This window comes from Coregonus clupeaformis, chromosome 36, assembly GCF_020615455.1.
Source record: "Coregonus clupeaformis isolate EN_2021a chromosome 36, ASM2061545v1, whole genome shotgun sequence".
Taxonomy (NCBI): domain Eukaryota; kingdom Metazoa; phylum Chordata; class Actinopteri; order Salmoniformes; family Salmonidae; genus Coregonus; species Coregonus clupeaformis.
The window spans coordinates 683,734-753,336 of NC_059227.1; the positions used below are offsets into that span (position 1 = coordinate 683,734).

Genomic DNA, 69,603 nt, shown 5'->3' on the forward strand with positions numbered 1-69,603 from the left:
TGTTTTCTTAGCGTTTAAAACAAGTTTAAGCTGTAAAAGAGACCCGTGTAGTATCCTAAAATCAGACTCCAACTGCATTAAAGCTTGGTCCGCTGTTGGAGCAATAGAGTACATCACTGTGTCATCTGCATATAAATGAAATTTACAATATCTGATATCATCACCAATGTTGTTTATATAAAGTGAGAACAATAGTGGGCCAATTATTGAACCCTGAGGGACCCCTTTAAGTAACTGTAAGGGGTCAGACTTGACCCCGTCGACCATGACGGCCTGAGTTCTATCTTTAAGATAGTCATAAAACCATCGACAGTTATCAGTGCCCAGTCCTATAGGTGACAGCTTACTCAAAAGGATAGCATGGTCTACAGTGTCAAAAGCTTTTGACAAATCTACAAACAACGCAGCACAGTGCTTTCTATCATCTAAAGCATTTCCAATATCATTTACAACAAGCATAGTGGCCGATGTGGTACTGTGTTTAGATCTAAAACCAGATTGATTGGTGCTAAAAATACTGTTAACAGAAAGAAAAGATTGTAACTGTTTGTTGACTATAGATTATCTTTGCCAGACAAGGGAGCCTAGAGATGGGTCGATAGTTATCCAAATCACTACCGTCACCTCCCTTATGTAATGGCAGAACAAAAGCTGCTTTCCACACCTTAGGGATATTTCCTGTGCTTAATGTTAGATTAAAAATGTGTGTCACTGAACCAGCAATGATAGGTGCAGCACACTTAAGTAAGTACGGGTCTAAATTGTCAGCGCCTAAGGATTTCTTAGTATCAATGGCACACAGGGCAGCTAGAACTTCTGCTTCAGTTATTTTCTGGAAACTAAAAACAGGGTTACCATTTTTCAGAGTAACGGTTGAAAAGCAAGACGAAAAATCAACTAACTGGCCACTACCACAATGGCCACTTTTCCTTTCAAATAAAAAACCAGCAGAGATTAAATGCTTATTAAAAGCATCACAAATATCATTTTTTTCACTTAGAATACAGGAGTCTGAGATAATTTGCTTAGGAAGAGAAACAGCAGAATCCCCCCGTTTCAGTGAATTAACGCTTTTCCTGAATTTTGCAGGATCTCCTGCAGAATTTGTCATAGCATTAAGGAAGTAATTTGATTTGGCCTTTTTGACAGCTGCAGTACATTTATTTCTCAATTGTCTAAAAAACAGCCAATCAGCTGGAGTACCTGTTTTCCTCGCCAAGGCCCAGGCCCGATTATTTTGCAGAAAAAGACCTGACAATTCAGGAGAGAACCAAGAACTGGTTCGGTTTCTTACTCTGTGATTCTTAAGCGGGGCATGTTCATCAGACATAGAGGTAACAATAGAAGAGAAAAAAAGCAAGGGCTAAAACCGGGTCCAGAAAGCAGCAAGTGGATAAAAGCTCAGAGTGATATAAGTCAAGGATAAAAGCTTGCTGTGAGAAATGTTTATAATTATACAGGGATCAGAGTGTTTCAGCCTGGTATCTCTAATACAAGCAATAGAGCAGTGGTCACTGAAATCATTTGAAAAAACCCCACTGGCTGTGTATTTATGGGGGTATTTGTTAGAATAATGTCTAGTAGAGTAGATTTTACTGGATTCTTAAAGTTGGGACGGGTTGGTTTAGTTATCAGCTGAGTTAGATTTAGCTCAGTACAAATATCTTTTAATTTATCGGATACTGGTGAAAGCCAATCCAGGTTAAACTCTCCCAAAATCAGTAATTCAGAGTTTGCATAATTAGACAGTATATCAGATAATTTGCATAAAGTACAAGGAGGAGCTGATGGGGGGTGATATACCCCTGCTAGAGTAAAATGAGCATTATTACCAAGTACCACAAAACTAGACATTCATATTGCTTTGGGACAGAGGTTGATATTGAAACAGAAACATTTAAGCAGCATTTTACATAAATCGCGATACCACCACTTCTACCAACTCTATCAGCTCTATAAATATTGTACCCAATCAACTGAACATCTGAATCAGGCACAGAATCACACAGCCACGATTCAGATACAATCAGTACGTCAACATTTGATTGTGAGTCCAAAATGTCAATAAAGTCCAACTTTTGGATCAGGCTTCTAGCATTCAAATGAATTATTCCAATGCCATTGCTACGGGAATTCATATCAGATGGAGTATCCAAGGTAGCACCTGAAGCTGCACTGAATGAGCAATAAACCATTTTCGGGCTATTGACAGAGCTCAATTTTATGGGGACAAGATTACTACTAACAATACCTCTCTGCATGTAAGTAGTATTCGCAATACGGTGATTGGACAATAATCTAGGAATTGCAGAAAGGTTGTTAGCTGAAGTTTGTCCATATTTGCAATTGAGGGACTAATTAATGAAACTGGGAGAGGAGCATTGAACATAATCTGATAGGGGAGCGTACAATCCCAAAAGTCAACCCCCGAAAATACACAACGTCAGGTATCAAAGGCTCTACATAAGGCAAGAGTAAGAGACATGTTGGTGGAATTTACACCTGTTAAGATGTAAATTGTCCCGAAGAAATAGACCTGGTTGGTCTGTAAAAGCTGCAAAGTTATCCACAAAAGGAATTCCCATCGTGCAGCAGTATCCCTTAAGCCAGGTGTGTAATTGCCGTATACGACTAAAAACCATATCCGTGTAGCGTGGGGATGGAAAAGGACCGGAAACAACACACTGCTTCCCAGATTCCAGCAGCGTATTTATCAATGTTTTAAAATCGTCTCTCAATTTCTCTGACTGCTGGAGTTTAATGTTATTTGACCCAACATGGACAATGACAGTTGAAGCGGTGGAGTGCTTGCTAATAAGTAGCGGTAGCATTGGATATAGGTCAGGGATCCTAGCGCCAGGGTAGCACAAAGTCTCAGCTTTCCGGATTGAAACGTTTCGGACCATGGATGAAACCCACCACGAGAACGGAAGGACTACAGATGGGTTTATTGGGTATATGACGGGGCCTCTCCCGGGTGATCTGCTTCCTAGCAGGTTGAGGGGGGCTAGCAGCTGAGACTGACGACCTAGCGGTAGGCAAGGAGCGCAGATGAGTGTGCTTGGGCACTTCCACCTGAGAGTGAGACGGCAGCAGTAGAGATGTAGCGGAGGGACCCTGTACAGTATGATTGGAATGCACTTCCAGGTCTTCCAGGACCTTGAATCTCCTTCCCAATTGTAGCACTTCCGAAACATTTGATGGATTCCGTTTCCTGGAGTGCTTTACTCCCCGGACAGCAATCCAGGCATCCTGAGGCGGAGCAGAAGGGGTGGAACAGACCGGGCCCTTTGGTTTAGACTCCTAGCCTGGGCCATGGCTCATTTAAGGGAACCGATTGGAGTTTCTCCGTTACAGGCTCCCCAGAAGTGGAGGTGCCGAGCCAGGGGCAGGTGACGTCGTCGATTTTGGAGGTGGTTTGTGCAACCATGGAGTCCAGGAGTTCTTCGTCCTCCTTGATCTGGCGCAAGACAGATACTCTCCCCTCCAGCTCAGCGACTCTCTGGCTCAGGTACTGGCAGGTGGTACATCCAGGGGTGAGCAAAGCCATGAGAGACATCCAACTTTCAGCTTGCTCCTCTCTGTAGGTCGTCTCGTCGTTGTTGGTAACCAGGAATCTGGGACACAAACTTGCGGTCCCAGCCGTAAAGGCTGACCGCGTCGCGGAATCAGTAGCAATGCAAACTTTAGCTATGATTTGAAAACGATTTCATAAAAACAACAAACCGAGTGTAGGCAGTACACGGTTCTATTGCGCGCTCTGATGACGTCTGTTGCGTGATGACGTTGCAGTGTGTATACAGCTTTAACATCCTGACTGATGTCTTGAGATGTTGCTTCAATATATCCACATACTTTTCCTTCCTCATGATGCCATCTATTTTGTGAAGTACACCAGTCCCTCCTGCAGCAAAGCACACCCACAGCATGATGCTGCCACCCCTGTACTTCACGGTTGGGATGGTGTTCTTCGGCTTGCAAGCTACCCCCTCCCACAGGGAGGAGCTGGCCTTCTAAGCAGAGTACAGCGCCGCCCAGCTCAAAGGCTTCAACACACTCAGAGTGGAGGACAAGGAGGACCTCAAGAGGAGGCTGCCTGCTGTCAAATCTGAAGGGTGAGGCTTTGTTTAATGATGTAATTATAGATGTAGTCTGTTGTCTACAAACTTTAACTTTACTGGTACATAGTGGTGTATTAACATTAGTCAGGAGCGTTGTCCCTGATATTCTAGCAGTTCAGATTATTGAACCTGTGTTTCCATCAGGTCTCAGGACACTAATGAATCTACCTGCAGTTTTTTTCTTTGTCTTCATGTCTGTTTCTGTGTCTCTTTGTCTTTGTCTCATTTGACTCTTTGTGTAAATATGTGTGTTTATGTGTGTCTGATTGATGGGTCAAACAGCCAGTCAAATAGTGTGTTGTTTGATTGACAGGTGGTGGACAGCCTATCAGACTGCATGGCCTTTGGCGCGCTGAAGCCCTGCAAGGAGTGCAAGGGCCAGCTGGTGTTCAAGAGTGACGCCTACTACTGCACCAGGGACATCTTTGCCTGGACCAAGTGTTTGCTCTCAGTAAGCCCCTCCCAGAGGGAGCCCCTGCAGGTGAGGAGGAACCAGTAGGTGAATGGGGTGTAGACAGTGAGAGAACTGGTTGGAATGACCTGAGTTGTTCTGAGGAATCTTGCTGAAATGGAGAATGTCATTTTGAGTAAAAGAAAGCTGATTTTACTCTATAGCTGTGTTCGAATATCCATACTAACATACTGTGTACTACATACTTAATGAGTATATACTACATACTATATACTATTAGTTTCAGTTGAGCGTACTATTGCTTCGCCTGTCTACCGGGAGTTGATGCTGTTGCTATGCATCCTCTTGCTAGCTTGATAGCATAACAAATTACTAGCTAGACATTTTACGATTTCGGGTGTGTTCGTAAATTCAATCTGGAGTGCCAGAGTGCGCTCTGGGCGTTCGTAAATCCAGAGTGTTGTCAGATTGTCCGTTCGTAATTTCAGAGCGTTTCGCTCTGAGAGCGTTCAAAGCGCACACTGGACGCTCTTGCCAGGAGTAGGGTTGATCCAAGCGTTCAACAGCAGTCAAGCACCCAAGCTAACTGGCTAACGTTAGCTAGCTACTTCCAGACACAAATGAGAGAACACCTCACTCTGACCATTTTACTCGCCCTAGCAGAGCTGGTTAGGCTGTTTTCAGGTTATCCAGAGCGTTGGTGACTGTAACTGTGCTGCTGGCAACAATTAAATTACACTTTTTGCTGACGTCTACTGACACCGGCCATATTCAAAGGGTGTTGAGTGTTTGGAAATTCATCAGTTATTCTGCACTCTGGCACACTCAGACGAGAGTGCTCTGAAATCGGAGTAGAGAGCCAGAATTAAAAATGTCCATTGAAACGCAACGACTATACCACTTAGCTAAGAATGATGTGAATAATCAAGTCAATAAACGTTGGGTAGTTAGTTAGATAGCACATAGTTCATATACTGCCTGGCAAGTTGGATGTATTAGTAGCCAACTAACGTTAGGTAACTAGCTAACATACCGGTAAAATACTTCTGTAATGCTATACGGTTCATAAGGATAGCGTAGCTAACAAATTGTTAGTTAAAGCAATGAATTTGTATCCGCTCTCGTCGGACTTCAGCTGCATATTTTCCCCCATTTTCTTCAAATCTGAAAATGTTGTGAAGCCACTCCCACTTTCTGAAGAATTGCAGTATGGACCCTAAAAGCACGGAAATAGTGTCCACTGCTTGTATACTTCGTATTTTGGGGAAATAAGTATTTGATCCCCTGCTGATTTTGTACGTTTGCCCACTGACAAAGAAATTATCAGTCTATAATTTTAATGGTAGGTTTATTTGAACAGTGAGAGACAGAATAACAACAACAAAATCCAGAAAAACGCATGTAAAAAATGTTATAAATTGATTTGCATTTTAATGAAGGAAATAAGTATTTGACCCCTCTGCAAAACATGACTTAGTACTTGGTGGCAAAACCCTTGTTGGCAATCACAGAGGTCAGATGTTTCTTGTAGTTGGCCACCAGGTTTGCACATATCTCTTTGCAGATCTTCTCCAAGTCATTAAGGTTTCGAGGCTGATGTTTGTCAACTCGAACCTTCAGCTCCCTCCACAGATTTTCTATGGCATTGAGGTCTGGAGACTGGCTAGGCCACTCCAGGACCTTAATGTGCTTCTTCTTGAGCCACTCCTTTGTTGCCTTGGCTGTGTGTTTTGGGTCATTGTCATGCTGGAATACCCATCCACAACCCATTTTCAATGCCCTGGCTGAGGGAAGGAGGTTCTCACCCAAGATTTGACGGTACATGGCCCCGTCCATCGTCCCTTTGATGCGGTGAAGTTGTCTTGTCCCCTTAGCAGAAAAACACCCCCAAAGCATAATGTTTCTACCTACATGTTTGACGGTGGGGATGATGTTCTCGGGGTCATAGGCAGCATTCCTCCTCCTCCAAACACGGCGAGTTAAGTTGATGCCAAAGAGCTCAATTTTGGTCTCATCTGACCACAACACTTTCACCCAGTTCTCCTCTGAATCATTCAGATGTTCATTGGCAAACTTCAGACGGCCCTGTATATGTGCTTTCTTGAGCAGGGGGACCTTGCGGGCGCTGCAGGATTTCAGTCCTTCACGGCGTAGTGTGTTACCAATTGTTTTCTTGGTGACTATGGTCCCAGCTGCCTTGAGATCATTGACTCCCGTGTAGTTCTGGGCTGATTCCTCACCGTTCTCATGATCATTGCAACTCCACGAGATGAGATCTTGCATGGAGCCCCAGGCCGAGGGAGACTGACAGTTATTTTGTGTTTCTTCCATTTGCGAATAATCGCACTAACTGTTGTCACCTTCTCACCAAGCTGCTTGGTGATGGTCTTGTAGCCCATCCCAGCCTTGTGCAGGTCTACAATTTTATCCCTGATGTCCTTACACAGCTCTCTGGTCTTGGCCATTGTGGAGAGGTTGGAGTATGTTTGATTTAGTGTGTAGACAGGTGTCTTTTATACAGGTAACGAGTTCAAACAGGTGCAGTTAATACAGGTAATGAGTGGAGAACAGGAGGGCTTCTTAAAGAAAAATTAACAGGTCTGTGAGAGCCGGAATTCTTACTGGTTGGTAGGTGATCAAATACCTATGTCATGCAATAACATGCAAATTAATTACTTAAAAATCATAAAATGTGATTTTCTGGATTTTTGTTTTACATTCCATCCCTCACAGTTGAAGTGTACCTATGATAAAAATTACAGACCTCTACATGCTTTGTAAGTAGGAAAACCTGCAAAATCGGCAGTGTATCAAATACTTGTTCTCCCCACTGTATATATTATATGACTGGAGACATGTAACAGCAGAAAAATATATATATTCTCACATTTGAGTGGAACATATGGTAAGAGCATCCGTTTACTTTGGAATGGTCTGTTTTTGAAAGCATATGAAGGAACAATTCTCATCTCCGTTGTGAGCCATATTTACAGTTATCCAATCACCTCAGCCCAAATATGACTGATTAGTTATTACCTGTATCCAAGTGCATTGCTGGATAATTCTCACTGCATAACCATCACCATGAAAAAGCATAATCCTTGCCTACCCCAGTCATGGTTATTCGAGTCTTAATGTGAACAATGGGTCTGGTCACCTCTCTTGGCAAGGGCATCAAAGTCTGGTGTCATCATTGATGTAGAGATTCTCAGAACAGCTGTGACCTGTGAGGGGATTTGTTGTAATTCATGACTGAGAACGTTTGTTCACACATGTTGACCCAAATAAAACAAGCAACCTTTGGGCGTGCTTTTTAATGTTTGGAAACTTTGTTTCATTCAGTGAGCCATATAACTGGTCTATTGTTGCTGTTTTGTACTTCTCATTTAAAGCACTGTCACATTGGATGTCGATGAGCTCCAATTGTGTGTCTGGTGGTGCTTTCTCACTGTCGAAAGAAAGGGGGCATGATACAAGCTCCAGCTCAGTCTCAATCTTGGTGAAGTTTGAGAAGGGGCGGGAAAACTCAGCATGCAGGTCGATCAAAGTGCTACTGTATGGGTCAGTGCAGCACTGCGATGTGGGCGCGACCAGTATCGGAAAATGAGCAAGAGACCGGCTGCTCATTTGTCTGGAGAACAACATAAGTTTGTTCTTGAATGCTTTCACATTGGAATACAGTTCATGCACAAAAACACAATTTCCCTGCAGTTTCACATTTAGATCATTCAGATGCCCCAATATGTCCACACCGAAAGCAAAGTCGCCCAGACAGTCTGTGTCTTTAAACTCAGAGAAGTCATCAGCTTTACCAACCATATCAAGGAACATACCTATCTCCCCTCTCAGTTCCCACAGATGCAAAATACTTTTCCCAGGCTTAGCCAGCGCACATTTGAATGGTACAACAAGTCCTGGTGCTCTGCCTCTGTGTCATTGAGCAGCTGAATGAACTGCAATGGTTAAGCCCCCTTGCCCATATAAAGTTGACAAGTTTTACAACCACTTTGATAACATGTTTTCCAGCTTTAACACACTTTTAGCATGCTTGCTTGAAAAATGACGATTGAGATTATATTCCTTAAAAACGGCAACACTTTCTCGGCATATTAGGCTTTATGTCCAATATTAGTAAAAAAGTATTTTGCTGTCCATTCTTCTTTAAACACACGACATTCAGAGTCCACTTTTCTCATTTTCGCAGCACTCATTTTTCATGTCAAAAGTGGCTATGACGACAGCGCATTCTGAATCTGACTGTAGGCCCAAATACTGTGCTCGCTGCCAGGCTACAGCGCCATCTATTGGAGGTTGTTTGTATATCATGGATTGAGTAATTTTAGGCCAGAAATTGTAACTCAAATATATTTAATACATTTAAAAAATGTATCGCGGCCCGGATTGAAGTGCCCGCGGGCCGTACTTTGCCCCCCCCTTGCCCTAGTCCCTGTTTCCCTTAACCTCCCCTCCTCCAGATACATTGTATGACGTAAAATGTAAATGTAATGACGTGGCACAGGTGAACCTGAAGTACCTGCTGAAGATCAAGTTCAACTACCAGACGTCCCTGTGGTAAAGGGGGCCGTAGTAGCCCACCACCCCTCCAAAAAGATCCAGGCGACCATGTCTCAACCCCACCGTTTCCAGCCCCCACCACACAACAGAGGACATCTTTGGCCCCGGACATCTTTGTCCCCCTTTACCACCTTCTCAGCGTAACACCATGTTATGTTTTCATTCAGTAGTTTAAAATCCTTACCACTATACACATGGCTTATTGCAATAGCGGATAACCATAAATAGGATTGATGTATTGGCCTTGGTTTTATGCAACTCAGTACGTACCTGTTTCAGACTTTACTAGGTTACCATTGGTTACTAAGACTGTGGATCAAGAGGTCAGAGTACGCCAATCAGAATGGCTGAATTGAGGCACCTGTTTTTCTCATTCCAAAAAAATAAGATAACCAACACTTGTCTGTAAAATTGTACTTGTGTAACCCATAGTCCTAGGAAGTATTTGAGGTAAAAGCAATGCTCTGTTATTTTTAATATACTCTTAAAAACAGTGCAATTTGGCATCTATGGTTGGTTTCAATGGATATAATGAGATGTTTTCCAATGAGTCATTTCTCTTACATGTACAGTATGTCTGGAGAATTCATGTTGTGACCTAATTTGTCAAACATCACCAGTTGGCCCACTTACTGCATGTCTGTTATTTGGGGGTATCTCCTGTGTGAAACAAGGGGAGATTCTCTGTACCTGTTGATGAGCTTCTGCATGGTCAGGCAATTTATACAGCACTCTCAATGTATTTTTGTGTTACTTGTCTGGATAAATTATACAACAGGGATCTATGGAGTATTTTTTTGTTCTCCTTCAGACAGGACGTTTGAGGTCTGTGCCAGTCTGCTGAAAGATCTATAGAACTATAGCTAAATACATTCATTTCATTGTAACGCAATTTGAACATCCCTTTCCATCAACGATTTACCTGAAAATAATCATGTACTGGCTTATTATAAAGATGACCACTGAGTTATTTGTATGCTCCAGACACACTCTGTCCCAGAATGCATCTTGACAATACGTCTTTCAAAAAGCGGCGCGGCTAATTCAAGATGGCGGAGATGGACCAGCTGTTATACGAGAGTAAGTAATAACACGAATTTGACAACACTTTTAAACGACCAATACCATTATATGAGGTGATGTGCAGTTTAAAACCTTATATGTTACCATTATGACAATTATTCACTGAATACTAGTCGCACTTTTTTCCTGAAGCGTTTGTAAACTCCCGATTTCTAGACTCAAAAGCTAGCTAGAGAGCTATCGCTTGTTAGCAAGCTGGCTAGCTAGCTACACTAAACATAATTAGGCGATGGTCGTAATGGCTAGCTAAATGATAGCAACCTTGTAGTCCGTTAGCTAAAGACTTAGCTAGCTAACGTGGGTTAGCTGAGTTTTGTTGATGTTTTGTTAATTTCTGAATCTTTTTATCCACTCACATTTTTGAGCCAAGGGTGTAACTAACTCTAGGTTTATGGGAGAATAATTACCTAACCATGATTAGGTATAACTTTCTGTTGTGATAACACATTTAGCTAACTGTTAGCTAGTTGCTTACATTATCCACTGTTCTCTAAAATATATACTTAGGTTTGTTGCTGCTATCATCTAAAAACAAACCGCCTATTCAGCAGTCTTATCTGACAAGACACTGACAGAACAGCTGTCTAGTGGGTGATGTGAAGTGTCATACTGTGTTGGCTTGCTGTCCTCTGACATATTTTTCTGGGAACCTGTCCTAGCCACAATAACTGGCAGTTTCCTAGGTATTATTTAAACGGGAAATCTGCAGTTGAACAATAACAAAGCGCATTCCCTTCCCCTGTTCGGTAAAAAGCTGAGGGATGGGGCTGGACAACTGTATCAACTTTCAAATTCATAGACAGAGCTAGCTATGGATGCAAGGACTGACCATCCATGATATAAAAATTATAATTTTGACTGGGGTAATACATTTTTGTTTTTGTTTTGTACATGTACAATGTTTACAAATGTTGCGTTAAAACAAGCAAATATTTTTGGTTCTGATGGGGTAAGACAGCTCATGAGGCATTTATGAGTTATATTAAAGAATTGATGGGTAAATATAATTAAGTCCCTCAAATTGATGTAGCAACTGCAGATTCCTCTTTAACAAACATATTATAATGTAACTCTCTACAATCTATCAGATGACCTGCAATTCTTTCCATCTGTGTATCTACCTTTGTCTGTTCAAGGTAGCCTTTCTCAATGATTGACCCTTACTTGGGTTAATAAAGAGTACATTCTCTCCAATAAGCATTTTTTTGTCACAACAAAATCATAGTCATCATAGTCCACAGACGCTGACTCCGACGTCCCATTGTGACATAGCTACGCAGCTCTGAGACCACCATACGCGCACCTCCCCGCAAATCTCAACCTATTCATTTGAATGTGTTGACAGTTGGAGAAAGTCCTTGAGCTGTGCTGAGAATTCGAAAAGTATGAAAGCCAATGGTACAATATTCTAGACACTGCTGTGCGTAGTGAATAATAGCGCACATAGACAGAACAGATCTACCGCTTCTTAGACTTTCTTGTAATAAGAATGACAGAACTATAACTCACATTTCGATTTGAATTTGTTCAGGTCGCCCAAAAAGTTACGTATTGCAGTTTTATGTTTGAAAAGAAAAAGCCTGCTAATATGGGCTATTGCTAACAGGACAATTGATAGCCACAACATTCAAAGTAGTAGTAATAAAAAAGTAACTGCACATTAATGCTATAAAATCCTTCAATTTATCGTTATTTTGATAATTCAGTCAATTTATTGTGATGTGGATTTTTTGTCCATATTCCCCAGCTCTACTTTGCGCATACACGTGTCTGTTTCACACCTGTTTGTCTAAATGGGCAGCATGCTGCCCCAGACGGGAAGTAGCAGAAACGTGTGCGCGCAATGCCAGAACAAAACATTGCCATCCATATTAGATTTTGATTTAGGGAGAGGGGTAACATCAGAAACCTGGATTTAATTGTTAGTGAAATGGGGGAAAAAGTAAGGAACTTGTCTGTTGGCCCTGCATTAAAGACCAAAATTGGTTAAAGAAAATTGTGATCAATAAAAAAGTATACCAGTTTCATTTAAGGACCAAACATTTTACAGCTGTGCCATATAGATTGCAAAATAGTTGTGAAGAGATTTTTGACGTACCGATTCCATGGCACATGGTTTATGAACTGATACGCTAAACAACGCTGTATTCAATACCTATAATTTTTCATTTTAAATTATTATACACAATTTATATATATATATATATATATATATATATATATATATATATATATATATATGGGGGATACAACCTTCCCAGCTCTGCAGATTTTGCTGCGAAGAGACGGAGTCATTAGATAATCTATTTTGGTAGTGTCCATATATAAACTCAGCAATAAAAGAAACGTCCTCTCACTGTCAACTGCGTTTGTTTTCAGCAAACTTTAACAAGTGTAAATATTTGTATGAACATAACAAGATTCAACAACTGAGACAAATATGAACAAGTGGGGGGGGGGGGTCAAAATCAAAAGTAACAGTCAGTATCTGGTGTGGCCACCAGCTGCATTAAGTACTGCAGTTCATCTCCTCATCATGGACTGCACCAGATTTGCCAGTTCTTGCTGTGAGATGTTACCCCAGTCTTCCACCAAGGCACCTGCAAGTTCCCAGACATTTCTGGGGGGGAATGGCCCTAGCCCTCACCCTCCGATCCAGCAGGTCCCAGACGTGCTCAATGGGATTGAGATCAGGGCTCTTCGCTGGCCATGGCAGAACACTGACATTCCTGTCTTGCAGGAAATCACGCACAGAACGAGCAGTATGGCTGGTGGAATTGTCATTTTGGAGGGTCATGTCAGGATGAGCCTGCAGGAAGGGTACCACATGAGGGAGGAGGATGTCTTCCCTGTAACGCACAGCGTTGAGATTGCCTTCAATGATGACAAGCTCAGTCCGATGATGCTGTGACACACCGCCCCAGACCATGACGGACCCTCCACCTCCAAATCGATCCCGCTCCAGAGTACAGGCGTAATGCTCATTCCTTCAACGATAAACGCAAATCTGACCTTCACCCCAGGTGAGACAAAACCGTGACTCGTCATTGAAGAGTACTTTTTGCCAGTCTTGTCTGGTCCAGCGATGGTGGGTTTGTGCCAATAGGCGACGTTATTGCCGGTGATGTCTGGTGAGGACCTGCCTTACAACAGGCCTACAAGCCCTCAGTCCAGCCTCTCTCAGCCTATTGCGGACAGTCTGAGCACTGATGGAGGGATTGTGCGTTCCTGGTGTAACTCAGGCAGTTGTTGTTGCCATCCTGTAGCTGTCCCGCAGGTGTGATGTTCGGATGTACCGAGCCTGTGCAGGTGTTGTTACACATGGTCTGCCACTGCGAGGACGATCAGCTGTCCGTCCTGTCTCCCTGTAGCGCTGTCTTAGGCGTCTCACAGTACGGACATTGCAATTTATTGCCCTGGCCACATCTGCAGTCCTCATGCCTCCTTGCAGCATTTATTTTATTTATTTTTTATTTAACCAGGTAAGCCAGTTGAGAACAAGTTCTCATTTACAACTGCGACCTGGCCAAGATAAAGCAAAGCAGTGCGATAAAAACAACAACACAGAGTTACGTATGGGGTAAACAAAACAAAGTCAAAAATACAACAGAAAATATATATACAGTGTGTGCGAATGTAGTAAGTTATGGAGGTAAGGCAATAAAATAGGCCATAGTGCAAAATAGTTACAATTTCGTATTAACACTGGAATGATAGATGTGCAAAAGATGATGTGCAAATAGAGATACTGGGGTGCAAATAATCAGGTCCAGTAATGGCTGAAGAATTGCAACATTTACCTGGAGGTAACTCTGCAGATAGCATTACTGGGTGATCTGAAAAGTCATAGTCAATCGATCAATAATATAATAATACTTTTAGCAAAACTGTTTCTTTAATTTACAATCTGTAGAAACTGTGAGAAAAGAAAGGATCAGAACTTTTGTGGAACATCACTGCACAGTTGAAAAATATTTCGCAAATAGAAATCCAATATGGATGGTGTTAAGAGATAAGTGGGAGGGGTTGAATGCAGCTGAAGGGTTGGACTAATAAGATAACTCATGTAAAATATACTGTGTCCGTAAAATGTATATAGGTTCAGAACCTTTGAAACAGCACAGTTAAAAATATATGGCAAATAGAAATCAAACTGCATGGACATCAGAAATAGATGAGGTTGAGGGTAGTGGAAAATAACAAAGGAAAATATATTTTAAAAAGATGTACAGTACCAGTCAAAAGTTTGGACACCTACTCATTCAAGGGTTTTTCTTTATTTTGACTATTTTCTACATTGTAGAATAATAGTGAAGACATAAACTATTAAATACACACATGGAATCATGTAGTAACCAAAAAAGTGTTAAACAAATCAAAATGTATTTTATGTTTGAGATTCTTCAAATAGCCACCCTTTGCCTTGATGACAGCTTTGCACACTCTTGGCATTTTCTCAACCAGCTTCACCTGGAATGCTTTTCCAACAGTCTTGAAGGAGTTCCCACATGCTGAGTACTTCTTGGGTGCTTTTCCTTCACTCTGCGGTCCAACTCATCCCAAACCATCTCAATTGGGTTGAGGTCGGGTGATTGTGGAGGCCAGGTCATCTGATGCAGCACTCCATCACTCTCCTTCTTTGTCAAATAGCCCTTACACAGCCTGGAGGTGTGTTGGGTCATTGTCCTGTTGGGAAAATAAATGATAGGCCATTTCATCTGGTTTGCACTTAGAGGGACTATTGCTGCAGAATTCTGTGGTAGCCATGCTGTTTAAGTGTGCCTTGAATTCTAAATAAATCACTGACAGTGTCAGCAGCAAAGCACCCCCACACCATCACACCACCTCTTCCATGCTTCACGGTGGGAACCACACATGCAGAGTTCATCCGTTCACCTACTCTGCGTCTCACAAAGACACGTCAGTTGGAACCACTAATCTCAAATTTGGACTCATCAGACCAAAGGACAGATTTCCACCGGTCTAATGTCCATTGTTTGTGTTTCTTGGCCGAAGCAAGTCTCTTCTTCTTATTGGTTTCATTTAGTAGTGGTTTCTTTGCAGCAATTCGACCATGAAGGCCAGATTCACGCAGTGGCCTCTGAACAGTTGATGTTGAGATGTATCTGTTACTTGAACTCTGAAGCATTTATTTGGGCTGCAATCTGAGGTGCAGTTAATTCTAATGAACTTATCCTCTGCAGCAGAGGTAACTCTGGGTCTTCCTTTCCTATGGCGGTCCTCACGAGAGCCAGTTTCATCATAGCGCTTGAAGGTTTTTGCAACTGCCCTTGAAGAAACTTTCAAAGTTCTTGACATTTTCCGGATTGACTGACCTTCATGTCTTAAAGTAATGATGGACTGTCATTTCTCTTTGCTTATTTGAGCAGTTCTTGCCTTAATATGGACTTGGTCTTTTACCATATAGGGCTATCTTCTGTATACCCCCCCTACCTTGTCACAACACAACTGATTGTCTCAAACGCATTAACTTTTAACAGGGCACACCTGTTATTTGAAATACATTCAACCTTGTGAAGCTGGTTGAGAGAATGCCAAGAGTGTGCAAAGCTGTCATCAAGGCAAAGGGTGACTAGTTTGAAGAATCTCAACAAAAAATATATAAATATCATATTTACATAAGTATTCAGACCTTTTACTCAGTACTTTGTTGAAGCACCTTTCTTCAGCCATTACAGCCTCAAGGCTTCTTGGGTATGACGCTAAAATCTTGGCACACCTGTGGTCCTCTGTAGCTCAGCTGGTAGAGCACGGCGCTTGTAACGCCAAGGTAGTGGGTTCGATCCCCGGGACCACCCATACACAAAAAAAAAAAAAATGTATGCACGCATGACTGTAAGTCGCTTTGGATAAAAGTGTCTGCTAAATGGCATATTATTATATTATTTATTTTGGGAGTTTCTCCCATTCTTTTCTGCAGATCCTCTCAAGCTCTGTCAGGTTGGATGGGGAGCGTAGCTGCACAGCTATTTTCAGGTCTCTCCAGAGATTTCTAGATCGGGTTTAAGTCTGGGCTCTGGCAGGGGTACTCAAGGACATTCAGAGACTTGTCCCAAAGCCACAAAGTGTTATCTTGGCTGTGTGCTTAGGGCCATTGTCCTGTTGGAAGATGAACATTTGCTCTGGATTAGGTTTTCATCAAGGATCTCTCTGTACTTTGCTCCGTTAATCTTTCCCTCGATCCTGACTAGTCCCTGTCACTGAAAAACAAATGGTTCAGTCTTGGTTTCATCAGACCAGAGAATCTTGTTTCTCATGGGTTCGTTTTTAGATGCCTTTTGGCAAACTCCATGCGTGCTGTCATGTTTTACTGGGAAGTGACTTCCAACTGGACACTCTACGATAAAGGCCTGATTGGTGGAGTGCTGCAGAGATGGTTGTCTGGAGCTCTGTCAGTGTGACCATCAGGTTCTTGGTCACCTCCCTGACCAAGGCCCTTCTCCCCCTGATTGCTCAGTTTGGCCAGGTGTCCAGCTCTAGGAAGAGTCTTGGTGGTTCCGAACTTCTTCCATTTAAGAATGATGGAGGCCACTGTGTTCTTGGGGACCTTCAATGCTGCATAACTTTTTTGGTACCCTTCCCCAGATCTGTGCCTTGACACAATCCTGTCTCGGAGCACTACGGACAATTCCTTCGAACTCGTGGCTTTGTTTTTGCTCTAATATGCACTGTCAACCTTGACCATATGCCTTTCCAAATCATGTCCAATCAATTTAATTTACCACTGGCGAACTCCAATCAAGTTGTAGAAACATCTTAATGATAATCAATGGAAACCGGATGCACCTGAGCTCAAATTCGAGTCGCATAGCAAAGGTCTGAATACTTGTGTGAATAAGGTATTTCTAAATTTGTCTTTGTTTTGTTGGTATGGGGTATTGTGTGTAGATTGATTAGGATATTTTTTTATTTTAATCCATTTTAGAATAATGCTGTAACGTAATAATCTACCTCAAATACCTCATACTTCTGCACACTGATCTGGTACTGCTACTTCTTGTACAGTGCCTTCAGAAAGTACTCATACCTCTTGACTTATTCCACATTTTGTTATTATAGCCTCAATTCAAAGTGGTAGAAATATTTTTTTTCTCACCCATCTACACAAAATACCCCGTAATGACAAAGTGAGAACATGTTTTTAGGAATTGTTAGCAAATTTATTGAAAATGAAATACAGAAATATCTAATTTACGTAAGTATTCACACCCTTGAGTTAATACTTTGTGGAAGCACCTTTTGGCAGCGATTACAGTTGCGTCTTTCTGGGTATGGCACTCGGCGCTTTACACACCTGGATTTTGCAACATTTGCCCATTTTATTATTTTCCAAATTCTTCAAGCTCTGTCAAATTGGTTGTTGATTCATTTTCAGGTCTTGCCATAGATTTTCATGTAGATTTACAGTGGCTTGCGAAAGTATTCACCCCCCCTTGGCATTTTTCCTATATTGTTGTCTTACAAACTGGAATTAAAAGGGATTTTTTGGGGGGTTTGTATCATTTGATTTACACAATATGCCTACCACTTTGACGATGCCAAGTATTTTTTATTGTGAAATAAGATGACAAAAACAGAACTTGAGAGTGCATAACTATTCACCCCCCAAAGTCAATACTTTGTAGAGCCACCTTTTTGCAGCAATTACAGCTGCAAGTCTCTTGGGATATGTCTCTATAAGCTTGGCACATCTAGCCACTGGGATTTTTGCCCATTCTTCAAGGTAAAACTGCTCTAGCTCCTACAAGTTGGATGGGTTCCGCTGGTGGACAGCAATCTTTAAGTCATACCACAGATTCTCAATTGGATTGAGGTCTGGGCTATGACTAGGCCATTCCAATACATTTAACTGTTTCCCCTTAAACCACTCGAGTGTTGCTTTAGCAGTATGCTTAGGGTCATTGTCCTGCTGAAAGGTGAACCTCCCTCCCAGTCTCATCTCTGGAAGACTGAAACAGGTTTCCCTCAAGAACTTCCCTGTATTTAGCACCATCCATCATACCTTCCATTCTGACCAGTTTCCCAGTCCCTGCTGATGAAAAACATCCCCACAGCATGATGCTGCCACCACCATGCTTCACTGTGGGGATGGTGTTCTCAGGGTAATGAGAGGTGTTGGGTTTGCGCCAGATATAGCGTTTTCCTTGATGGCCAAAAAGCTCAATTTTAGTCTCATCTGACCAGATTACCTTCCATATGTTTGGGGAGTCTCCCAAACGTGTTTGCTTATTCTTTTTCGTTAAGCAATGGCTTTTTTTCTGGCCGCTCTTCCGTAACGCCCAGCTCTGTGGAGTGTACGGCTTAAAGTGGTCCTATGGACAGATACTTCAATCTCCACTGTGGAGCTTTGTTATTGCTTTGCCACATTTTTTACAGTATTACTTTAGTGCCTTGTTGCAAACAGGATGCATGTTTTTTTTTTTTTTTTTTTGTACATGCCACCTTCTTTTCACTCCGTATTTTAGGATAGTATTGTGGAGTAACTACAATGTTGTTGATCCATCCTCAGTTTTCTCCTATCACAGCCATTAAACTCAGCAACTGTTTTAAGGTCACTATTGGCCTCATGGTGAAATCCCTGAGCGATTTCCTTCCTTTCCGACAACTGAGTTAGGAAGGACGCCTGTATCTTTGTGGTGACTGGATGTATTGATACACCATCCAAATTATAATTAATTCACCATGCTCAAAGGGATATTCAATGTCAGCTTTCTTTCTTTTTTAAAATCTATCAATAGATGCCCTTCTTTGCGAGGCATTGGAAAACCTTCTTGGTCTTTGGTTGAATCTGTGTTTTGAAATTCACTGCTCGACTGAGGGACCTTACAGATAATTGTATGTGTGGGGTACAGAAATTAGATAGTCATTAAAAAAACAATGTTCAACACTATTATTGCACACAGAGTGAGTCCATGCAATTTATTAGGTGACTTGTTAAGCACATTTTTACTCCAGAATGTATTTAGGCTTGCCATAAGAAAGGGTTTGAATACTTAATGACTCAAGACATTTTTTATTCATTTGTATAAAAAAATATTTACACTTTGACATTATGGGGTATTGTGTGTGTGTGTAGGCCAGTGACACATCATAATTGATATATATTTTTTAATTCAATCAGTAACACAATGTGGAGAAAGTCAATGGGTGTGAACTTTCTGAATAGCTCCATTCTTGTGTATTTTATTCCTTTTTGTTACTATTTTATTTTTTAACTCTGCATTGTTGGGAAGGGCTTGTAAGCATGCATTTTACAGTAAAGTCTACACTAGTTGTGACAAATAACATAATTTTTTCAGGTTTTTGATCTCAATCACAATTGTTTTAATAGAACATCCAATTTTGTTGTTTTTCTATGTGCGCAACAATGCTTAAACCACATTGAGGTCTGGGAAAAAACGGATAATTTAATATTTTTTTATTTTGGGGGGGTAGTTACCCTTTTAATTCCGGTGTGCACCAGCCAGACTTTTTGTGTTTGGCTAGTGGTGTTGTAGCGCACTTGTGATGGAGTTTTGAAAACAAATGGCCACTGGATTAATGCAAATAATCGTGATTCTGCCAGGTAGGCATAGGCTCTGTTGTTGATACCTTTAATTGCCTTTCCATCTACCCAAAAAGGGTTAGGCTATCGTAAGGATCGCTAACGGCTGTACACAGTGGTAGACGTATAGGCCCTACGCACACTGCACACAGCAGGGCTCGACATTCAGGTAAATTAGCCAGTGGCACACCGGGCTAGTGCCAACTGAAAGATACTGACTGGCCCGAATGAGAGAATAATAATACTGGCCCGGGTCAAAATGTTACCGGAAAGTGATTGAAGCGTGCATAATTTCAATAGCAGGTGATTTTTATCTTTAGTTTGCGGGCTGAGCATGTAGGCTATACTGTGTTCATACAGACATTGGCTAGTCAAATTCAAGGACTTTCAACAACTTTTTCCACCACTTAATTGTAATTTTCAAGGACCTACATTTGATATAATTGTTGTAATAGCCTATAGAAAGAATTCCCCCCCAAAATGTATGCAAAAAAGTATGCATTACCACTTTAACAATAATGCATTTTTAACATACTAATGAAGTCTATCCATATGGTAGCTACTGCAGTCTCACCATTTTGAGATGTTTTATAGTTATTGAGGAGTTAATGTATCATGTTTTTAAAATGAGAAAGCGACCAAAAACTGGGTTCCCTTTGTAATGGAATGCTTTGTATGGCAAACCAAGTGGAGCCAACATTCGATGTTGTCTTGCTCATGATAATCACAATTTATATTGGAGTAGTAGAACTTCTAAATTGGCTATCATAACTTCAATGACCAGATAGGAAATGTCTGATTTTCAAGGTTGGCTATTCCATGACTCAATTGTGCATTGCAAATATTCAATCAAGACTTTGAACTTACCTGGTTTGCATAGCCATTATTGCCTTAGCATTTACTGGTAGATATCATAACCAGGGATGTAGTGTTGCTGACGCACTCCCTCACTTTTTTTTTCAATTTAAGAATACACAGAGCTGGTAAAAAATATTTCTGGAAAATAATTTCTGAAGCTAAATCGATGTCCCACAAGATCACCATAATGATGAATGAATATTTTACATAACAGAACCAAATATAGTAGCATGGTAGACTTGTAACGTTACTGTTATACCAAAAACACCCAATTTCTAATGATTTTAGGATAATTAGCTGAAGCTGAATGGTCGCATTTCTTTTCTTATGCAGCCAAAACTCAACAGTGAGCGCCACTAGTGAGTATGTATGCTGTGATTGACACAAAATACAAGAACGGCTAATGGTTTGTTAACATCATCTGCTCTAATCCGCCCAAGCTAGAGCTCTGTGAGACGTTCACAGCAATAGCGGCAGAAATTTTGATCAAGAGAGACCTTTAAAAAATATGCTAATTTTCTCTAACACTAAACATACAAATATGTATTTTACAGTTATAAGGAAAGTTAAATATTTTACGTAGACATTTTATAATTTGATTATACTATATTTAGAAAGAGTAAGTAATTTCAAGCATTATTCATACAGTTTTGTTGAATAAGAAATGGTTCATATAAAATATTTCATTTTTATCATATTTGTACTGTTTACTTGAGCTTGTCCTCAAATGGCTATACCTCAGCAATTTATAACTATTCTTACCAGAAAGGTGAGATTTAACGTTTCTTGGCGTATGCAGCATTACTAGTTATTGTTTATTGCCCTCTCATGATAAATAATTACTTTTGGGTATTACATTTTCGATTACAATTAGTTACATTTAACTGGTAAATACTTTTTTCTTTACTGTGGTCATAGGCAGATGTTGCAATTGGAGGTTGCATTTTATGCTATAATATTCAATAGGCCAATCTGTTGGTACAAACTATTTATTTGAAAAATGATGTGCGCTCCCTCGCCTATATAAATAGCACTACACAACTGATCGTAACTTTGAACAACTTTCCTACCCCTACCGCTGTCGGTCTTTGCTTCACGCAACAACCAGCTGTTTGAGAGCTGCTAGATCTCTCTGCCTGACAGATTATCTATAGGTGATATGTGTGCAGCCCTGTGTGATAAATAATCCCAGCTTTGTGCGCTGACCAACGCGAGGTAGGTGGCTTTTCCTGATCTTGCGCCGTACCTTCAGCATTCAAATGCTAATATGGCTTTGCGTGATGGTAGGCTTTATTAGTTGAGTAACAACCTATGTAATTTGCTAGGTTATTGTTGTCTATGAGCTGTTGAAAATTGTGTTTTACCAGAGTAAAAGTAAGCTACAGAAAACACAACTCTCATCTGGCTACAGCCTACCTGCTGAACGGGGCTTAGAATAGAGTTTATTTTGATTGTTCAGGTTCACCAACAGCAATAGTTTTGGTAATTTTGCTTTAAACAATCAGTGTATACCGTCATTTTTAGATATACCGGGTAAAGTTGTTCATTTCATAACATAGACAGTAATCACTCTGTATAAACTTCCAAACTGTGAAAATCATTCGATTTTGAAAATGGTGAAGGTGGGCAACAACACCTCCGCCACGCTGATCCTCAACACTGGGGCCCAACAGATGTTCTGAATGTTTTGTACACTCTGTATATTTATATACATTTATATGTATATACACTGAGTGTTCAGACATTAAGGACACCTGCTCTTTCCATGACATATAGACTGACCAGGTGAAAGCTACCTACTTTTTTTTTTTTTTTTTTTTATAATCCGTCATTGATGTCACTTGTTAAATCCACTTCAATCAGTGTAGTTGAAGGGGAGGAGTTTTAAGCCTTGAGACAATTGAGACATGGCTTGTGTATGTGTGCCATTCAGAGGGTGAATGGGCAAGACAAAATATTTAAGTGCCTTTGAACGGGGTATGGTAGTAGGTGCCAGGCACTTCGGTTTGTGTCAAGAACTGTAACGCTGCTGGGTTAATAGTAGGATAATGGCGCCAGACGGAGATGGCTGCCGTTTTTATGGGCTCTTAACCAATTGTGCTATTTCGTGTGTTTTTTTGTTTTTTTTAACGTTGTTTAACTTATTGTGTACCTAATGTTTCTGCCACTGTCTCTTATGACCGAACAGAGCTTCTGGATATCAGAACAGCGATTTACTCCCCTCGAACTGGACGAAGATTGTTTCTTTAATGAGTTGGACACGATGGATTTACTGCTGATACCGGAACAGGCCCAAATCCCGGTCATTCGCATGAAGAAAAGGAGATACAGGGGACGCAGGTCCGGGTGCCTTGTGAGAATTCGTCGGCGAGTGGGTAACCCGCCTCTAACATCAGTCCTATTGGCCAACGTACAATCATTGAATGACTGGATGAGCTCCGTTCAAGACTATCCTACAAATGGGACATTATTAACTTATGTTTCACCGAGTCGTGGCTGAACGACGACATGGATAATATGCAGTTGGCTGGGTTTTCCATACATCGGCAAGACGGAACAGCTGCCTCCGGTAAGATAAGGGGTGGCGGTCTGTTTCTATTTGTCAATAACAACTGGTGCGCAAAATCATATATAGAGTCTCAAGGTTTTGCTCGCCTGAGGTAGAGTATCATGATAAACTGTAGACCACACTATTTACCAAGAGACTTTTCTTCTATATTTTTTTGTAGCGGTCTATTTACCACCACAAACTGATGCTGGCACTAAGACCGCTCTCAACAAGCTGTATATAAGGCCATAAGCAAACAAGAAAAGGGTCATCCAGAAGCGGCGCTCCTAGTGGCCGTGGACTTTAATGCAGGGAGACTTAAATCCGTTTTACCTAATTTCTACCAGCATGTTACATGTGTAACCAGAGGAAAAAAACTCTAGACCACTGTTATGGTGAGTTTCTAGGGTGTCAAGTGATTACGAATGTATGGATGTATTTAGACACTTTTGATGGGGAGTTCATATAATATATTTTATATGGTACCATGGTTAGTTATAACAGACAAAGGACATACAGTGGTGAAAAAAAGTATTTAGTCAGCCACCAATTGTGCAAGTTCTCCCACTTAAAAAGATGAGAGGCCTGTAATTTTCATCATAGGTACACGTCAACTATGACAGACAAATTGAGAAAAAAATTTCTCCAGAAAATCACATTGTAGGATTTTTAATGAATTTATTTGCAAATTATGGTGGAAAATAAGTATTTGGTCACCTACAAACAAGCAAGATTTCTGGCTCTCACAGACCTGTAACTTCTTCTTTAAGAGGCTCCTCTGTCCTCCACTCGTTACCTGTATTAATGGCACCTGTTTGAACTTATCAGTATAAAAGACACCTGTCCACAACCTCAAACAGTCACACTCCAAACTCCACTATGGCCAAGACCAAAGAGCTGTCAAAGGACACCAGAAACAAAATTGTAGACCTGCACCAGGCTGGGAAGACTGAATCTGCAATAGGTAAGCAGCTTGGTTTGAAGAAATCAACTGTGGGAGCAATTATTAGGAAATGGAAGACATACAAGACCACTGATAATCTCCCTCGATCTGGGGCTCCACGCAAGATCTCACCCCGTGGGGTCAAAATGATCACAAGAACGGTGAGCAAAAAATCCCAGAACCACACTGGGGGACCTAGTGAATGACCTGCAGAGAGCTGGGACCAAGGTAACAAAGCCTACCATCAGTAACACACTACGCCGCCAGGGACTCAAATCCTGCAGTGCCAGACGTGTCCCCCTGCTTAAGCCAGTACATGTCCAGGCCCGTCTGAAGTTTGCTAGAGTGCATTTGGATGATCCAGAAGAGGATTGGGAGAATGTCATATGGTCAGATGAAACCAAAATAGAACTTTTTGGTAAAAACTCAACTCGTCGTGTTTGGAGGACAAAGAATGCTGAGTTGCATCCAAAGAACACCATACCTACTGTGAAGCATGGGGGTGGAAACATCATGCTTTGGGGCTGTTTTTCTGCAAAGGGACCAGGACGACTGATCCGTGTAAAGGAAAGAATGAATGGGGCCATGTATCGTGAGATTGAGTGAAAACCTCCTTCCATCAGCAAGGGCATTGAAGATGAAACGTGGCTGGGTCTTGAAGCATGACAATGATCCCAAACACACCGCCCGGGCAACGAAGGAGTGGCTTCGTAAGAATCATTTCAAGGTCCTGGAGTGGCCTAGCCAGTCTCCAGATCTCAACCCCATAGTAAATCTTTGGAGGGTTGAAAGTCCGTGTTGCCCAGCGACAGCCCCAAAACATCACTGCTCTAGAGGAGATCTGCATGGAGGAATGGGCCAAAATATCAGCAACAGTGTGTGAATCTTGTGAAGACTTACAGAAAATGTTTGACCTGTGTCATTGCCAACAAAGGGTATATAACAAAGTATTGAAACTTTTGTTATTGACCAAATACTTATTTTCCACCATCATTTGCAAATTAATTTATTAAAAATCCTACAATGTGATTTTCTGGATTTCTTTCTCCTCATTTTGTCTGTCATTGTTGATGTGTACCTATGATGAAAATTACAGGCCTCTGATCTTTTTAAGTGGGAGAACTTGTACAATTGGTGGCTGACTAAATACTTTTTTTCCCCCACTGTAGCCCTGCCACTGCCATCTTCCTAACTCCAGAACAAAGATCCACTCTCTATATATACACTCTGTTACAAGTCTCTCCACGAACATCTGTTAAACATCCATGGGCACTCCCATTCTTTGATGTTATTACCCTTTACCCCTGTCAGTATATCCTGTCCATCAATCATTTCTAAGATCAACATCAGTAATCTCCTCTGACATAACAGAATGTAGACTCTGTGGCAGCAAACCACTTATCTACTAACTCTCCCCTGGTCCACACAATACAATGACATGACATCATTACAACCACCTTTACTCCACACAGAGATGCATTCAAAGCTCTCCTTCACCCTCCATTTGGCAAATCTGACCATAATTCTATCCTCCTGCTTACAAGCAAAAACTAAAGCAGGAAGTACCAGTGACTCGCTCAATACGGAAGTGGTCAGATGAAGCAGATGCTAAGCTACGGGACTGTTTTGCTAGCACAGACTGGAATATGTTCCGGGATTCATCCGATGGCATTGAGGAGTATACCACATCAATCACCGGCTTCATCAATAAGTGCATCGATGAAGTTGTCCCCACAGTGACCGTATGTACATACCCGACGCCATGGATTACAGGCAACATCCACACTGAGCTATAGAGTAGAGGTGCTGCTTTCAAGGAGCGGGACTCTAACCCGGACGCTTTTGCCCTCCGACGAACCATCAAGCAGGCAAAGAATCAATAGAGGACTAAGATTAAATCCTACTACACCGACTCCGACGCTCATCGGATGTGGCAGGGCTTGCAAGCTATTACGGACTACAAAGGGAAGCCCAGCCGCGAGCCTACCGGACGAGCTAAATGAATTCTATGCAAGCAGCACTGAAGCATGCATGAGAGCACCAGCTGTTCCGGACGACTGTGTGATCACGCTCTCCGTAGCCGATGTGAGTAAGCCCTTTTTAACAGGTCAACATTAACAAGGCTGCAGGTCCAGACGGATTACCAGGACGTGTACTCCAAGCATGCACTGACCAACTGGCAAGTGTCTTCACTGACATTTTCAACCTGTCCCTGACCGAGTCTGTAATACCTACATGTTTCAAGCAGACCACCATAGTCTCTGTACCCAAGAACACAAAGGTAACCTTCCTAAATGACTACCGAACCGTAGCACTCACGTCTGTAGCCATGAAGTGCTGGTCATGGCTCACATCAACACCATCATCCCAGAAACCCTAGACCCACTCTAATTTGCATACTGCCCTAACAGATCCACACACCTGCCACTCGGGGGCCTCTCGGATGCATGCTTAGTTCCCTCCTGTACTCACTATTCACCCATGACTGCGTGGCCAAGCACGACTCCAACACCATCATTAAGTTTGCCGATGACACAACGGTGGTAGGCCTGATCACCGACAGCCTAAAGGGAGGAGACAGCCTATAGGGAGGAGGTCAAAGACCTGGCATGGTGGTGCCAGGACAACAACCTCTCCCTCAACGTGATCAAGACAAAGGAGCTTTATCGTGGACTACAGGAAAAGGAGGGCCGAGCACGCACCCATTCTCATCAACGGGGCTGTAGTGGAGCAGGTTGAGAGCTTCAAGTTCCTTGGTGTCCGCATCACCAACAAACTATCATGGTCCGAACACACCAAGACAGTTGTGAAGAGGGCACGACAACGCCTATTCCCCCTCAGGAGACTGAAAAGATTTGACATGGGTCTTCAGATCCTCTAACGGTTCTACAGCTGCACCATCAAGAGCATCCTGACTGGTTGCATCACCGCCTGGTATGGCAACTACTCGGCCTCTGATCGCAAGGCGCCACAGAGGGTAGTGCGTACGGCCCAGTACATCACTGTGGCCAAGCTTCCTGCCATCCAGGACCTCTATGCCAGGCGGTGTCAGAGGAAGGCCCTAAACATTGGCAAAGACTCCAGCCACTCTAGGCATAGACAGTTCTCTCTGCTATGGTATGGCAAGCGGTACCAGAGCGCCAAGTCTAGGTCCAAAAGGCTTCTTAACAGCTTCTAGCCATAAGACTGCTGAACAGCTAATCAAATGGCTACCCAGACTATTTGCATTTTTACGCTGCTGCTACTCGCTGTTTATTATCTATTTATTGACACTTTACCCCTACCTACATGTACATACTACCTCAATTACCTCCACTAACCTGTACCCCCGCACATAGACTCAGTACCGGTACCCCCATTATTTTGTTGCTCTTGATTTTTTTTCTTTCGTTTAAAAAGTAAATATTTTCTTAACTCTTATTTTTCTTTAAAACTGCATTGTTGGTGAAGGGAAAGATGAACGAAGCAAAGTACAGAGATCCTTGGTGAAAACCTGCTACAGAGTGCTCCGGACCTCAGACTGGGGAGGAGGTTCCCCTTCCAACAGGATAACGACCCTAAGCACACAGCCAAAACAATGCAGGATTGGCTTCGGGACAAGTCTCTGAATGTCCTCGAGTGGCCCAGCCAGAGCCCGGACTTGAACCCGATCGAACATCTCTGGAGAGACCTGAAAATAGCTGTGCAGCTACGCTCCCCATCAAACCTGACAGACCTTGAGAGGATCTGCAGAGAACAATGGGAGAAACTCCCTAAATACAGGTGTGCCAAGCTTGTAGCGTCATACCCAAGAACACTAAAGGCTGTAATCCCTGCCAAAGGTGCTTCAACAAAGTACTGCGTAAAGGGTCTGAATACTTATGTAAATGTGATATTTCAGTTGATTTTTTTTTTAAATATTTTATATTTGCAAACATTTCTTAACCTGTTTTTGATTTGTCATTATGGGGTATTGTGTGTAGATTGAGGGAAATAACTATTTAATCAATTTTAGAATAATGCTGTAACGTAACAAAATGTTGAAAAAGTGGAGGGGTCTGATTTACTTTCCGAATACACTGTATATTTATATTCCGTCTCTATTGTTTTTTAAATTGAATTTGTTCTCGGTATTACTGCGTGGTTGCACCTGCAAATCTGGGTACTCGACCAATAAACTGATTTGATCAAAAGTTGTGCTATATGTTCGAAGCTATGTCATAGCTTATTTGTAAACGATACATATTTTTACATTACTAGCTGAAACAACATTTAATCTGCTAAAATGTCTAGTTAATTAGTGGGTGATGGTAATTTCAGAACCAAAGAGCAAGCTACATTGCCCCCCTCCGGTGTCTACATTGAACATACAGTGGGGAGAACAAGTATTTGATACACTGCCGATTTTGCAGGTTTTCCTACTTACAAAGCATGTAGAGGTCTGTCATTTTTATCATAGGTACACTTCAACTGTGAGAGACGGAATCTAAAACAAAAATCCAGAAAATCACATTGTATGATTTTTAAGTAATTAATTTGCATGACATAAGTATTTGATCACCTACCAACCAGTAAGAATTCCGGCTCTCACAGTCCTGTTAGTTTTTCTTTAAGAAGCCCTCCTGTTCTCCACTCATTACCTGTATTAACTGCACCTGTTTGAACTCGTTACCTGTATAAAATACACCTGTCCACACACTCAATCAAACAGACTCCAACCTCTCCACAATGGCCAAGACCAGAGAGCTGTGTAAGGACATCAGGGATAAAATTGTAGACCTGCACAAGGCTGGGATGGGCTACAGGACAATAGGCAAGCAGCTTGGTGAGAAGGCAACTGGTACACAACTGGTACACAATTGGTGGCTGACTAAATACTTTTTTTCCCTCAATTAGTATTTGGTAGCATTGCCTTTAAATTGTTTAACTTGGGTCAAACGTTTCAGGTAGCCTTCCACAAGCCTCCCACAATAAGTTGAGTGAATTTTGGCCCATTCCTCCTGACAGAGCTGGTGTAACTGAGTCAGGTTTGTAGGCCTCCTTGCACACACGCTTTTTCAGTTCTGCGCACACATTTTCTATAGGATTGGAGGTCAGAGCTTTGTGATGGCCACTCCAATACCTTGACTTTGTTGTCCTTAAGCCATTTTGCCACAACTTTGGAAGTACGCTTGGGTTCATTGTCCATTTGGAAGACCCATTTGCGACTAAGCTTTAACTTCCTGACTGATGGCTTGAGGTGTTGCTTCAATATATCCACATAATTTTCCTTCATCATGATGCCATCTATTTTGTGAAGTGCACCAGGCCCTCCTGCAGCAAAGCACCCCCAAAGCATGGTGCTGCCACCCCCGTGCTTCACTGTTGGGATGGTGTTCTTCGGCTTGCAAGCAGCGCCCTTTTTCCTCCAAGCATAAGGATGGTCATTATGGCCAAACAGTTCAATTTTTGTTTAATCAGACCAGAGGACATTTCTCCAAAAAGTACGATCTTTGTCCCCATGTGCAGTAGCAAACCGTAGTCTGGCTTTTTTAATGGCGGTTTTGGAGCAGTGGCTTCTAACTTGCTGAGCGGCCTTTCAGGTTATGTCGATATAGGACTAGTTTTACTGTGGATATAGATACTTTTGTAACTGTTTCCTCCAGCATCTTCACAAGGTCCTTTGCTGTGTTTCTGGGATTGATTTGCACTTTTCGCACCAAAGTACGTTCATCTCTAGGAGACAGAACGCGTCTCCTTCTTGAGCGTTATGCCGGCTGTGTGGTCCCATTGTGTTTATACTTGTGTACTATTATTTGTACAGATGAACGTGGTACCTTCAGGCGTTTGGAAATTGCTCCCAAGGATGAACCAGACTTGTGGAGGTCTACAATTTTTTTTCTGAGGTCTTGGCTGATTTCCTTTGATTTTTCCCTTGATGTCAAGCAAATAGGCACTGAGTTTGAAGGTAGGCCTTGAAATACATCCACAGGTACACCTCCAATTGACTCAAATGATGTCAATTAGCCTATCAGAAGCTTCTAAAGCCATGACATAATATTCTGGAATTTTCCAAGCTGTTTAAAGGCACAGTCAACTTAGTGTATGTAAACTTCTGACCCACTGGAATTGGAAAAATTACTTGTCATGCACAAAGTAGATGTCCTAACCGACTTGCCAAAACTATAGTTTGTTAACAAGAAATGTGTGGAGTGGTTGAAAAATGAGTTTTAATGACTCCAACCTAAGTGAATGTTAACTTCCGACTTCAACTGCGTGCATGTATGCATGCATGCATGCACTTAGACAGAGCGAGAGAAAAGTCAGTTCAGACATCCTGCTCAGAGGCCCAGCTCATGAGCTCCATCAGCAGCAGATTTTAATTTAGAATGGAAAATGTATGTTTATGCATCAAATGTTAGTGCATCGAACCAAATCGCATCGATTTGTTTTCTGATCGAATCTCATCAAATCTTTTCAAACTAAAATGGATCACTCCTGTCCTTATCGGAGCCCATATGCGTATTGAATCGTCTTGAAAGGGAAGGATGCACATCTGTACTGCATTTTGTTTTTTTAAAGTCTAGCCTAATTCCCTCTTCTCTTGATTGTAGGCTCTTCAGCTGAGGCACTTGTCAGTCTGAAAGGTACTGTATCTTAACACATTGCATTGATAATCCTTGTGTGTGTGTATACAGTGCCTTCAGAAAGTATTCATACCACTTGACTATTCCACATTTTTGTAGTTGTAACCTGAATTAAACAGATTAAAAATAAATAAAAAATCTCACCCATCCCCATAATGACAAAGTGAAACATGTTTTTAGAATTTTTAGCAATTTATTGAAAATTAAATACAAATATCGAATTTACATACGTGTTCACACCCTGAGTCAATACATGTTAGAATCACCTTTGGCAGCGATTACAGCTGAGTCTTTGTGGGTAAGTCGCTAAGAGCTTTGCACACCTCGATTGTACAATATTTGCGCATTCTTTTTAAAATTCGTCAAGCTCTGTCAAGTTGGTTGTTGAGAATTGCTAGACAGACATTTTTCTTGCCATAGATTTTCAAGCACATTTAAGTTAAAACGGTAACTCTGCCACTCAGGAACTGTCTTCTTGCTAAGCAACTCCAATGTAGATTTGGCCTTGTGTTTTAGGTTATTGTCCTGCTGAAAGGTGAATTTGGCTCCCAGTGGCTGTTGTAAAGCAGACTGAACCAGTTTTCCTCTAGGATTTTGCCTGTGCTTTTGCCTATTTTTATCCTTAAAGAACTCCCTAGTCCTTGCCGATGACGAGCATACCCATAACATGATGCAGCCACAACCATGCTTGAAAATATGAGGAGTGGTACTTAGTGTTGTGTTGGATTTGCCCCAGACATTTTTCTGCCACATTTTTGGCAAACAGGATGCATGTTTCGGAATATTTATATTCTGTACAGGCTTCCTTCTTTTCACTCTTTTAGATTAGTATTGTGGAGTAACTACAATGTTGTTGATCCATCCTCAGTTTTCTCCTATCACAGCCATTAAACTCTGTTTTAAAGTCACCATAGGGATTTCACCATGAAGCCAGAGTGGTTTCCTTCCTCTCCGGCAACTGAGTAGGAAGGACGCCTGTGTCTTTTTAGTGACTGGGTGTATATTGATACACCATCCAAAGTGTAATTAATAACTTGACCATGCTCAAAGGAATATTACATTATTTTTATTTTTTTACCCTTCTACCAAAAGGTGCCATTTGTGAGGCAGTGGAAAATCTCCCTGGTCTTTGTGGTTGAATCTGTGTTTGAAATTCACTGCTTGACTGAGGGGCGTTACAATTATCTGTATGTTTGCAGTACAGAGATGAGGTAGTCATAAACAAATCATGCTGAACACTATTATAGCAACTTATTATTTGACTTTTTAAGCACTTTTTTTTTTCTTCTGAACTTATTTAGGCTTGCCATAAAGGGGTTGAATGCTTATTGACTCAAGACATTTCAGCTTTTCATTTTAAATTAATTGGTAAACAATTCTAAACATAATTCCACTTTGACATTATGGGATATTGTGTGTAGACCAGTGACACACAGTCTGACTTTAATCAATTTTAAATTCAGGCTGTAACAAAACAAAATGTGAAAAAAGTTAAGGGGTGTGAATAATTTCTGAAAGCACTGTATGTATTGCATATGTGTTTGCACTGTGTTTCCCTCTTGAAGAGGTTGGTAACCTAACGTAGCAGGTGTAAAACGACACGAGGAGTTCCCACATCTGTTTTTCAGGGGAAATCGAAGTTAGGTTTGAAATACTTTATCCCTGAAAACCGGAAACATACGCTTTCTGCGACCCCCACGGAGAGTGAGCGGTTGGAGTTGTCAGTCCCTCATTGGATTAGGAGTCTTTTTATTAGCCTTACTAATGACTGGCTTAAAAATGCAACACACGAGGGACATGTCATAGACCCCAAACTAAGCCAATCTGAAGTCTTAACTTGTCAATTGTTATACCGTAGTCAATGGACTTTATTCAATGATGTCATCATCATTGTATGATGTGGTAAAAGTCTGTTCTAAGTTATTTACTCTTGTCTCCTTTCCTGTATGACCAATGATCGCAGAAGACTTGATAAAGCAATAGTGTGGAAACTAGTCCTTTCACCTATCAATGGTCATGAAGGAAGGAGACTGGGAAAGGAGGACACTTCAGAGTTTGGGAAAATAGACCGTCTGTAGACAATGAGGGAGCAGTTGTGAATTGTCAGGGTATTGTGAGTTTGATCTATTTTTGATAACGGCATATGTTGTAAATTTCCAGAGGGCAGTCTGTCAAATACTTTGAATGAGACGCAAACAAAAGCTCACAACACGAGAGGACGACACACCCTGGTGTCCATGGAAACGGTGAGATGACCAATGTAGCCCTTCCTCCCATCTATGCCTTGGAACTCTTTAGGGCTTATATGAATTTTATCTCTGGTGATTCAATCATTATTGATTTAGTCGGCACTTATACTCTTTATCAGCACTTCCCATGAGTAGGGCTGGGAATTGCCAGGGACCTCACGATACGATATTATCACGATACTTTGGTGCCGATATGATATGTATTGCGATTCTCACGATTTGATGTATCACAATTTGATGCTGTGATTTTATTGCGATTCAATGTTCCAAACAAATTGCTCACCATATTGCTGCAGAGGGACGAGAGCAATTCGAAAACACGTTTTTGTCAGTCATAGAAATAAAACAAATTGGCTACCTATTTAAAAAGATGTGGAACAAGCTTTGAGGGGAAAATACTGGAGGTTTGGTGCAGGTACAGTCAACTAGCGCAGGAATAATATTGTGATATTGTCGATACAATATATCGTCAAATAATATCATGATATGTAACTATCGATTTTTGTTTTTTACTACCCATGAGCAGTTTGTCTTTTTGTTCAAATAACCATCAATGGTCTGATTTGCACAATCAATTCTACCTTGACACTTTTCATTTGTATTTTCAACAAATCAGTGCCCCAGTTTCATCTTAGATGGGGTAGGAATGTATAATAAGCAAAACTATCTGCACATTTGAAAACATGTTAAAACATTATGTATAAATCATTGACATTATCACCCATATGCTGACCCTCCCCTCCCTGTGTCCAGCCGACGCGGAGCTCCAAGAGGAGCAGACTGTTCAGGGAGGAGGAGGAACAGCGCCTCCCATCCAGATCCCCTAGAAGGAGCCAAAGGGTCACATCTGTACCCCAGGTAAGGGCTCCAGCTCACACAGCTGGACAAAGCAAACCCTTTTCAATCTGTAAAATAAAAACTGCCTTTTTTAAACCCTGAGGAAATAATGTGCATCATTGCCTATCAACTTCTCAGGATCAGATTAACCTAGATATGAGTAACTTAATTCTTGTTAATTTGTTTTGTATGTTTTCTTGCAGAAGTTTACTAATGTGACGACCCCAGATAAGAAAATGTCTCAGAGAATCGGTCTGCGATTGAGAAACCTCCTCAAACTGCCTAAAGCACACAAATGGTGCATCTACGAGTGGTTTTACTCTAACATAGACAGGTAAGCTGTATTACTTACTTACACACACACGCAGTAATTACAAGTTCTTTATTCCATTGAGCTCTGCCAACTTTTTCTCCTTCCAGACCTTTATTTGAAGGGGACAATGACTTCTGCCTGTGTCTGAAAGAATCCTTTCCCAATCTGAAGACCAGGAAGTTGACCCGTGTGGAGTGGGGGACAATCAGGAGACTGATGGGAAAACCCAGACGGTATTGTTCATTATTACAGAATATTCTCTTTTCAAAGCCTGGCCCTCCAAATCAGATTTTCATTTCTCAGTGTCCTTGGACGAGCCGGCAACTTACTTTCCATTTGAAAGTTTCAATTCACTAGTCTGTCGAGCCCTCTCCCGCTAGAATGAACAATATGCATCTTCTAGCTATCTATTGATAGGATTAGTCATGGCGCTGTTATATGTTTTTTCGCGTTATTTGTAATTTATTCTGTACATAATATTTCTGCCACCGTCTCTTATGACCAAAAAAAGATTCTGGATTTCAGGACAGCAATTACTCACCTCGTATTGGAAAAAAAAAATTCTTCAACGAGTTGGGCGCGAATTATATTCTACAGACACCCGACAAGGTCCAAATCTTCGTCATTCGCATGAGAAAGAGACAGAGATATTGTGGACGTAGGTCGGGGTGCCTTGTAAGGATCCGACGGCGAGCGAGTAAACTGCCTCTTCCATCAATCCTATTAGCCAACGTTCAATCATTTGAAAACAAATTGGATGACCTAAGGTCAAGGATATCCTACCAACGGGACATTAAAAACTGTAATATCTTATGTTTCACCGAGTCGTGGCTGAACGACGACATACAGCTGGCGGGATATACGCTCCATCGGAATGATAGAACGGCTGACTCCGGTGAGACGTGGGGTGGCGGTCTGTGTATATTAGTAAACGAGCTGGTGCATAAAATCTAATACAAAGGAAATCTTGAGGTTTTGCTCACCTGAGGTAGAGTGCCAGCATCGGTTAGTGGTGGTAAATAGACAGCTACGAAAAATATAGATGAAAATTATTTTGGTAAATAGTGTGGTCATGATAAGCTGTAGACCACACTATTTACCAAAATAATTTTCATCTATATTTTTCGTAGCTGTCTATTTACCACCACTAACCGATGCTGGCACTAAGATTGCGCTCAATGAGCTGTATAAGGCCATAAGCAAACAGGAAAACACTCATCCAGAGGCAGCGCTCCAAGTTTCCGGGGACTTTAATGCAGGGAAACTTAAATCCGTTCTACCTAATTTCTACCAGCATGTTAAATGTGCAACCAGAGGGAAAAAAACTCTAGACCACCTTTACTCCACACACAGAGACGTGTACAAAGCTCTCCTTCGCCCTCCATTTTGCAAATCTGACCATAATTATATCCTCCTGATTCCTGCTTGTAAGCAAAAACTAAAGCAGGAAGCACCAGTGACTCGGTTAATAAGGAAGTGGTCAGATGACGCAGATGCTAAGCTACAGGACTGTTTTGCTAGCACAGACAGGAATATGTTCCGTGATTCTTCCGATGGCATTGAGGAGTACACCACATCAGTCACTGGCTTCATCAATAAGTGCATCGATGACGTCGTCCCCACAGTGACTGGTACGTACAGTTGAAGTTGGAAGTTTACATACACCTTAGCCAACTACATTTTAAACTCAGTTGTTCACAATTCCTGACATTTCATCCTAGTAACAATACCCTGTCTTAGGTCAGTTAGAATCACCACTTTATTTTAAGAATGTGAAATGTCAGAATAATTGAAGAGAGAATGATTTATTAATTTCATCACATTCCCAGTGGGTCAGAAGTTTACATACACTCAATTAGTATTTGGTAGCGTTGCCTTTAAATTGTTTAACTTCGGTGAAATGTTTCGGGTAGCCTTCCACAAGCTTCCCACAATAAGTTGGGTGAATGTTGGCCCATTCCTCCTGACAGAGCTGGTGTAACTGAGGTCAGGTTTGTAGGCCTCCTTGCTCGCACATGCTTTTTCAGTTCTGCCCACAGAGGTCAGGGCTTTGTGATGGCCACTCCAATACCTTGATGTTGTTGTCCTTAAGCCATTTTGCCACAACTTTGGAAGTATGCTTGGGGTCATTGTCCGTTTGGAAGACCCATTTGCGACCAAGCTTTAACTTCCTGACTGATGTCTTGAGAAGTTGCTTCAATATATCCACATCATTTTCCTTCCTCATGATGCCATCTATTTTGTGAAGTGCACCAGTCCCTCATGCAGCAAAGCACCCCCATAGCATGATGCTGTCACGGTTGGGATGGTGTTCTTCGGCTTGCAATAGTACCCCTTTTTCCTGGAAACATTTTTGTTTCATCAGACCAGAGGACATTTCTCCAAAAAGTATGATCTTTGTCCCCATTTGCAGTTGCAAACCGTAGTCTGGCTTTTTTATGGCGGTTTTGGAGCAGTGACTTCTTCCTTGCTCTGTGGCCTTTCAGGTTATGTCGATATAGGACTTGTTTTACTGTGGATATAGATACTTTTGTACCTGTTTCCTCCAGCATCTTCACAAGGTCCTTTGCTGTTCTGGGATTGATTTGCACTTTTCGCACCAAACTACATTAATCTCTAGGAGACAGAACGCGTCTCCTTCCTGAGCGGTATGGCGGCTGCGTGGTCCCATGTTGTTTATACTTGCGTACTATTGTTTGTAGAGATGAACGTGGTACCTTCAGGCAATTGGAAATTGCTCCCAAGGATGAACCAGACTTGTGGAGGTCTACAATATTTTTTCTGAGGTCTTGGCTGATTTCTTTTGATTTTCCCATGATGTCAAGAAAAGAGGTACTGAGTTTGAAGGCAGGCCTTGAAATATATCCACAGGTGTACACCTCCAATTGACACATTATGTCAATTAGCCTACCAGAAGCTTCTAAAGCCATGACATCATTTTCTGGAATTTTCCAAGCTGTTTAAAGGCACAGTCAACTTAGTGTATGTAAACTTCTGACCCACTGGAATTGTGAATTACAGTGATTTATAAGATAATTAATCTGTCTGTAAACAATTGTTGGAAAAATTACTTGTCATGCACAAAGTAGATGTCCTAACCGACTTGCCAAAACTATACTTTGTTAACAAGAAATTTGTGGAGTGGTTGAAAAACAAGTTTTATTGACTCCAACCTAAGTGTATGTAAACCTCCGACTTCAACTGTACATACTCCGACCAGAAGCCATGGATTACAGGCAACATCCGCACTGAGCTAAAGTGTTGAGCTGCCGCTTTCAAGGAGCGCGACTCTAACCTGGACGCTTATAAGAAATCCCACTATGCCCTCCGACGAACCATCAATCAGGCAAAGAGTCAATACAGGACTAAGATTGAATCATACTACACCGGCTCCGACGCTCGTCGGATGTGGCAGGGCTTGCAAACTATTACAGACTACAAAGGGAAGCACAGACACGAGCTGCCCAGTGACATGAGCCTACCAGACGAGATAAATCACTTCTATGCAAGCAACACTGAAGCATGCATGAGAGCATCAGCTTTTCCGGATGATTAAGACTTTTAAGCAGGTCAACATTTACAAAGGCGCAGGGCCAGACGGATTACCAGGATGTGTACTCCGAGCATGCGCTGACCAACTGGCAGTTGTCTTCACTGACTTTTTCAACATGTCCCTGACTAAGTCTGTAATAACATGTTTCACGCAGACCACCATAGTCCCTGTGGCCAAGAACACTAAGAACCTGCATAAATGACTACCAACCCGTAGCACTCACATCTGTAGCCATGAAGTATGAAACATTTATACACTCAATAACTGTAAGTAAAAGCATCTGCTAATTGACTAAAATGTAATGAAGTGCTTTGAAAGGCTGGTCATGGCTCACATCAACACCATTATCCCAGAAACGCTAGTCGCACTCCAATTTGCATACCGCCCCAACATATCCACAGATGATGCAATCTGTATTGCGCTCCACACTGCCCTTTCCCACCTGGACAAAAGGAACACCTGCGTGAGAATGCTATTCGTTGACTACAGCTCAGCGTTCAACACCATAGTGCCCTCAAAGCTCATCACTAAGCTAAGGACCCTGGGACTAAACACCTCCCTCTGCAACTGAATCCTGGACTTCCTGAAGGGCCGCCCCCAGGTGGTAAGGGTAGTCAACAACACATCTGCCATGCTGATCCTCAACACGGGGGACCCTCAGGGGTGCGTGCTCAGTCCCCTCCTGTACTCCCTGTTCACCCATGACTGCATGGCCAGGCACCACTCCAACACCATCATTAAGTGACGACACAACAGTGGTAGGCCTGATCACCGACAATGATGAGCCCGCCTATAGGGAGGAGGTCAGAGACCTGGCCGTGTGGTGTCAGAATAACAACCTTTCCCTCAACTTGATCAAGACAAAGGAGATGATTGTCGACTACAGGGAAAAAAAGAGAACTGAGCACGCCCCCATTCTCATCTACGGGGTTGTAGTGGAACAAGTTGAGCGCTACAAGTTCCTTGGTGTCCACATCACCAACAAACTATCATGGTCCAAAAAAACCAAGACAGTCGTGAAGAGGGCACGACAAAGCCCATTCCCCCTCAGGAGACTGAAAATAATTGGCATGGGTTCTCAGATCCTCAGTTATACAGAGCATCCTTAAGGTTGCATCACTGCCTGTTATGGCAACTGCTCGGCCTCCGACCACAAGGCCCTACAGAGGGTAGTGCGTCACTGGGGCCATGCTTCCTGCCATCCAGGATCTCTATACCAGGCGGTGTCAGAGGAAGGCCCTAAAAATTGTCAGACTCCAGCCACGCTAGTCATGGACTGTTCTCTCTGCTACCACACTGCAAGCGGTACCAGAGCGCCAAGACTAGGTCCAAAAGGCCTCTTAACAGCTTCTACCCCCAATCCGTAAGACTCCTGAACAGCTAATCATGGCTACCCAGACTATTTGCATTGTTCCATCCCACCCCCTCTTTTACGCTGCCACTACTCTGTTTATAATCTATGCATAGTCACTTTACCTCTACCCACATGTACATATTACCTCAATTACCTCGACTAACCAGTGCCCCCGCACATTGACTCTGTACCGGTACCCCCTGTATATAGCCTCCCTACTTTTATTTTTATTTACTGCTGCTCTTAATATTTTTTTTTCTTCAATTTTTTACCTATCCATTTTTTACTTAACACTCATTTTCTTAAAACTGCATTGTTTACATTTACATTTACGTCATTTAGCAGACGCTCTTATCCAGAGCGACTTAGTTAGTGCATACATTATTCTTTATTTTTATTTTCATACTGGCCCCCCGTGGGAATCGAACCCACAACCCTGGCGTTGCAAACACCATGCTCTACCAACTGAGCTACCTCCCTGCCGGCCATTCCCTCCCCTACCCTGGACGACGCTGGGCCAATTGTGCGCCGCCCCATTGGTCTCCCGGTTGCGGCCGGCTACAGCAGAGCCTGGATTCGAACCAGGATCTCTAGTGGCACAGCTAGCACTGCGATGCAGTGCCTTAGACCACTGCGCTACTCGGCATTGTTGGTTTAGGGCTTGTAAGTAAGCATTTCACTAAGGTCTACACCTGTTGTATTCGGCGCATGTGGCAAATAACATTTGATTTGATCATAGTAGGCTATTTACTGTGCTTTATTTGACAACTGAACAGCAATTGTTGACTAGTTTGTAAAAGGTGTGGAACTGACTGAATATATGTCCATGGTATCGCATCGGGACAAGTAAACCAAAGGATTTCCTAAGTTTCCTTGCCTAGGATGTCGGTGCTTGCCACTGTGAGTGACTCATCAGTTAGTGTAGTCTACCGAATGGTATCGGTTACTGTGAGAACTGTTTATTTGGCTCCCTCATTTGCATAGGCTACTGGTAGGCCAAAGCTTTTTGGCGATTATCTGCAGATAAATTATGAAAACAATCACTGCAGGAATAATGGGAAGTTGAGAGCCTCATTCTGGTCCAAATATGATCTTTAGGGCCCTCATGGAATCCAGACACGGAATGCAACAATATAAAAAAATGTATTGACCTTAGTAGAGATTCAACTAAATGTATTGAAAATTAATTAATTTTCCAAAGTTTTTTACAAGACATGAATAGAATTCATCAGTGATTTGTATTTCCTGCAACTTTAGTTGCAATGAGAATGCCCCTGTGTGTGATGCGCTTGTCTACCACATTGTGTAGCCGTTAGCGAGGATACTAACGAAAACATTTCTTATTGTAGATGGAAAGGCTTTCCCAAAAACCTTTTCAATTAAATGTTAACTACAAAGTATCTGTTGCTTACCTGACAGAATTATATAATGATTATTTTCATCAATCCAGTGGGTATTTGTTTAGCAAACTCTACCATCACATGTGCACTACAAAAACACATATAAACGACAGCCTCTTGCTAGGTGCGCACATGAATTAAAGGGTAACTATACCCAATAATCTAAATTTTTCCTGTGAAAGTGACTGAGCAGAGACCTGAAACTGGGAAAAACGGAAGTCTTGAAAAACAAAACCGTGAGTTTATTTTTTTTGTTAATGTGGGCAATTTACTTAAATTTTTATATTTTAAGAAAATACATAATTTGAAGAACAAACATAGTGGCAATTAATATCTTGTAGTACAACTGTAAATAAGACTACTCTCAAGATAAGACCTACAGATTCATACTACAGCTATGACAAAGTTTGTATTGGTAGTAGTATGAGTTGGGGATATGCCGGTTCATTGTTTAGCTAACTAGCTACATGTCTAAACAAAATACTCCACTTCGGCCGGATTATTACATGACCCATCACATTAGCAGGTGTGTGTGGGGGTGAATACGGCCATCGATTCATGAACATGTGTAAATGTATTTGTATTTATTATGGATCCCCTTTAGCTGCTGTCAAGGCTGCAGCTACTCTTCCTGGGGTCCAGCAAAATTAAGGCAGTTATACATTTAAAAAAACATTACAATACATTCATAACAGATTTCACAGCACACTGTGTGCCCTCAGGCCCATACTCCACTACCACAAATCTACAATACAAAATCCATGCGTACGTGTGTGTGTATAGAGCGTATGTTATCGTGTGTGTATGCATGTCTGTGCCTATGTTTTGTGTTGCTTTACAGTCCCCGCTGTTCCATAAGGTGTTTTTAAAATCTGATTCTACTGCTTGCATCAGTTGCCTGATGTGGAATAGACAATAGTGTCTAGACAATAGTGACCTATCCGCTTAGCTAGATGTGGGTGAGGGGTGGTTATAGCATTTCCTTCACATGACCCATCAATTTAGACTAGTCTGTCAGGTAAGCGTCATCTAATAACGATAAAATATTTAACATTTTTATCTGGACACTTTATGTTTTTGATATTGCTACTATGCAAGTACTATCACTGTACCGTTTACACCTTCTGTATCGTGTGCATGTGACAAACAGATTTTATTTGATATAGTGTGTTTACCACATGACCTCACTTGTGAATCCTTAAAGAGATGGGTGGGACTAAGGCTTAAGAGGGTGTGAACGATGCTGAATGGGTGTAGACAAAGAAGAGCTCTCCAGTAGGGCCATTTTCTCAAGTGGGGTTACAAGTTTATCAACTTTAAAAGCAGAATTACTTTCCCGTTGTTCCTCAACTGCAGTGTAGGACCTGTTTCTTTGTTAACTGCTCAACACAGAATAGCCACATGTGCGCACTCCCTCAGAAATCGTTTGGAGAAAATATCCTTTTTATTTTATTCAGCTATGTTCAATTGTATTCTTTGTACTAGAAAATAATATTTAAAAAATGCCACGGAATACTAAGCAAATCTTGTCTGCCAAATGATCTAGTGTCACCGCCATATCGCATAGCCAGATCAGGGCATAACATAAGGACAACTCGGCTATTCTGTTCTTCTGAAATAGGCTACATTTTCTTTGTATCATGTTTCCTTAGCCTGTCTAAAGTAAATAATGGATTTATTGTGATGGTGTAGGCCAGTGGTCACCAACCTTTTCTGAGTCAAGATCACTTTCGCATTAAAAAAAAGCAAGCTATCTACCACTCAGATTTTTTTTTAAACCTGACTTAAAAAATGTAAGCCAATGCTAAATTTATAAAAACTGTTCTGTAGGAATTAGGTTTGTGCAGTAGGCCTAATACATTATCACAGCACAGACCATATTATATTTCAGAACTCGAGCTTTGATAACAAAATATACTGAACATAAATATAAACGCAACAATTTCAAAGATTTTACTGAGTTAGTTCATATAAGGAAATCTGTCAATTGAAATAAATTGATTAGGCCCTAATCTATGGATGTCACATGACTGGGAATACAAATATGCATCTGTTGGTCACAGATGTCTTTAAAAAAAATTGGGGCGTGGATCAGAAAACCAGTCAGTATCTGGTGCAGGGTTCACACAAGGTGCTTAAAGTACTTGAATTACCTTGAAAATTTGACATTTTCTCAAATTGGTACTTGAAAAATGTAAATGGCAGGAGAACAGAAAATGATCAAATATGTTAATATCAAATCATTTTAGAAACATTTATTGGTCTTGCAAATTAATTTCCAGGCTAGTTTAATTTTTTCATGTGTTTCGAGCTCTAGTTGCCAGGTTAGCTCGCTCATTAAACCCACACTGTCACTCAGCCAGGCAGGTACAGAACTGACTGATTAGGCGCCACCAAACATCACATCGATAGCTAAAATGCCGGGCAAATGTAAATTCAACTCTTCCTGGCAGGATATTGATGTTTATGAATGGGTTATGCCAGACCCAACCAGGGATGTAGTGGAGGATAAACGCCGTTTACGCACCATTTTTTATTTGTGAAATAGCGTTTACTCACCTTTTTTTTTTTTTTTAATTTGTTAATTATCGTTGATTCGACTGCAAACGAGTGGAATCATGAATTATTCATGTGTGCTTGTCATGTTTGCCTGCTCCCATGTATTTGCTTTGTTAGCAGTGCATTCATTTACCACTCTGTCCAACGGTAAACTCCGCCCACGACATAGGCCGAGAGGTGAAACGAACTACCTCAGCCCAGACCTACAGTGGCAAGTAGCAGAGATGTCACGAACAGTGGGAATTATTTTAACATCCCTCGACTCCTGCCGTGCCAACAGACATCCCCCCCAGACAATCAGCAGGAGCAGTTGACTGAAATTAAGCTAGCTATAATCAAAATAGATGGGCTACTATAAGTTCTCATAACAAAATAAATGTTCTTTATAGAGAGTAGTGAGACAGACCGTGGTGAGTCAGGCTGCAATGAAGGAGGCAAAGGAGATACACAGAGAGAGGAAACATTTGAAGCAAGCAGGGAGAAAGGTTAATAGTACATTCAAGAAAGTTAAAGCTAGGTTGCAAATGCGTCTTCCAAATGGACAATGACCCCAAGCATACATTTACATCATTTAGCAGACGCTCTTATCCAGAGCGACTTACATTATTATTAATTTTTTTTCATACCCCCTGTGGGAATCGAACCCACAACCCTGGCGTTGCAAACGCCATGCTCTATCAACTGAGCTACATCCCTGCCGGCCATTCCCTCCCCTACCCTGGACGACGCTGGGCCAATTGCGCGCCGCCCCATGGGTCTCCCGGTCACGGCCGGCTACGACAGAGCCTGGATTCGAACCAGGATCTCTAGTGGCACAGCTAGCACTGCGATGCAGTGCCTTAGACCACTGCGCCACTCAGGAGACATACTTCCAAAGTTGTGGCAAAATGGCTTAAGGACAACAAAGTCAAGGTATTGGAGTGGCCATCACAAAGCTCTGACCTCCAATCCTATAGAAAATGTGTGCGCAGAACTGAAAAAGCGTGTGTGAGCAAGGAGGCCTACAAACCTGACTCAGTTACACCAGCTCTGTCAGGAGGAATGGGCCAAAATTCACTCAACTTATTGTGGGAGGCTTGTGGAAGGCTACCTGAAACGTTTGACCCAAGTTAAACAATTTAAAGGCAATGCTACCAAATACTAATTGAGTGTATGTAAACTTCTGACCCACTGGGAATGTGATGAAAGAAATAAAAGCTGAAATAAATCATTCTCTCTACTACTGACATTTCACATTCCTAACGGACCTAAGACTGGGATTTCTTTTTAGGATTAAATGTCAGGAATTGTGAAAAACAAAGTTTACATGTATTTGTTTAAGGTGTATGTAAACTTCCGACTACAACTGTGTGTGTATTTACAGTGGGGAAAAAAAGTATTTAGTCAGCCACCAATTGTGCAAGTTCTCCCACTTAAAAAGATGAGAGAGGCCTGTAATTTTCATCATAGGTACACGTCAACTATGACAGACAAATTGAGAAAAGAAAATCCAGAAAATCACATTGTAGGATTTTTAATGAATTTATTTGCAAATTATGGTGGAAAATAAGTATTTGGTCACCTACAAACAAGCAAGATTTCTGGCTCTCACAGACCTGTAACTTCTTCTTTAAGAGGCTCCTCTGTCCTCCACTCGTTACCTGTATTAATGGCACCTGTTTGAACTTGTTATCAGTATAAAAGACACCTGTCCACAACCTCAAACAGTCACACTCCAAACTCCACTATGGCCAAGACCAAAGAGCTGTCAAAGGACACCATAAACAAAATTGTAGACCTGCACCAGGCTGGAATGACTGAATCTGCAATAGGTAAGCAGCTTGGTTTGAAGAAATCAACTGTGGGAGCAATTATTAGGAAATGGAAGACATACAAGACCACTGATAATCTCCCTCGATCTGAGGCTCCACGCAAGATCTCACCCCGTGGGGTCAAAATGATCACAAGAACGGTGAGCAAAAATCCCAGAACCACACGGGGGGACCTAGTGAATGACCTGCAGAGAGCTGGGACCAAAGTAACAAAGCCTACCATCAGTAACACACTACGCCGCCATGGACTCAAATCCTGCAGTGCTAGACGTGTCCCCCTGCTTAAGCCAGTACATGTCCAGGCCCGTCTGAAGTTTGCTAGAGTGCATCCAGAAGAGGATTGGGAGAATGTCATATGGTCAGATGAAACCAAAATATAACTTTTTGGTAAAAACTCAACTCGTCGTGTTTGGAGGACAAAGAATGCTGAGTTTCATCCAAAGAACACCATACCTACTGTGAAGCATGGGAGTGAAAACATCATACTTTGGGGCTGTTTTTCTGCAAAGGGACCAGGACGACTGATCCGTGTAAAGGAAAGAATGAATGGGGCCATGTATCGTGAGATTTTGAGTGAAAACCTCCTTCCATCAGCAAGGGCATTGAAGATGAAACGTGGCTGGGTCTTTCAGCATGACAATGATCCCAAACACACCGCCCGGGCAACGAAGGAGTGGCTTCGTAAGAAGCATTTCAAGGTCCTGGAGTCTCCAGATCTCAACCCCATAGAAAATCTTTGGAGGGAGTTGAAAGTCCGTGTTGCCCAGCGACAGCCCCAAAACATCACTGCTCTAGAGGAGATCTGCATGGAGGAATGGGCCAAAATACCAGCAACAGTGTGTGAAAACCTTGTGAAGACTTACAGAAAACGTTTGACCTGTGTCATTGCCAACAAAGGGTATATAACAAAGTATTGAGAAACTTTTGTTATTGACCAAATACTTATTTTCCACCATAATTTGCAAATAAATTCATTAAAAATCCTACAATGTGATTTTCTGGATTTTTTTTCCTCATTTTGTCTGTCATAGTTGACGTCTACCTATGATGAAAATTACAGGCCTCTCTCATCTTTTTAAGTGGGAGAACTTGCACAATTGGTGGCTGACTAAATACTTTTTCCCCCCACTGTATATTTGCGAGTAAAAAAAAAAAACATGGATTGGAAGTGATGCAGACTAATACATTGATGGAAGTTACAATCTAACTGCAATATTAATGCTGATCTACCCCCCTAAGAATGAAATAAAAAATAAAGTAACTGTTAAAACCGTTTTAAATAGGCCAACATTCATTATTTTTATTAACTTTATTTTCATGTAGATAAACGTTACCTAATAGCGGGAGTGTTTACAAATGATTATAAGCAATTGTTTTGCTAACTTAGTCTGTCTACATCTCCTCTTTCTTACTGTCATGTGATGCTCGAGCATCTAATACACAGGATGTAGAAGCGCTAGCCTATAGGCTATGGCACTTCAATGATTGTCAATTTCATCTTCATACTATCGCATAGCTGTCTCTCTACCCTTCATACTTTCCTTGTCAATTCATTATCTTATAGCCTACTTTCAGAGCTTAAGGGAGGCCTAGGTTTTTTAATACTTTTTAAGGATAAATATATTTGCTTGTGTGTCTGACAAGCTGGTGGCTTTGATTGACGTGTCCTTTTACGGAGGTGTGCGTGTGTGAGTTAGCAGACTCTCTCTATAGGCCTATATGTGACTGCCTTGATTCGGTCTTATGTAGCAAAATTTGAAATTGTATTTTTTACATTGGATAAAAGTAGAGACTCAGAGCTAGAAAATGGTATATCATACACTGCAGTTGAGGAACAATGATAAACTTGTAACCCCACTTTTGAGAAAATGGCCCTACTGGAGAGCTCTTCTTTGTCTACACCCATTCAGCATCGTTCACACCCTCTTAAGCATTAGTCCCACCCATCTCTTTAAGGATTCACAAGTGAGGCCATGTGGTATTTTTTTATTTTTTATTTTTTATTTCACCTTTATTTAACCAGGTAAGCCAGTTGAGAACAGGTTCTCATTTACAACTGCGACCTGGCCAAGATAAAGCAAAGTAGTGCAATAAAAACAACACAGAGTTACATATGGGGTAAAAAAAAACATAAAGTCAGAAATACAACAGAAAATATATATACAGTGTGTGCAAATGTAGCAAGTTATGGAGGTAAGGCAATAAATAGGCTATAGTGCAGAATAATTACAATAGTATTAACACTGGAATGCTAGATGTGCAAGAGATTATGTGCAAATAGAGATACTGGGGTGCAAAAGAGCAAATTAAATAACAATATAGGGATGAGGTAGTTGGGTGGGCTAATTTCAGATGGGCTGTGTACAGGTGCAGTGATCGGTAAGGTGCTCTGACAACTGATGCTTAAAGTTATTGAGGGAGATAAGAGTCTCCAGCTTCAGAGATTTTTGCAATTCGTTCCAGTCATTGGCAGCAGAGAACTGGAAGGAATGGCGGCCAAAGGAGGTGTTGGCTTTGGGAATGACCAGTGAGATATACCTGCTGGAGCGCAGACTACGGGTGGGTGCTGCTATGGTGACCAATGAGCTAAGATAAGGCGGGGATTTGCCTAGCAGTGATTTATAGATGGCCTGGAGCCAGTGGGTTTGACGACGAACATGTAGTGAGGACCAGCCAACAAGAGCGTACAGGTCACAGTGGTGGGTAGTGTATGGGGCTTTGGAGACAAAACGGATGGCACTGTGATAGACTACATCCAATTTGCTGAGTAGAGTGTTGGAGGCTATTTTGTAAATGACATCGCCGAAGTCAAGGATCGGTAGGATAGTCAGTTTTACGAGGGCATGTTTGGCAGCATGAGTGAAGCAGGCTTTGTTGCGAAATAGGAAGCCGATTCTAGATTTAACTTTGGATTGGAGATTCTTTATGTGAGTCTGGAAGTTGAGTTTACAGTCTAACCAGACACCTAGATATTTGTAGTTGTCCACATACTCTAGGTCAGACCCGTCGAGAGTGGTGATTCTAGTCGGGTGGGCGGGTGCTAGCAGCGTTCGATTGAAAAGCATGCATTTAGTTTTACTAGTGTTTAAGAGCAGTTGAAGGCTACTGAAGGATTGTTGTATGGCATTGAAGCTCGTTTGGAGATTTGTTAACACAGTGTCCAATGAAGGGCCAGATGTATACAAAATGGTGTCGTCTGCGTAGAGGTGGATCTGAGAGTCACCAGCAGCAAGAGCGACATCATTGATATACACGGAGAAAAGTGTCGGCCCAAGAATTGAACCCTGTGGCACCCCCATAGAGACTGCCATAGGTCCAGACAACAGGCCCTCCGATTTGACACACTGAACTCTATCTGAGAAGTAGTTGGTGAACCAGGCGAGGCAGTCATTTGAGAAACCAAGGCTATTTAGTCTGCCAATAAGAATGCGGTGGTTGACAGAGTCGAAAGCCTTGGCCAGGTCGATGAAGACGGCTGCACAGTACTGTCTATTATCAATCGCGGTTATAATATCGTTTAGGACCTTGAGCGTGGCTGAAGTGCACCCGTGACCAGCTCGGAAACCGGATTGCATAGCGGAGAAGGTACGGTGGTATTCGAAATGGTCGATGATCTGTTTAACTTGGCTTTCGAATACTTTCGAAAGGCAGGGCAGGATGGATATAGGTCTGTAGCAGTTTGGATCTAGAGTGTCACCCCCTTTGAAGAGGGGGATGACCGCGGCAGCTTTCCAATCTCTGGGGATCTCAGACGTTATGAAAGAGAGGTTGAACAGACTAGTAATAGGGGTTGCGACAATTTCGGCGGCTAGTTTTAGGAAGAAAGGGTCCAGATTGTCTAGCCCAGCTGATTTGTAGGGGTCCAGATTTTGCAGCGCTTTCAAAACATCAGCTGTCTGAATTTGTGTGAAGGAGAAGCGGGGGGGCATGGGCAAGTTGCAGCAGAGGGTGCAGAGTTGGTGGCCGGGTTAGTGGTAGCCAGATGGAAAGCATGGCCAGCTGTAGCAAAATGCTTGTTGAAATTCTCGATTATTGTAGATTTATCGGTGGTGATAGTGTTTCCTAGCCTCAGTGCAGTGGGCAGCTGGGAGGAAGTGCTCTTATTCTCCATGGACTTTACAGTGTCCCAAAACTTTTTGGAGTTAGTGCTACAGGATGCAAATTTCTGTTTGAAAAAGTTAGCCTTTGCTTTCCTGACTGCTTGTGTATATTGGTTCCTAACTTCCCTGAAAAGTTGCATATCGCGGGGGCTATTTGATGCTAATGCTGTACGCCACAGGATGTTTTTGTGCTGGTCAAGGGCAGTCAAGTCTGAGGAGAACCAGGGGCTATATCGGTTCTTAGTTCTGTATTTTTTGAATGGGGCATGTTTATTTAAGATTGAGAGGAAATTACTTTTAAGGAACAACCAGGCATCCTCTACTGACGGAATGAGATCTATATCCATCCAGGATACCTGGGCCAGGTCAATTAGGAAGGCCTCCTCGCTAAAGTGTTTTAGGGAGCGTTTGACAGTGATGAGGGGTGGTCGTTTGACCGCGGACCCGTTACGGACGCAGGCAATAAGTCAGTGATCGCTGAGATCCTGGTTGAAGACAGCTGAGGTGTATTTAGAGGGTATGTTAGTCAGGATGATATCTATGAGGGTACCCATGTTTAAGGATTTAGGGTTGTACCTGGTAGGTTCGTTGATAATTTGCGTGAGGTTGAGGGCATCTAGCTTGGATTGTAGAATGGCTGGGGTATTAAGCATATCCCAATTTAGGTCACCAAGCAGTACAAACTCAGAGGATAAATGGGGGGCAATCAATTCACATATGGTGTCCAGGGCACAGCTGGGGGCTGAGGGGGGTCTGTAGCAAGCGGCAACAGTGAGAGACTTATTTCTGGAAAGGTGGATTTTTAGAAGTAGAAGCTCAAACTGTTTGGGCACAGACCTGGATAGTATGATAGAGCTCTGCAGGCTATCTCTACAGTAGATTGCAACTCCACCCCCTTTGGCAGTTCTATCTAGACGGAAAATGTTATAGTTGGGGATGGAAATTTCAGAATTTTTGGTGGCCTTCCTGAGCCAGGATTCAGACACTGCTAGAAAACACACACTATATCAAATAAAATCTGTTTGTCACATGCACAGGATACAGAAGGTGTAAACAGTACAGTGATAGTACTTGCATAGTAGCAATATCAAAAACAGAAAGTGTCCAGATAAAATTTTTACATATTTTATCGTTATTAGATGATTTCTCAATTTGCAGTATATTTGCCAATTGGCTGTACAGCCAGACCTATTTGCCATCTCCTTTGCCTCATCACTGACAGACTTGTCTAAATTGATGGGTCATGTGAAGGAAATGCTATAACCACCCCTCACCCACATCTAGCTAAGTGGATAGGTCACTATTGTCTAGATGTGTACATATGTTCATGAAATACAATCGATGGCCGCAATCTCCCCCAGACACAACTGCTAATTTGATGGGTCATGTAATAATCCGGCCGAAGTGGAGTCTTTTTTTTGTTTAGACATGTAGCTAGCTAGCTAAACAATGAACCGGCATAACCCCAACTCATACTACTTCCAATACAAACATTGTCTTAGCTGTTGTAGGAACCTGCAGGTAGCTAAAGCTAACAAACTAGGTTAAATGTTAACTAGCTAACATTAGGCTATAAGTAGCAATGCAAATGGCTTTCTGATTCAAATAATATTACTACACAGATCATACCCGTAAGGTTAGCTAGTGAGCCAGCAAGCTAACGTTTGCTAGCTAACTAACTGTATGCTTTAACTTGCAATAAAATGACTTTCTGACAAAATTTAGAAATTTCTATCTGGAAAATGTAGCTAGAGTCTTAGCTGTATACATGGGTGTCAAGTCAAGACTGGAACCTTTTAACTCTGTTTTGTTTGTAGCTACACCTAGTTTGTCCATCTTTGTGTCTAGTCACTCAGATTTACACTGACCGTGGCTTGTGCAGATACTTTTTCCTACTGATCTTTCGATAGCGCCTGCTAAATTCACGGTCAGTGTGAACCGGAGTGACTTGACACAAAGCTGGCCGAACATCAATGTTGTTGAGAAAAGTAGCAAAACATTTGTAGTTCTCGATGGCTAACGTTATATCTTTCAATAACAGCGCGGTAGAAAGGACTGTCAACACATACTGAACAGGTCACGTTATAGACAGAAGCGTGCTACATGGCAGAACAATCCATGGCAACCTGGTTCAGGTTATCAATCAACATACCACGGTAGTTACAAACAGTACAGGAATTAAATCATCAACATGTATTGATCATATCTTTACTAATGATGCAGAAATTTGTTTGAAGCAGTATCCAAATCCATCGGATGTAGTGATCACAATATAGTAGCCATATCTAGGAAAACAATGTTCCAAAGGCTGGGCCCAATATTGTGTATTCGAGGTCATACAATAAGTTCTGTAGTGATTCTTATGTTTGTTGGTCTGTGGTGTGTCATGATGAACAACCAGACGCTGCACTTGACACATTTATGAAATTGCTTATCCCAGTTACTAATAAGCATGCACCCATTAAGAAAATTACTGTAAAAACTGTTCAATCCCTGTGGCTTGATGAGGAATTGAAAAATTGTATGGTTGAGAGGGATGAGGCAAAGGAGATGGCAAATAGGTCTGGCTGTACAGCCAATTGGCAAATATACTGCAAATTGAGAAATCATGTGACTAAACTGATCATGTGGGCGGTGCACAATTGGCCCAGCGTCGTCCAGGGTAGGGGAGGGAATGGCCGGCAGGGATGTAGCTCAGTTGATAGAGCATGGCGTTTGCAACGCCAGGGTTGTGGGTTCGATTCCCACGGGGGGCCAGTATAAAAAAATAAAAATAAAATAATATATGTATTCACTAACTGTAAGTCGCTCTGGATAAGAGCATCTGCTAAATGACGTAAATGTAAATGTAAAGAATGCTAGTAAAAAGCTTTGGAGCACCTTAAATGACATTTTGGGACAAAAGGCAATCATCATTTATTGAATCAGATGGCTCATTCATCACAAAACCCACTGATATTGCCAACTACTTTTAATAATTTTTTCATTGGCAAGATTAGCAAATTTAGGCATGACATGCCAGCAACAAACACTGACACTACACATCAAAGTGTGACCAAATTATGAAAGACAGGCATTGTAATTTTGAATTCTGTAAAGTAAGTGTGGAAGAGGGGGAAAAAAGTATTATTGTCAATCAACAATGACAAGCCACCGGGGTCTGACAACTTGGATGGAAAATTAAAAAACAAACAGATAAAAATACACCTTATGGAACAGTGGGGACTGTGAAGCAACACAAACATAAACACATGCATACAAATACACGATAACATGTACACATGGATTTTGTGTTATAGATATGTGGGAGGAGAGGCCTGAGGGCACACACTTAATATGTTGTGAAATCTGTTATGAATGTATTGTAATGTTTAAATAAATGTTTAACTGCCTTAATTTTGCTGGACCCAAGGAAGACTATGTGGTCCTCTGTAGCTCAGCTGGTAGAGCACGGCGCTTGTAACGCCAAGGTAGTGGGTTCGATCCCCGGGACCACCCATACACAAAAATGTATGCACGCACGACTGTAAGTCGCTTTGGATAAAAGCGTCTGCTAAATGGCATATTATATTTATATTATATTATATTATATCCATAATTAATACAAAATACAAATCTCCCGGCATGTCCAGCTCATACATTCTCAGCCAATCATGGCTAGTGGGAAGGTTCCTGTCTTTTTTCCATGGTTAAACCAACTAGGCTCGTAATTTAACAATTGTATTTATGGATGGAATATACATTTTTTGATTAAGGCACATGAAAGTTCACATCATTTCTGCCAAAAAATGCATTTTGATAAAAAAATACATGTTTATGTTCAAATGCTGCTAATGTGAAGTAGTGACGTGCGACGTGCCTAGTTTACTGAAACAAGTCACATATGTCCATTCAGAAAGTTCCCTAAAGTAGTCTGTCCAGACTCTAACTTTGGAAAAATAATCAAATGCTCCTGTCATGACTTAATCTTGTAAAAGGCCTTTTCTCAGCAAGTCTGTTATTTTCGGTCGAATAATTAGGAACAAAAAAATACGAGCACGTCTTGTTTATGATGCCTTTCACACCAATTGTGAAATATCGTACTGCCACAGTCTATTTTTTTATTCAATCAAATAAAATGTTATTTGTCACATGCGCTGAATGCAACAGGTGTAGATCTTACATTGAAATGCTTACTTAGAAGCCCTTAAACAACAATGCAGTTTTAAGAAAGAAAGCACAAAAAAATCACACACAAAAATACAATATAAAATAATACGAAATAAAAGTAACAAATAATTAAAGCGCAGCAGTAAAATTAACAATAGAGGCTATATACAGGGGGTACCGGTACTGAGTCAACGTGCGGGGGTACCGGTTAGTCGAGGTAATTGGGGTAATATGTACATGTAGGTAGAATTAAAGTGACTGCATAGATAATAAACAGAGTAGCAGCAGCGTAAAAGAGGGGGGTGGGGGCCAGTGCAAATAGTCTGGGTAGCCATTTGATTAGATGTTCAGGAGTCTTATTGCTTGGGGGTAGAAGCTGTTTAGAAGCCTCTTGGACTTAGACTTGGCGCTCCGGTACCGCTTACCGTGCGGTAGCAGGGAGAACAGTCTATGACTAGGGTGGCTGGAGTCTTTGACAATTTGTAGGGCCTTCCTCTGACACCGCCTAGTGTAGAGGTCCTGGATGGCAGGAAGCTTGGCCCCAGTGATTTACTGGGCTCCCGAGTGGCGCAGCGGTCTAAGGCACTGCATATCAGTGCTTGAGGCGTCACTACAGACCCCCTGGTTCGATTCCAGGCTGTATCACAACCGGCCGTGATTTGGAGTCCCATAGGGCGGCGCACAATTGGCACAGCGTCGTCCGGGTTTGGCCGGTGTAGGCCGTCATTGTAAATAAGAATTTGTTCTTAACTGACTTGCCTAGTTAAATAAAGGTTAAATAATAAATACATTAAATACACACTACCCTCTGTAGGGCCTTCCAGTCAGATGCCGAGCAGTTACCAAACCAGGCAGTGACGCAACCAGTCAGGATGCTCTTGATGGTGCAGCTGTAGAACCTTTTGAGGATCTGAGGACCCATGCCAAATCTTTCTAGTCTCCTTCGGGGCAATAGGTTTTGTCGTGCCCTCTTCACGACTGTCTTGGTGTGCTTGGACCATGTTAGTTTGTTGGTGGTGTGGACACCAATGAACATGAAGCTCTCAACCTGCTCCACTACTGCCCCGTCGATGAGAATGGGTGCGTGCTCGGTCCTCTTCTTTTTCCTGTAGTCCACAATCATCTCGTTTGTCTTGATCACGTTGAGGGAGAGGTTGTCCTGGCACCACACGGCCAGGTCTCTGACCTCCTCCCTATAGGCTGTCTTGTCGGTTGTCAGGCCTACCACTGTTGTGTCGTCGGCAAACTTAATAATGGTGTTTGAGTCTTGCCTGGCCATGCAGTCATGGGTGAACAGGGAGTACAGGAGGGGACTGAGCACGCACCCCTGAGGGGCCCCCGTGTTGAGGATCAGTGTGGCAGATGTGTTGTCACCTACCCTTACCACCTGGGGGCGGCCCGTCAGGAAGTCCAGGATCCAGTTGCAGAGGGAGGTGTTTAGTCCCAGGGTCCTTAGCTTAGTGATGAGCTTTGAGGGCGCTATGGTGTTGAACGCTGAGCTGTAGTCAATGAATAGCATTCTCACAAAGGTGTTCCTTTTGTCCAGGTGTGAAAGGGCAGTGTGGAGCGCGATCGAGATTGCATCATCTGGATCTGTTGGGGCGGTATGCAAATTGGAGTGGGTCTAGGGTTTCTGGGATAATGGTGTTGATGTGAGCCATGACCAGCACTTCATGGCTACAGACGTGAGTGCTACGGGTCGTTAGTCATTTAGGCAGGTTACCTTAGTGTTCTTGGGCACAGGGACTATGGTGGTCTGCATGAAACATGTTGGTATTACAGACTCAGTCAGGGAGAGGTTGAAAATGTCAGTGAAGACACTTGCCAGTTGGTCAGCACATGCTCAGAGTACACGTCCTGATAATCCGTATGGCCCTGCGGCCTTGTGAATGTTGACCTGTTTTAAAGGTCTTTCTCACATCAGCTACGGAGAGCGTGATCACACAGTCGTCCGGAACAGCTGATGCTCTCATGCATGTTTCAGTGTTACCTGCTTCGAAGCGAGCATAGAAGTAATTTAGCTCGTCTGGTAGGCTCGTGTCAATGGGCAGCTTGCGGCTGTGCTTCCCTTTGTAGTCTGTAATAGTTTGCAAGCCCTGCCACATCCGACGAGCGTCGGAGCCAGTGTAGTACGATTCGAGCTTAGTCCTGTATTGATGCATTGCCTGTTTGATGGTTCGTCGGAGGGCATAGCGGGATTTCTTATAAGCTTCCGGGTTAGAGTCCCACTCCTTGAAAGCGGCACTTCTACTCTTTAGCTCAGTGCAGATGTTGCCTGTAATCCATGGCTTCTGGTTGGGTTATGTATGTACAGTCACTGTGGGGATGACGTCATCGATGCACTTATTGATGAAGCCAGTGACTGATGTGGTGTACTCCTCATTGCCATCGGAAGAATCCCGGAACATATTCCAGTCTGTGCTAGCAAACAGTCCTGTAGCTTAGCATCTGCTTCATCTGACCACTTTTGTTTTGACTGAGTCACTTGTGCTTCCTGCTTTAGTTTTTGCTTGTAAGCAGGAATCAGGAGGATATAATTATGGTCAGATTTGCCAAATGGAGGGCGAGGGAGAGCTTTGTATGCATCTCTGTGTCTGGAGTAAAGGTGGTCTAGAGTTTCTTTCCCCTCTGGTTGCACATTTAACATGCTGGTAGAAATGAGGTAAAACTGATTTAAGTGTCCCTGCATTAAAGTCCCCGGCCACTAAGAGCGCCGCCTCTGGATGAGTGTTTTCCTGTTTGCTTATGGCCGTATACAGTTGATTCAGTGCGGTCTTAGTGCCGGCATTTGTTTGTGTTGGTAAATAGACAGCTACGAAGAATATAGATAAACTATCTTGGTAGATCGTGTGGTCTACAGCTTATGAGATACTCAGGCAAGCAAAACCTCGACTTCCTTAGATATCGTGCAGCAGCTGTTGTTTACAAGACCGCCACCCCTGGTCTTACCAGAGGCTGCTGTTCTATCATGCCTATACAGTGTATAACCCGCCAGCTGTGTGTTATTAATGTCTTCGTTCAGCCACGACTCAGTGAAACATAAGATATTCCAGTTTTTAATGTCCCGTTGGTAGGATATACGTGCCTGTAGTTCGTCCACTTTATTATCAAGAGATTGTAAGTAGGCCAATAGTATCGATGGCAAAGGCAGATTAGCCACTTGTCACCGGCTCTTTACCAAGCACCCCAATCTCCTTCCGTGATATCTCCTTTTCTTCTACTGCGAATGACGGGGATGAGTGCCCTGTCGGGTTCAAGGTGATAATCGCTGTTCTGATATCCAGAAGCTCTTTTCGGTCATAAGAGACGGTAGCAGCAACATTATATACAAAATAAGCACGGTTGGTTAAGAGTCCATAAAACGGCAGCCATCCAGACCAGTCTGCAAGTTAAGTTGAACGCATTTCTTGCTTTAAACTGTATAAGGGAATAAGGTTCCAAAGAATAATAACCATAGTTAGAAATAATTTGTACAACATTTAAAGTGTGACTGCCGGCGCAAGTCACAATAACTAATGTGATTGGGATGACCCATATAATGTAGGATACCGCTGATACGGTGCCTTAGCTGGCATTGGGAACAAAGTAGACTGTACGATAGGCTACTCCCAAGACTAATTCTACTTAGCTAGCTAGTTTGTAGCTGGCTATTGACTGACAACAATCGAGCAGCAACATTGTTTGATCCCCACAATCAATGACATCCCTGCAGCAGCCATACATTTCAACATGAGCATACTGAACCATGCGGGCAAGGTTCAAACACAGCTAGCGAGCACTCACTAAGAAAATATATCATAAAACGACAGCATAGCGAGAAACAGCTAGTTGCAGCATACTAGCAGTAGCAGCAAGCGGCAGCAGGATGTGTGAGCAGAACCGGTCAGCTTAAATGGACCGTCAAATAAGGTAAGCGTGATTGCACCAATTAGATGCTAGTAACAATCTCAGCTGATGCATCAGCCGAGGCGGGCACTCAGGTTCCCTTTCTGAACTGGCATCGCGTTATGGACACAATGGAATCTCTGGGAAATATCAATGCAATGGAAGGAATGAAACCTTTATTGGTTTTCTTTTTCATGCACACCAAGTATACCAGTTATTTGTGTCTGAAATTAACTTAAATGTTCCCCTCTAGGTGTTCGTCTGCATTCTTTTCGGAGGAGCGGACTGCACTGAGACAGAAGAGGCAGAAGATGCGTCTGCTACAGCAGAGGAAGCTTGCTGACGTGTCACACTGCAAAGACCTCCCCGATGAGATTCCCCTGCCGCTTGTCATAGGAACCAAAGTCACCGGTACAACACTTGTTTTTATGGCAACCAAAGTGACTTATTTAATATCAGCAGCCTTTACCCTAAAAGTAGCTATCATAGTCACTGGTAAAATATCTGCAAATCTGTAGTCTTAGCAACCAAAGTCACCTGCTCCAGATTAGATTTACTCGTTTTTGTATGTGCAGCCAGCTTTGAGTATTGATGATGTCTGTGTGTATTCCAGCTCGTCTCAGGGGAGGCCATGACGGCCTGTTCACTGGGCAGATTGATGCTGTGGATACCGGCGCTGCCACCTACCGTGTGACCTTTGACCGGAATGGGCTGGGCACACACACTGTGCCTGACTACGAAGTGCTGGTACGCCTGCCTGGCCTTCCTAACACTCATTCATTATTGATATGTTAGAACTGGGATTCTAACCACATCAGACATCACATACACAAACACATAAGTCTTTGTCCATCACTAGCAGTGCTGTTTCCTTTTCTTCCTCGATTACTCTCATATGCTTTGGGAAAATCAGCAGCAAGGGAGGGAGCATGTACAAGATATTGCCAATACCATGGTGATTTATTGCATTACCAGCTAGTTTATTAAAAATATATTGTGTTTTTTCCCTCTCCAGAGTAAAGAGCCTAACGAGACCATGCCCATCTCGACCTTCGCCCAGAAACAGAGACCCTCCCGCTTCCAGAACTTCATGACCCCACCTAGGGGGACTTACCCCTCCGCCACCACACCCGTCCTCATGGTAAGCAAGGAAACAAGGGTTTCAGTGCACATTATAGTTGTCTTTCCAGTTGTATTTTTGATCGTGTGAGATCACGTTGAACGCTTCATGTACTTTATTGCTATAAGATGATTTTGACTGACCCTTAAATTGAATATTGTTTTGTTTATTTGGAATTGACACATCTATTCCTGTGATAGGACAATGACCCCCTCATCAGCCAGTCTCCATGGAAAAGCAAATTCTTTGGAGTGGAAGAGGACACACTCGGTGGATTCCCTGTGAAGTTCCTCGTTCAAGCGGTGAGTGTTCCTGTCTTTGCCTCTGGGATCATATATCATAGTGTAAATATGTCCCACTAAAAATCTCTCCCTCTCCTCTATCTCCTAGACAAGGCTCTCCAAGATCCTTATGATCAAGAGGGAACACATCAAGCACTTGAAAGAAATGAACGCAGAGGCTGAAAAACTGGTATGGCCATAGATCATTCTATGACAGTATTATAACAGAACATTTTCATAACAGTATATTCAGTGAAAGAAATTGGAAATACGTGACAAAAAGTAAATGTATACCACTTAACATTGTGTTGTTTTCTTTGTAGAAGTCATACTCAATGCCTATAGGCCTGGAGTTCCAGAAGCGTTATGCCACCACAGTACTGAAGCTGGAGCAACTCAATAAGGACCTAAACAAGGTGCTGCACGAGGTCCAGCAGTTCTGCTGCGAGGTGAGGACATCTTTGATAGTTATGCAGCTAGATGTGTAACATGTAGCCATGCCTCTTATGAGTGTACTTAGCGAGAAGACATACTGAAGATGAGCAAAACGTCAGCAATAGTCGTTTTAGATTGTCATCAGCGAAGGGCATCTTAACATTTTTGTTTCCAAAGCTTATATGAACTCCTTTCTCTTCGGCTGCTCCCAGAACAGTTTTGCAACAATATGAATCTAAATATGCATGTCCCTGTGCCCTCTCCAGCTGGCCCCAGATCAGGGCATGGCGCTTGCGGACCAGCCCACAGAGCTGCGTCAGCGCTGTGAGGAAGAGGCCAAGGAGATGGTGCAGCAGACCAACTCCCTCTACGACGACCAGCAGTGTCTCTCTAACCCAAGCCTCAAACACCTCATCTCAGGTCTCACCGCCTTGTTGCTTCAGATCAAGGTTAGTATAAAGGCACACACACACAGCCTCACATCCCTAGTCAAGTTATTTGTTTGCCTGATCATGTATTTGTTTGTGCTCCAGTGTCTGGCTGAGGGAGGAGACCTGAACTCCTTCGAATTTAAATCGCTTACGGACTCTCTGAATGACATTAAGAGCTCAATAGACCCCTCCAACCTCAGGTGAGTGCCTCTACATTTCACATCCATTCTCTGCCCCAATGTTTCGTCTTATTTAGAGTTATGCAGGGAGATGGATGGCGGTGATAGAAGACTTCAGAGAAAGGGCTATAAATATGGCCAAGGTGGCAGGTGCATGTTCACATGGTCTAAATTTGTGTGTCTTGTCTGTGCAGTTGCTTCCAGAACAACGTAGAGATCCACGTAGCACACATCCAGAGTGGCCTGAGTCAGCTGGGAAACCTCCATGCCTTTGCCGCCAACAACACCAACATGGTCTGAAGCATGCATCCTTACCACACACAGAGAGCAGCCTGGTCAGCACCAACTAAGTGGAACATACACCATCTTGAATGACTGTAAAATAAAATATGTATTTTTTGGATCCCCTAACATGTCTTTGAAAATGATTTGTTTACTATAATGAAAACGGACTAACTTTCATGTCAAAAAATGGCCCTGGTCTCTAGACTAGATTGTGGTCACTGCGAGAATTCACACGTACATTTCTTGTTGTAGATTATTCTAAGGTGTCGTGCCACACAGTACGTTAAGCAGTTTCTATAATAATCCATATTTATTTTTGAGTGATAAAATAATATTTACCATTTGGAGCTTCCCTTTGAGTCAATGTTTGGTGTTCCTTTACTCCACTGGTAGTAAGCGCACGGGAGGCTAAAGAATGTTTTGTAATTTTTTTAAATTGTAGATATGTACAATACCTTTATGGTTACTAGGATTTATCATCAACATTTCTGTAACATACTCAAAGATGTTTGTATTTTTGTAAAAGGAGGATTGACAGTCTCGAACAGGGCATTGCTGTTGTTGAAAGCTCACATCAGGCCTACATCACTGATGTAACCGAAATTCAAATACAACACTGAGTTGATAAAGTTTGTTACCAGAATTTCTCAATTTCGCCATTGGTTTTGTAAATCTGTATATGGGAATCCCCCATGGCAATTGTAAATATTCCTTGCTGTCATTTTATATTAAACATATAGCAAAGCAAACTGATTTCATGCTTTTGTGACAATTTGATAAGGATAGGTGAAACAAATAGTACACAGCACGGGGACATTAAATGTCCTATATATTTTATTTTGCATGTTTGCAAACGAAGACAAATGTTTTATTGAAATATACAATAAATAACTGACCGGTTCATTTTGAAGTTATGAACCCACCACACTTTCTTTGTTGCTGTGACAGAAAATTCACATAATCACAAAAGTCAGACATGGCACTGTTTTCCCACTCTGAATCTCAATCAGAAAACTCCTGACTGGCACAAATAGGAAAGGAGTGGCCAAAGTTATCCGGTCTGGTCTTCACTTGAGGATGCTGGACTTGGCATGCTACGTGCTTTGGAGAGAACCTGCCGAAGTTGTTCTATGATGGAATCGGAGGGATTACCGATGGTTTTGTTCAGGGGGAAGTTGTCATATTCAACCAGGACATGTTTTGGCCCTGTGCTACCGCTAAAGTTGTTTTGGGACTTGATGTAATGTCCATTTTCCTTGTGATACAGATTAGCGTTGTTTCATTTGCTCAACTTTGCTCCTATTCCCCTCCATGGATGCATCATAAACACAAACGATAGTCGAGTGTATGTAGTTGACCCTTTTCCTGCGTAGTGTTATCTTAGCGTGTGTTTCTTCCACCTGGGTTTGAAGTGGTGGTCTGAAGTTGTCCCCGAGTGTGAAGTTGGGCATTCTCTGAATCTCTTGGGGCATTCGGTTATAGGGTTGCGTGAACGGGGCCATGGGGGTGTTGGCAGCAACAACGTTGGGATTAATGGACAAAGGCGACCCTTCCTGGCGACGGGACTTTGCGCATCGGTTCTGGAACCACACCTTTTTGCATTTTCAAGTCGTGGTTTAGTGGCTAGTAGTCCTAGACCATTTTGTTAACATGGAAACTGTTTTGTGTCTTATCTGACTTGAAATGTGGTGCCTTACCTGAATTCTGGGCTCTGGTAGTCCGGTGAGAGCCTCCAGTCTCTCGCGGAGGTAGATGTCAGGGTATTTGGTGTCAGAGTACACTTTATCCGGCACCCCTATATGCTGCTGGTTGAAGTTGGTCCTCTTCCTTCGATGGGTCAGCAAAGCCATGCTATCTGCTCTCGGCCCCATGAAGTTTGCAGTGTTGAAGTAGCTTGTCCTATCGGCAGCACCATAATCTGTTCAAACCAAGAACGATGGCATGAATATAATGTAACCAATGTAGACAGTAAGATTTACAGAGAGCGAGAGAGCATTACACTTACACAGTAACCAACCTGAATGCAGCATGCCATTCCTCTCCATGTGTCCTGGGTACATCTGGAAATTATTTAGGTCCCTCAGTTTTCCGTGGACTGCCAACATGTTACTCCTCTAGTCTTTTATTCTTAGGATTTGACTGACTACAACGGCCTGATCCCCAGTCTTATATCCACCCTCATATCCTTGTGATCAAAGGTGACTAGTAACTGTAACAGATTACATTTAGAAAGTAGCCTACCCAACCCTGCTAACTGTCATACATCTATTAAATTGTGAAAAGTGTTTCATAATAAACGACCATGGGAATGATGTGTTTTTTCTTTTTGACTGTATGTCTAGCATTGTCAAAGACTGCACTAGCCCTACTAATAAGATCTGGTTTGGTATTTTAAAGGCTGGAGAAAGTTGATTAACTCTTTTTACTTTCAAACATCAAACAGCAGTGAGCTGCTGGCTGGTCAGGGCATCATGCACACGCCAGTGATCAGCTGAGCTGTTTTATAGCAGGCACTAGCAGCTTTTCTAGACAAAATTGATGACAACCATTATATAATGTTCTGTTGTCTATTCTATTTAGGCCTGTAACCTGTGGGTGATGATACATAGGATCACAATCAAATACAATGTTATTTGTCACATGCTTCATAATCAACACTAACAGTGAAATGTTTACTTACGGGTCCTTTTCCAACAATGCAGAGTTAAAGATAACATAGAAATAGTGACGCGAGGAATAAATACACAGTGAATAAAGAATAACAATAACGAGTAAAAATAACATGGCTATATACAGGGAGTACCAATACCAAGTCGATGTGTAGGGTTACGAGGTAATTGAGGTAGCTATGTACATATACATAGGGGTAAAGTGACTAGGCAACAGGATAGATAATAGACTGAGCTGTAGCAGCAGCGTATGTGGTGAGTATGTGGCGTCAGTATGCATGTGGGTGTACAGTGGGGAAAAAAAGTATTTAGTCAGCCACCAATTGTGCAAGTTCTCCCACTTAAAAAGATGAGAGAGGCCTGTAATTTTCATCATAGGTACACGTCAACTATGACAGACAAAATGAGATTTTTTTTCTCCAGAAAATCACATTGTAGGATTTTTAATGAATTTATTTGCAAATTATGGTGGAAAATAAGTATTTGGTCAATAACAAAAGTTTCTCAATACTTTGTTATATACCCTTTGTTGGCAATGACACAGGTCAAACGTTTTCTGTAAGTCTTCACAAGGTTTTCACACACTGTTGCTGGTATTTTGGCCCATTCCTCCATGCAGATCTCCTCTAGAGCAGTGATGTTTTGGGGCTGTCGCTGGGCAACACAGACTTTCAACTCCCTCCAAAGATTTTCTATTGGGTTGAGATCTGGAGACTGGCTAGGCCACTCCAGGACCTTGAAATGCTTCTTACGAAGCCACTCCTTCGTTGCCCGGGCGGTGTGTTTGGGATCATTGTCATGCTGAAAGACCCAGCCACGTTTCATCTTCAATGCCCTTGCTGATGGAAGGAGGTTTTCACTCAAAATCTCACGATACATGGCCCCATTCATTCTTTCCTTTACACGGATCAGTCGTCCTGGTCCCTTTGCAGAAAAACAGCCCCAAAGCATGATGTTTCCACCCCCATGCTTCACAGTAGGTATGGTGTTCTTTGGATGCAACTCAGCATTCTTTGTCCTCCAAACACGACGAGTTGAGTTTTTACCAAAAAGTTCTATTTTGGTTTCATCTGACCATATGACATTCTCCCAATCCTCTTCTGGATCATCCAAATGCAATCTAGCAAACTTCAGACGGGCCTGGGCATGTACTGGCTTAAGCAGGGGGACACGTCTGGCACTGCAGGATTTGAGTCCCTGGCGGCGTAGTGTGTTACTGATGGTAGGCTTTGTTACTTTGGTCCCAGCTCTCTGCAGGTCATTCTCTAGGTCCCCCCGTGTGGTTCTGGGATTTTTGCTCACCGTTCTTGTGATCATTTTGACCCCACGGGGTGAGATCTTGCGTGGAGCCCCAGATCGAGGGAGATTATCAGTGGTCTTGTATGTCTTCCATTTCCTAATAATTGCTCCCACAGTTGATTTCTTCAAACCAAGCTGCTTACCTATTGCAGATTCAGTCTTCCCAGCCTGGTGCAGGTCTACAATTTTGTTTCTGGTGTCCTTTGACAGCTCTTTGGTCTTGGCCATAGTGGAGTTTGGAGTGTGACTATTTGAGGTTGTGGACAGGTGTCTTTTATACTGATAACAAGTTCAAACAGGTGCCATTAATACAGGTAACGAGTGGAGGACAGAGGAGCCTCTTAAAGAAGAAGTTACAGGTCTGTGAGAGCCAGAAATCTTGCTTGTTTGTAGGTGACCAAATACTTATTTTCCACCATAATTTGCAAATAAATTCATAAAAAATCATACAATGTGATTTTCTGGGGGAAAAAATCTCAATTTGTCTGAAATAGTTGACGTGTACCTATGATGAAAATTACAGGCCTCTCTCATCTTTTTAAGTGGGAGAACTTGCACAATTGGTGGCTGACTAAATACTTTTTTCCCCCACTGTATGTGTGTTTTTGGGTGTGCATCGTCAGTGCAAGAAATGTAGTTCAAAAAAGGGTCAATGCAGGTAGCCATTTTCCTAGCTATTTAGCAGCATTGTTTAGCAGTCATGGCTTGGGGGAAGAAACTGTTCAGGGTCCTGTTGGTACCAGACTTGGTGCACTGGTACTGCTTGCCATGCAATAGCAGAGTAGACAGTTATTTTTTCAGCCTCCTGAGGGGGAAGAGACCCTGTCGTACCTTATTTACAGCTGTGTGGGTGTGTGTGGACCATGTTAATTCCTTAGTGAGGTGGACACCGAGCAACTTGAAGCTCTCGACCTGCCTCATCGTCATCGCTGATCAGTCCTACCACCGTCGTGTCGTCAGCCAACTTGATGATGGTGTTGGAGTCGTGCACGGCAACGCAGTCGTGGGTGATCAGGGAGTACAGGAGGGGACTAAGCACACAACAATGAGGGGCCCCTATGTTGATGGTCAGCATGGTGGATGTGTTGTTGCCTACCCTCACCACCTGGGGGCGGCCCGTCAGGAAGTCCAGTTGCAGAGTGAGGTGTTCAGTCCCAGGGTCCTGAGCTTGGTGATGAGCTTGGAGCAGACTATGGTGTTGAATGCTGAGCCATAGTCAATGAACAGCATTCTTACACACAGTACCAGTCAAAAGTTTGGACACACCTACTCATTCAAGGGTTTTTCTTTATTTTTCAATTTTCTACATTGTAGAATAATAGTGAAGACATCAAACTATGAAAAACACATATGGAATCATGTAGTAACCAAAAAAGTGTTAAACAAATCAAAATATATATTACCTTTTAGATTCTTCAAAGTAGCCACCCTTTGCCTTGATGACATCTTTGCACACTCTTGGCATTCTCTCAACCAGCTTCACCTGGAATGCTTTTCCAACAGTCTTGAAGGAGTTCCCACATATGCTGAGCACTTGTTGGCTGCTTTTCCTTCACTTTGCGGTCCAACTCATCCCAAACCATCTCAATTGGGTTGTGGTTGGGTGATTGTGGAGGCCAGGTCATCTGATGCAGCACTCCATCACTCTCCTTCTTGGTCAAATAGCCCTTACACAGCCTCGAGGTGTGTTGGGTCATTGTCCAGTTGAAAAACAAATGATAGTCCCACTAAGCGCAAACCAGATGGGATGGCGTATCACTGCAGAATGCTGTGGTAGCCATGCTGGTTAAGTGTGCCTTGAATTCTAAATAAATCACAGACAGTGTCACAAGCAAAACACCCCCACACCATCACACCTCCTCCTCCGTGCTTCACGGTGGGAACCACACATAGAGAGATCATCCGTTCACCTACTCTGCGTCTCACAAAGACACGGTGGGTGGAACCAAAAATTCAGATTTCCACCGGTCTCAAGCAAGTCTCTTCTTCTTATTGGTGTCCTTTAGTAGTGGTTTCTTTGCAGCAATTCGACCATGAAGGCCTGATTCACGCAGTCTCCTCTGAACAGTTGATGTTGAGATGTGTCTGTTACTTGAGCTCTGTGAAGCATTTATTTGGGCTGCAGTCTGATGCTGGGAACTCTAAGGAACTCATCCTCTGCAGCAGAGGTAACTCTGGGTCTTCCTTTCCTGTGGCGACCCCTTCATGAGAGCCAGTTTCATCATAGCGCTTGATGGTTTTTGCGACTGCACTTGAAGTTCTAGAAATGTTCACGATTGACTGACCTTCATGTCTTAAAGTAATGATGGACTGTCGTTTCTCTTTGCTTATTTGAGCTGTTCTTGCCATAATATGGACTTGGTCTTTTACCAAATAAGGCTATCTTCTGTATACCACCTCTACCTTGTCACAACACAACTGATTGGCTGAAACGCATTAAGTAGGAAATAAATTCCACAAATTAACTTTTAACCAGGCACACCTGTTAATTGAAATGCATTTCAGGTGAATACCTCATGAAGCTGGTTGAGAGAATGCCAAGAGTGTGCAAATCTGTCATCAAGACAAAGGGTGCCTACTGAAGAATCTCAAATACAGTGGGGAAAAAAAGTATTTAGTCAGCCACCAATTGTGCAAGTTCTCCCACTTAAAAAGATGAGAGAGGCCTGTAACTTTCATCATAGGTACACGTCAACTATGACAGACAAATTGAGATTTTTTTTCTCCAGAAAATCACATTGTAGGATTTTCAATGAATTTATTTGCAAATTATGGTGGAAAATAAGTATTTGGTCACCTACAAACAAGCAAGATTTCTGGCTCTCACAGACCTGTAATTTCTTCTTTAAGAGGCTCCTCTGTCCTACACTCGTTACCTGTATTAATGGCACCTGTTTGAACTTGTTATTAGTATAAAAGACACCTGTCCACAACCTCAAACAGTCACACTCCAAACTCCATTATGGCCAAGACCAAAGAGCTGTCAAAGGACACCAGAAACAAAATTGTAGACCTGCACCAGGCTGGGAAGACTGAATCTGCAATAGGTAAGCAGCTTGGTTTGAAGAAATCAACTGTGGGAGCAATTATTAGGAAATGGAAGACATACAAGATCACTGATAATCTCCCTCGATCTGGGGCTCCACGCAAGATCTCACCCCGTGGGGTCAAAATGATCACAAGAACGGTGAGCAAAAATCCCAGAACCACACGGGGGTACCTAGTGAATGACCTGCAGAGAGCTGGGACCAAAGTAACAAAGCCTACCATCAGTAACACACTACGCCGCCAGGGACTCAAATCCTGCAGTGCCAGACGTGTCCCCCTGCTTAAGCCAGTACATGTCCAGGCCCTTCTGAAGTTTGCTAGAGTGCATTTGGATGATCCAGAAGAGAATTGGGAGAATGTCTTATGGTCAGATGAAACCAAAATATATCTTTTTGGTAAAAACTCAACTCGTCGTATTTGGAGGACAAAGAATGCTGAGTTGCATCCAAAGAACACCATACCTACTGTGAAGCATGGGATGGAAACATCATGCTTTGGGGCTGTTTTTCTGCAAAGGGACCAGGACGACTGATCCGTGTAAAGGAAAGAATGAATGGGGCCATGTATCGTGAGATTTTGAGTGAAAACCTCCTTCCATCAGCAAGGGCATTGAAGATGAAACGTGGCTGGGTCTTTCAGCATGACAATGATCCCAAACACACCGCCCGGGCAACGAAGGAGTGGCTTCGTAAGAAGCATTTCAAGGTCCTGGAGTGGCCTATCCAGTCTCCAGATCTCAACCCCATAGAAAATCTTTGGAGGGAGTTGAAAGTCTGTGTTGCCCAGCGACAGCCCCAAAACATCACTGCTCTAGAGGAGATCTGCATGGAGGAATGGGCCAAAATACCAGCAACAGTGTGTGAAAACCTTGTGAAGACTTACAGAAAACGTTTGACCTGTGTCATTGCCAACAAAGGGTATATAACAAAGTATTGAGAAACTTTTGTTATTGACCAAATACTTTTTTTCCACCATAATTTGCAAATAAATTCATTAAAAATCCTACAATGCGATTTTCTGGAGAAAAAAAAATCTCATTTTGTCTGTCATAGTTGACGTGTACCTATGATGAAAATTACAGGCCTCTCTCATCTTTTTAAGTGGGAGAACTTGCACAATTGGTGGCTGACTAAATACTTTTTTCCCCCACTGTACATGTGGGTAGAGTTAAAGTGACTATGCATAAATAATTAACAGAGTAGCAGCAGCGTAAAAAGATGGGGTGGGGGGGCAGTGCAAGTAGTCCGGGTAGCCATGATTAGCTGTTCAGGAGTCTTATGGCTTGGGGGTAGAAGCTGTTGAGAAGCCTTTTGGACCTAGACTTGGCGCTCCGGTACCACTTGCCGTGCGGTAGCAGAGAGAACAGCCTGTGACTAGGGTGGCTGGAGTCTTTGACAATTTTGAGGGCCTTCCTCTGACACCGCCTGGTATAGAGGTCCTGGATGGCAGGAAGCTTGGCCCCAGTGATGTACTGGGCCGTACGCACTACCCTCTGTAGTGCCTTGCGGTCGGAAGCCGAGCAGTTGCCATACGAGGCGGAGATGCAACCAGTCAGGATGCTCTCGATGGTGCAGCTGTAGAACTTTTTGACAATCTGAGGACCCATGCCAAATCTTTTCAGTCTCCTGAGGGGGAATAGGCTTTGTCGTGCCCTCTTCACGACTGTCTTGGTGTGTTTGGACCATGATAGTTCCTTGGTGATGTGGACACCAAGGAACTTGAAGCTCTCAACCTGTTCCACTACAGCCCCGTCGATGAGAATGGGGGCGTGCTCAGTCCTCTTTTTTCCCCTGTAGTCCACAATCATCTCCTTTGTCTTGGTCACGTTGAGGGAGAGGTTGTTATCCTGGCACCACATGGCCAGGTCTCTGACCTCCTCCCTATAGGCTGTCTCATCGTTGTCGGTGATCAGGCCTACCACTGTTGTGTCGTCGGTAATATGTACATTAACGTATTAATGCCAAAATAACACAAAAATAACACAAAAAAACAGGCAACAAATAACAACAACAAAAAAAACAGGCCCTGAATGACGGGTCGCCACCCCAGAAATAATCCCCTCCCCAACCCCATTAGACTTTATCTATATAATGCTGAAACACTCTACCCTTAGGATTGTTCAGCATGTCAACAACCATTTCAACAGTAACATCTGTTACCCCCAATATCTCTTTTGCCATCTCCACAATAACCTTCAACCTGGCATTTCTGCTTTCCACAACCTGAGTCGTATTGATGACCTTACCAATAAAAGCTATGAAGTCAACTTTATTCATTATCAAAGTGTCCTTTGACATCACACATTCATGAGCACAAGATTTCTGAACAGACTCAAAACTTTGCCAGGACCATCAGAAGCACCAGCCCCGACAGTAGGTCCACTTACTACAGGTACATCCATGTAAGCTCCATCAGTCCGCACTGTAGTTCTACCAATCTGTTTTACAGCCTCTGCATACGATACATCATGACTGATCCTATATCTCTGAGCCTCTCTAGCCTCTCTCTGTACCTGGCACCCACCAAATGCTGCACTGTGTTCTCCCCCACAATTACAGCACTTAACCTTCACATTGCTTCCACATTCACATTAATCATGTGCCCCTCCACACTTGGCACATATTTTATTTCCTTTACACTGAGCAGGTACAAGTCCCATTCTTTGGCATTTAAAACACTGCAGTGCATATGGGACAAATTCTTTAACATTGAAACTAAGGAATCATATATGTACTTTTCCCGGCAAGACTTTCTCAAACCTCAGCAACACTTTCACCTGACTCACTAGCAGTTTCAAACAAAACCTCAGTTTCCACCATCTTCTTCACCTGACTCAGAGAAACTGGCCATGGTCTAATTTGCCCCCAGACCCATGTGCCCTGGTGCTTATGGCGCTTTCAAGACAATTGGGGAGTAAAAAAATTGAAATAACTGGT

General features: G+C 42.4%; 1 protein-coding gene across 2 annotated transcripts; it reads left to right on the forward strand.

The window, feature by feature from the left end:
• The first annotated feature begins 10,115 nt into the window (after positions 1-10,115).
• On the forward strand, positions 10,116-60,507 carry LOC121552728 (protein lin-9 homolog). 2 transcript variants are annotated; one of them, XM_041865746.2, is made up of 15 exons: positions 10,116-10,188; positions 30,678-30,710; positions 32,871-32,956; positions 33,713-33,817; positions 34,000-34,130; positions 34,217-34,342; positions 57,174-57,331; positions 57,534-57,667; positions 57,936-58,061; positions 58,241-58,342; positions 58,431-58,511; positions 58,645-58,770; positions 59,023-59,205; positions 59,290-59,387; positions 59,561-60,507. In XM_041865746.2, exons 1-15 carry the CDS (start codon positions 10,158-10,160, stop codon positions 59,664-59,666), a joined length of 1,626 nt encoding a protein of 541 aa, XP_041721680.1. In that variant the 5' UTR covers positions 10,116-10,157; the 3' UTR covers positions 59,667-60,507. The 2 variants fall into 2 exon arrangements, with proteins under 2 accessions (XP_041721680.1, XP_041721681.1); XM_041865747.2 differs by lacking the exon at positions 32,871-32,956 and having other exon boundaries at positions 10,165-10,188; positions 59,561-60,504.
• Positions 60,508-69,603: the final 9,096 nt, after the last annotated feature.

What these genes read in the sequence shown, in the direction of transcription:
- LOC121552728 (XM_041865746.2), top strand. Translation starts at nt 10,158, where the DNA reads ATGGCGGAGATGGACCAGCTGTTATACGAGA. An exon ending in TGCCTGACTACGAAGTGCTG is followed by an intron (nt 57,668 to 57,935) that starts GTACGCCTGCCT and finishes TTCCCTCTCCAG; the next exon opens with AGTAAAGAGCCTAACGAGAC. An exon ending in CCTTGTTGCTTCAGATCAAG is followed by an intron (nt 59,206 to 59,289) that starts GTTAGTATAAAG and finishes TTTGTGCTCCAG; the next exon opens with TGTCTGGCTGAGGGAGGAGA.